Source organism: Salvelinus fontinalis, chromosome 33 (assembly GCF_029448725.1).
Source record: "Salvelinus fontinalis isolate EN_2023a chromosome 33, ASM2944872v1, whole genome shotgun sequence".
Classification (NCBI taxonomy): domain Eukaryota; kingdom Metazoa; phylum Chordata; class Actinopteri; order Salmoniformes; family Salmonidae; genus Salvelinus; species Salvelinus fontinalis.
The window spans coordinates 39,576,104-39,642,145 of record NC_074697.1 but is presented as its reverse complement, the minus strand read 5'-3'; the positions used below and the strand labels follow the sequence as shown (position 1 = coordinate 39,642,145).

Sequence of the window (66,042 nt, the reverse complement as noted above, 5' to 3'; positions counted from 1 at the left end):
TCCTTTCAGTGTGGGTAGTTAACTTTGTTTGTGGCACTTAGCCCTGTAAGCTTCATGGTTGTTTCTTTCGTTTGTTGTTTTGTTGGCGACATTTTAAATAAAAAGGAAAATGTACGCTCACCACACTGCGCTTTGGTCCACTTCTTTCATCAGCCGTGACAGCTGTTGTTAATCGCCTGACCTTTCCGCTACCTTACTGTAATTAGACAGTCATTAAACAGCTTATCACCTGAGAGAGCACAGAGCCGCCCAATAACAAGGGACGGGTGAATGAGAGTTCAGACTGGAGGCTTATACAACAAATCCATAATCCATAGTATGACACTTGCTCTCACATAACAGGTCAATGCCATATTGTGATATATAAGCCTAGTAGAGACGCAAATATTAGAAATGGCAATTTTGAATATTTTTAAATAAGTATAGCCAAGGGACTTTGAAAATGTGATTTGACTCCATAAAACAAAGCATGCACTTTAACCATTGGGTTTTAGCTAAGACGCTTAGAATAGACAGATCAGATTGGTGAAATTGCTCACTAAGCATAGGAGGAGCCAGTCCTCTCTTGGCAGTACAAAAACAATTATCAGCTAGGAGAAGACAGCATATATGATTGACGATAATTGCGTGCATACCCTGATAGAATATGAATATGTCATAAAGTATTTATTAGCCAATGTCATTGTAATGCTTCCTAAATATGTCTGTCAAATCAAATCACATTTTATTTGTCACATGCTCCGTAAACAACAGTGAAATGCTTACATACAGGTCCTTTTCCAACAATGCAGAGAGAAAGAAAATTGAGAAATAATAGAAAAGTAATAACACTTAATAATACAAGTAATATGAATACATCAGTGAGTAACGATCACTTGGATATATACACGTTGGGTGTGTGTGTGTGTCTGTGTGTGTACGAGAGAGAGATAAAGAGCATGTGTGTGTGTGTGTGTGTGTGTGTGTGTGTGTGTGTGTGTGTGTGTGTGTGTGTGTGTGTGTGTGTGTCGGTGTCGGTGTGTACGAGAGAGAGATAAAGAGCATGTGTGTGTGTGTGTGTGTGTGTGTACGAGAGAGAGATAAAGAGCATGTGTGTGTGTGTGTGTGTGTGTGTGTGTGTGTGTGTGTGTGTGTGTGTGTGTGTGTGTGTGTGTGTGTGTGTGTGTGTGTGTGTGTGTGTGTGTGTGTGTGTGTGTGTGTCGGTGTCGGTGTGTACGAGAGAGAGATAAAGAGCATGTGTGTGTGTGTGTCTGTGTGTGTACGAGAGAGAGATAAAGAGCATGTGTGTGTGTGTGTCTGTGTGTGTGCGCATTAGAGTGTTTTCACACAGCTAATTTCACACTAGAAGCAGCATGGTGCATTATAGATCCTGCTGACTAGCAGAGTATTGAGATAGAGGAGGACTGAGGAGAAGGGAAAAGAAAACGATATCCCAGTGATGTGAATTTATACGTTAAAGCCAAAGGCTTTCTAGCGGAAAAAGGTGGGGAAAGGGGGCTTGAGAGATGAAAAAGAAAGAAGAATGTGACTTAGGGCTAGTTGTGGGAAAAGTAGAGAGAGAAAGAAAAGCTATATGGGAAAAGGCGGAACGAAAGGTGGAAGAATAAATTGAGAGAGATTTGAAACGAATAAAGGGCAGAGGGAGAGAGTGTGGGACAGGAAGTAACGCAAGTGAATATTTTATTTTTATTTATTTAACCTTTATTTAACTAGGCAAGTCAGTTAAGAACAACTTCTTATTTACAATGACGGCCTATCAAAAGGCCTCCTGCGGGGACAGGGGCTGGGATTAGAATTAAAAATAAATAAAATAAAAATATAGGACAAAACACACATCACGACAAGAGAGACAACACAACACTACATAAAGAGAAACCTAAGACAACAACATAGCAAGGCAGCAACACATGACAACACATCATGGTAGCTACACAACATGACAACATGGTAGCAACACAACATGGCAGCAGCAACACATGGTAGCGGCACAAAGCAGGGTACAAACATTATTGGGCAGAGACAACAGCACAACGGGCAAGAAGGTAGAGACAACAATACATCATGCAAAGCTGCCACAACTGTCAGTAAGAGTGTCCATGATTAAGTCTTTGAATGAAGAGATTGAGATAAAACTGTCCAGTGTGAGTGTTTGTTGCAGCTCGTTCCAGTCGCTAGCGGCAGCGAACTGAAAAGGTGAGTGACCCAGGGATATGTGTGCTTTGGGGACCTTTAACAGAATGTGACTGGCAGAACGGGTGTTGTATGTGGAGGATGAGGGCTGCAGTAGATATCTCAGAAAGGGGGGAGTGAGGCCTAACAGGGTTTAATAAATAAGCATCAACTAGTGGGTCTTGCGACGGGTATACAGAGATGACCAGTTTACAGAGGATTATAGAGTGCAGTGATGTGTCCTATAAGGAGCATTGGTGGCAAATCTGATGGCCGAATTGTAAAGAACATCTAGCCCCTCGAGAGCTCCCTCGCCTGCCTATCTATAAATTATATCTCCATAATCTAGCATGGGTAGGATGGTCATCTGAATCAGGGTTAGTTTGGCAGCTGCGGTGAAAGAGGAGCGATTACGATAGAGGAAACCAAGTCTAGATTTAACTTTAGCCTGCAGCTTTGATATGTACTGAGAGAAGGACAGTGAAAGAGGAGTGATTACGATAGAGGAAACCAAGTCCAGATTTAACTTTAGCCTGCAGCTTTGATATGTACTGAGAGAAGGACAGTGTACCGTCTAGCCAAACTCCCAAGTACTTGTATGAGGTGACTACCTCAAGCTCTAAACCCTCAGAGGTAGTAATAACACATGTGGAGAGAAGGGCATTCGTCTTACCAAACCACATGACCTTTGTTTTGGAGGTGTTCAGAACAAGGTTAAGGGTAGAGAAAGCTTGTTGGACACTAAGGACGCTTTGTTGTAGAGCATTTAACACAAAATCCGGGGCGGGGCCAGCTGAGTATAAGACTGTATCATCTGCATACAAATGGATGAGAGAGCTTCCTACTGCCCGAGCTATGTTGTTGATGTAAATTGAGAAGAGCGTGGGGCCTAGGATCGAGCCTTGGGGTACAGCCTTGGTGACAGGCACTCTTTGAGAGAGGTAGTTAGCAAACCAGACCAGACCCCTCAGAGACACCAATACTCCTTAGCCGGCCCATAAGAATGGAATGGTCTATTGTATCAAAAGCTTTGGCCAAGTCAATAAAAATAGCATTTCTTAGAATCAAGTGCAATGGTGACATCATTGAGGACCTTTAACAGCAGTAATGTAATGAATGCCTTTGTGTAAATTAAGCAATTAAAAGCTCTGTTTCTTTTTTTTTAGCAAAGTCAAATAAACTGAACTGAAAGCATGAAACCACATCAACCAAACCACCTCATACCACTTAGACTCTGATCCCCTTAGTATCTACTGGAACAAAGCTTTATCAGTGTCAGAAGTCACTGAACCTTTTACACACACAATGGGCATGACGGATGCTTAAATGTGCAGACCCATAAACCGTAGCATCACACAATAACCTATATCCATATCATAGCACCAAGTAGCCTCTTATCTCCAATGCATTATTCATCCTGCGCTATGCTATGGAACACTACTTTCAAATAGTTCCCTAGGGCAATCCCTGACTTCTCGTCTCGCTCAGAGACGGCCTGGATGATCAGAGAGGAGTTATGGGCTCGAGGGAACTTGTATCTACAGAGTTAGTGTCTCTGCTGTCTGTGCTGTCCCTGTGGAGTTGTATCTCTAACCTTGCTCTCATTACAGTTCACACTCAGCTCTCAGGGCAGCACATCAGAAGAATTCAGATGGTGGGTTTTTAAGTGGTGTGTGTGTGTGTGTGTGTGTGTGTGTGTGTGTGTGTGTGTGTGTGTGTGTGTGTGTGTGTGTGTGTGTGTGTGTGTGTGTGTGTGTGTGTGTGTGTGTGTGTGTGTGTGTGTGTGTGTGTGTGTGTGTGTGTGTGTGTGTGTGTGTATGTATGTGGATCTGCAAAACTAAATGGCGTGCAGTTTCATTCTCTTTCACAAATTAAACCGTGAAGTGTTCTTATGGAGACTGTTCAATTATAGTGGAGTCTACAGTATTTTGCTATTTTTTTCAACAAGCTACAGTAGGCCATTTTGAGTGGCAGACAGCTGTGGAGTTAATGAAGTCATTTCATTGAGTTGAACGGTAGACTGGCTCAGCATCGTGCAGTCATTAGCATGCCTCACTGTGGTAATTACAGCTGTCAGCTCCAATCTTGATAGTAGCGTGGTTCAGCAAAACACCAAGCCGAGGTAACGGCGCTAGTATACAGAACTGTGGGACTGAGCGCTCCGTATGAGATACCGACACATCTTATTTGTACTGAATTGAAACATTTAACTGCACAAGACAATTGTAGGACTAGGTGTGTGTGTGTGCGTGTCTGCTATGGCCAATTTTCGCGTCATTAATTTAATTTCTATTTTATTTCTTTTAATTGACTGAATTGAAAACAAAATAAACCCCAACTCTGCTATGGATGACAAAACCAACTGGATAAGAGTTGGTTCTATTTAGTCAACTGTCAGAGTAACAGCAGACATGCTGAGAGGGACTTTTGAGACGCAGCCAACCAGATAATTGCTCATTGTTTAGGCCTTTTAAAGGTGAAGCTATCCTCGTCAGTGTCATCACCTGTGGGTTAATGCTAACTATTATTTAACCTAAACGGGCTACAATTTGCAGTAAAAGGGGCGATAGACACGTTGAAAATACAGTCTAAACCAATTTGTCACGCCCTGACCTTAGTTATCTCTGTTTTCTTTATTATTTTGGTTAGGTCAGGGTGTGACGAGGGTGGGTATGCTTGTTTTGTATTGTCTAGGGTTTTTGTATGTCTAGGGGTGTTGGTAAGTCTAGGCATATGTTTGTCTATGGTGGCCTGAATTGGTTCCCAATCAGAGGCAGCTGTTTATCGTTGTCTCTGATTGGGGATCATATTTAGGTTGCCATTTTCCCTTTTGGTCTTGTGGGTTCTTATTCTATGTTTAGTTGCCTGTCTGCACTAGCCATATCAGCTTCACGGATCTGTTTGTTCTTTGTTCATTCTTTAAATAAAGAAGAATGTACGCTTATCACGCTCCGCCTTGGTCTCCTCCCTACGACGGCCGTGACACAATTAAAGAAGAAAAAAAAGCATTAACAGTTGGTACTGGATCGAAATCTGAAGAGCGTCTCCTGGTATCCTTGGCAACACACGTTGCAGTGACTATCTCCACATATCAACATCATGTGCTATTTATGCGTCAGCAGCACACACTGAGAAACAAGCAGACTTATTGTTTGTGTGTACTGTATCATGTACAGTGTGAATCCTATCCCCTCTATGTGGCGAGTCGGTACTCTGGGTCCTCCAACAGAAGAAGTTAAGTGGATGCACATGACTGAACTATTATTGCGGCTCACGCGCTATCAATCTTTCAGGTGAGGTGAGAGCCGTCTGTTGGTCCGGCGCTGCCCCAGTGGATCCTGGGAGAAGAGACGAGGAGAGACGAAGGGGATGTTTGTTTTTCTTCCATGTACCGAGCCGTCTGCACATCTGTCAGACCTGTTTTTCTCCTATACCTGCAACGTATGTGGAAATGTAGATGATGGGAGATGAGAGAGAAGCCATTGGGAGAATGGGATTGTGGAATAAATAGATTGGAATGAGACAGGGGAGATGTTGCCACACTTTTACATTCTTACTTAGGCTATTCTATCACTCTCTTTCAGTTACTACAATTCTCAATTCTCCATGTTGCCTGTATTCCCCAGTCATACTTTATAAAATCATTCACTCAACACACCACCTGCAGTCCTGCACCCCTCAAACGATTAACCGATCCACCAATTTCCAGGTCCTAAAATGAATCTAGAAGGACTGACCTGCTCTCAGACAGTGAATAATAGCTTACCCTACTGTCATTCTCCAAGTTATTTTGGCTTTGGTCTAGTTAGCCGATATTGACAGGAAAGGGTAGAGAAGAAAGAGATTCACACAATATCTAGTGCTATTGCCAAACAACAACTGTGATGATGGAGTATAAATCTTTATTTATTATGGAAAGCCCTAAACGACATAACTTGGTGTCAAATTACAGTAGCTTCTTGAATGCAAAGGTTGTACAGTGTATAATTTAGTGAAATCACCTATGTTGCGCTTCATTATTTTTTTCGGGTACTTTCCTTTTTGTGAGACTTCTTCGAGCGCCCCCCTGCGTTTTGAGAAATATCTACAAGGTAAATAGAACACAAAAGCGCTAAGTTTGTCCCAAACCACTGCCCGTAGTACGTTAACAACATGGCTGCTCCCTTGATGGTAAGTTTATCCTTTGCTTCTCACATCGCTAACGCTAATAAATACCAATTAAAACCGGTATTTTGCATTAGTGTAGCCTATATTTTTAAGTTGAAGGTAATCTCTGGGTTCAGCGTCCAGAATATAACGTTACACGCTATAGCAAAAAAGGTGGAGGGATCACATAACGGTGAGTATCTCGATAGTGATGTCTCAGTGCAATATTTTCTATAGTAATATTTTTGTGACAGGAAATATTCTGCAACACCTACATGATAAAATACATACATAAGTACAATCAGCATACATATTTGAGCAGAATTACAAATAGCAGGTTAAATAAAGCAAGGACATCCACCACCAAGCGCTCTGGCTCAACACATGGCACATAGCTATGACTCCAGGTAAATTGTCTTCTCACCTCTGCCTGCTTAAATTTAGTTTTGTAGAGTAAAAGACAAGTCAGTGGTGGACCTTTTTAAAAAGGTGCTACCTATCACATTTTTCTAGATTATCAATAAAACAGATGTGATATACTTTTGGGGATCAAGTGATATGTTTGGTACTCGTAGGGGGCAAGAACAGTGTGGGCCATTGATCGCTGAAAAGTAACGAACTAATCAAATCAACAGTGATTTGTTGGAGTGCAAAAGTCTACACATACATGGGGGCCCTCCAAGAACAGGAGTGATGAACTGGTCTACGAAGTCAAAATCCAAACTATGCAACATCACACATGGACAAGAGTGGAGGTGCAAACTAAAGCACTCCTTTCACAACTCTTGGGTTTATAGTTACCGCATATTAGCATGGCTAGTAGAATGCAAAGGAGTTTCCTCTCCTTTGCATTTGCCTCTCTCCTTTCTCACTGTCCATGTTCTGTGTATCTGCCTTGTCAGTTGATGCAGCGAAGCTGTAGGCAGGTGACCCTCTTGGCCGCCGCATCGCGTTACTGGAGCTCTATCCCTGTGGCTCCGCCCTCACTACAGTCCAGGCTCCTCCTCTTCCTCAGCCAGCGTTTCCATGACATTGAGACTATCCTCAGCTGGAGCTCCTGGTTCAAGAACCGAGGTCTACGACAGAAGAATTTGTATGTGTAACAGGAAAGCACACCGATTATTCTAGCTACATGCATTTCTATCAGAGCGCCACGGTCTGAAATGAACGTGTAGGTTATCATCTGGTCCCAAATCAGTCCCTCCCCCTTGGCCCTTACTCTTTAATGCAATAAGGCATTGGTAAGAAAAATGGTGGACGCTCCAACAAGGCTTATGCTATCCAGACCCTTTTAGATTTTCATGCAATGAAGGGTTATAGGCTAAGGCGAATGTGTAGGGAGTGAATTGGAACCTGCTGTCCCAACTCTATAAACATTGCTCTCAGCCCAACCCCTGTCTCTTTCCCCCTCACAGTTTCTATGGTTACACCCAGCAAAACTATGGGGACAACATTGCTGCTGCTTATTGCATCCTTAGCCTGAAGGGAGGATTCAGGTAACTGTTACGCCATCTTGGACTGCCCATAACCGCCTGTGCATGCCCCCTTTTTGACGTGTTGGTGAATATTGATGCGCTTTCGGTGTTTGTTTTTTTTGGTCATGCATTTGGATGTTTTTTTTGTTGTATTTGCTGATCACTGTGTCATTCACTTGTTAGTGACGACTAGCCTTTTGACCCTCCAGGTTTGCAGGGCAGACAGAGTGGTTCCGATCAGACAGAAGAGGGAAGTTCAATTGGGACTTCATGAACCACCGGGACACCTCCATAGAGGAAGTGGATGTCAGCAACACACTCATTAACTACACGGGCCTGGAAAACCTGGGTACATACCACTTTATTCATGTCCGGGGGGTGGGGATTTTTCTATTCATTTCACATTGCAGGATCAATAAGCAAGTTACCCTTCCTAAATATTAATGGATAACTTAGCATTGTGGTTGAAATGTATTTTTATGTATGTACTCTATGCCAGTGGTTTTCAACCTGTTTTCCACAGGGTTTTGAAAAAAATATTTTTTCAACAATCAATAACAGTTGGCACTATTAATGGTATTATATGCAATTTTACATTATTTTTCACAATGCATATTGTTTATACAAATAATAATAGGCCTTTAATCTGTTAGTCACTGATCAAATGTACTCTAAATTTGACTGCCAGGATTTTGTTAAAAAGTTTTGCGACTCTGCGGATGGTGTTCCTCAAACTTTCGGCGGTGGTTTGGTGGTCCCCGAAATGGAAAAGGTTGGGAATCACTGCTCAAGGCTGTAAAATGTAACTCCTTTTTCTCTTCTCTTTCTCAGTGAAACAGAGGGGGTTGCGTACTCTCTCTGTGAGTGGCTGCGCTGAGGTGGATGACTGGTTCCTGTCCCGCCTCCATATCTTCCAGGACACCCTGGAGGAGCTGGACATTTCGAACTGCCCCCGAATCTCTGTGGGGGGCCTGGCCGCACTGCAGAAGCTGAGGTACACTGACCAACACGGAAGGAAATGACAAAGACTGAGGCGTTATATCAATTAGTACGTGAGGAACCGAGAAAAGACTATCTCCTTGCTTCGTCCTTAAAATGTATTGGAGGGGAAAAATCCAATGTCCCTCCTTTTGGACCTTCTCCTCTAATGCGTTTTGAGAAGAAGGTGAGGAGAGAGGACACAAGGAATCATGGGGAAATTAATTGAGAAAGAGACAGCATCACTAAAATGTCCATGCATTTCCTCATGGCACTTGTCTTAGATATATTTGCATATGTGTGTATATATAGGGGTCAATGGACTCCATAACTTCACAAATTGATACAAACATCCCTTCTCTTCCTCTTGTGTGTCAGGGGTCTGCGACGGCTGAACGTGTCCTCCCTCCCCAAGCTCCAGAACCCTGGGCTGGTCGCCATCCTGCTGGAGGAGATGCTTCCTCATTGCCATGTTACTGCTGTCGGGTACGACCACAGCCTGATCTACAGCCAAACACAGACAGACGGCTAGACGCCCAGACACAGATAAAGGCCCAGGCTGACGCTGGACGTCAAAATCTGACTAGAGAAGTGGAGAGACACAATCAAAATTGGGCATGGTGACAAATGCTCTTATTCGCTCTCTTTTTGTTTCTTTAACTAACAGTCACACAGACAGACAGACAGACAGGGGGGGATGCCCATTTAGTGTGTGATGTAGAGCCTCACTGATTTAAAAAATGATAAATTATCAGACAAGTGCTTTACTTACTTGTAGAGCAACATTGTCGTCCTTAAGCTATCAAAATTATCAGTCTAAAAAATGTTCCTTCAAAATATGTATATTTGATGATGGTATGGATTATTATTATTATGTGTTGTATTGGTGATTTAAATAAAATATTTGTAAAGTATGCCTCCTGTTGTACATCTGGATCAATACAGACATTTATGAAGCAGACACAGAAAACCAAATAGACAAGTCATGGTTAGCGTTTTAAAACTGGTGTGAATCTTATTAACTGTGAGGGATGTAAATCCCATAATCCTTTGTGAGATTGAGGCGAGGAGACCTTAAAGCTGCCGTTGAATAGAAGGAATAACGATTCAAGAGGAAAACGGGAGAGAATAACATATTTTGTAGACTGAAGTAATGATGTATTAACTACCTTATACTGTTGCAATCATACTGTTCAAAACATTGCTGCCATGACCTCATGCTTAAACTACTTCTGCAGGTACATAACACTATATTGAGTCATAATAATCTACACAGATTATTTTGTTCTTTGCTGCTATCACCACTCAAGATTGACCTCTTTCTACATCAGAAACACCCTGAGCCCTTCTTTGCCCTGGCCAGGGAGCTGTACCCAGGACAGTTTAAGGTAGGATCAAGCCTATTTTCTGCCTTTTTCTTAACTTAATTTCCTGAATTGTGCAGTTGGTGCCTGTGTATTTTTAGGTATCTCTAACAGCAGTGTTGTTGTATGTTAAGCCCACAGCATGTCACTACTTCAAGTTGCTGAAGGTCAAGGGACTACTCAAATGCTGCTACTCACAGGTTCGGGATTCTTTCATATCCTTTGTTCTGTGTCTGAGTTAGTCACCCACAGCCTGTATTGAATTGTTACTGGGGTCATCCATTTCGGTTTGTGCAGAATATTCACACCCTGGAAAGTGTAGCAGCAGAACTGGAAGGAGAGGACCTGATTGAAGCCCACGGCACCTACACCTTACTGTCAGATTTATGTGCCGGAAAGAGTAGGACTTGGTCTGGATGAAAGGTTAGTGTATGTGGTACGGTAATATCTAACTGATGGTTTAACAAAACGCTGTTATACCACCTAGGCAGACACTCATTTACATGGATATGCTAATTAAATTGTCATTTAAAAGGAATATGGGTGCTATTAAAATAATTGTTGAATTATGCTATTTTACCTCTGACCTGCAGAGAAAATCTTCTCTGATGACATCCCCAAATGTGACAAGTGCAGTAATCTGGTTAAAGGGAAAGGGGATACCTAGTCAGTTGTACAACTGAATGCATTCAACTGAAATGGGTCTTCCGCATTTTACCCAACCCCTCTGAATCAGAGAGGTGCGGGGGGCTGCCACAATCGACATCCACGTCTTCGGTGTCCGGGGAACAGTTGGTTAACTGCCTTGCTCGGGAGCAGAACGACATATTTTTACCTTGTCAGCTCAAGGATTCGATCCAGCAACCTTTCGGTTACTGGGCCAACCGCTAGGCTACCTGCCACCCCAAACCAGGTGAGTGCCTGCCTTATCATTTCTTTTCACTTCTTATCCATCCTTACTTGAATATGCTCTCTCCATTTTTTAGTTCCTCATAGTTCAAAGTTCTTACGGACCTGTTTATTAAACGTTCTTTGTAAAATACTTGATTTCTCCTTGTTCTCCATTTTCAGATATTGTTTTCTTTGGTGAGAATCTACCAAAGAGGTTCTTCACCTCAATGGACATGGTGAGTGTGGTTTGGGTGGTGACCTGATAGACTACATTGAGTTTGTGTGTCTTTGTCTTTTCCATGTATGTGCAGATTTGTGTGTGTACAACCATAATAAAGTGATGAGCCACAATGAAAGGCACAGTACTCAGTACTGATTTCCTGTTTCTTTTCCTCCAGGACTTTCCTCGCTGTGATTTGCTGATTATAATGGGTACCTCCCTGCAGGTTCAGCTCTATGCTGCTCTTGTTGGCAGGTGAGTCTTTCAGGAGACTCTTTTCACAGGATCATGATTATAATGTTATCTGATACACTACTATTGGTATAGTATTGCATTTCAACATGTGTCCACTTCATCCATGGATTCTAGCATCAACAAGCTCCTAAATGGTGTGTGATGGAATATGTGTTTGCACTGTTTCAAACAGCTGCCCCAGACTGCTCATTAACCTGGAGCAAGCAGGTTAACGCATGAGACTTTCCTTCCTCTATCCACCTCTGTATTTTAACTTGTATATCTTTCTGTCTGTGTCTCCCTGTAGGCAGATCCTGTATTAAGGATGATAGGCATTGTCGGAGGGATGGACTTTGACTCAGAGAAAGCATACAGGTGAGAAGCTATCACTTTCAATTAAACTATGATGATGATGGTGTTGGAAGTGTTGCTGATTAATATTCATTGGTTATGATTTGTCAAAACCAAGGAGGAACAGGCCAATCAGAGCTCTGGGGCTGCTGGGAATGCTAAGGTAGAATAACCAAAGAGAGACCGGGCCGGCTCCAACCCATCACTAGGCTTCAGTCTGGAAGCAGATTTGCATACAGTAACCAGGACTGTGCTCTACTGTCTGGTTTTGGAGTTTCTCATTTAGTTTGCACTCTACTAACTTCTCTCTCCTCTCCAACCTCTGTTTGATGTAAACCCACCTCCTGACTCCTACTGTGTGTATTGGTCTGTCTTTTGACAGTTCCCACAGATGGAGTTTATAGCAATACACACTAAAACAAGCATACTTTTCCTTCTGAGGGAGAGACCTACAGACACTGAGCTGTCAGCATGCCAAATAGCTCTGTTGAGTCAGTTGATTCATTTAGACAGAAGTGACAAAGTATAGAAGACATGGCAGGGTAACAAAGATGATGAATATCTGATTCATCCACTGATGCAGTGACACAACTACTGTAAATAGAATGAAAAAATATATAATATAGCATTTTATGATCAATTACTATTTACAATCAATTATAATTATGCATTTGTTTTTCATGGCATTGCTTTCTGTTCTTATTGTTTATATCAATTGTTTTAATATAATTATTTTTAATCTATTAAGTGTACCTGTGGCATTTGGTTTCTCTACTTCCTGTGGATGTTGGCGTTGGACGTTTCTATTTCAGCACGAATGATGCAGCAGAAAGTTACCACAGTGGTGTAATATGATGTCACAGTACGTCTCTGCTGTTGACCAAATGCAACTCCATGCTTTCTAGAAGATTGTGTGTGATACAACGAAGTAAAAACACAAAATAACGTGGCAAGGTCTCCCGCTGAAGTTGGTATTTTTCATGCACACACACTACATTAAGCATTGAGCTCATACACAGCTGGTACAACTGATGTTGATTGGTACAACTGATGTTGTCTGTGTTGGGTGCATGGGTTGTTTAATTCTATGTTGAATGTATTGTAACTGTGAGTTGAACAGAAAATACTATTTACAGTCCACTTAGAATCGCACCTTTTATTGTCATGCAGCTTTTAACTGAATCCATTGTGTCTGTGTTTCCAGCTCTATAAAGTGCAACATTCAGATGTGTCTCTGGGTAAAAGAGAGCGAGATGAGCATTATTCAGGTCTTGAGAGTAAAGGCTAAGCAGACTCATTTCTTTATGTTAGATGTGTTAGCAAGGTTAACCACATGAAGGGGGTGGGAGATGAAGGAGGAGGAGAGAATGAGAAAAAGAAAAATAGAGAACTTGTGGGCAAGTGGAAGTGCAACATCAAATGTCAAGGTCTGTGGTAGAGGCAGGTGATGCATCGACACAAAATATACTTCTGACGGAACAGAGAAAGACTGTTGCCGAGGTACGAAATCTGCAGTAGACAAATGTTTTACCCTGTTATTTTTCACCGATAAGACAAATTGTAGAGCAACATAGTTAGAATGTCAGAGGACAGGTCTGTAGGCACAAGGTTACAACTTGAAGAGATCTGTGGAGTTTGTTAGGCTGGCAACATGAAGAGATCTGTGGAGTTTGTTAGGCTGGCAACATGAAGAGATCTGTGGAGTTTGTTAGGCTGGCAACATGAAGAGATCTGTGAAGTTTGTTAGGCTGACAACATGAAGAGATCTGTGAAGTTTGTTAGGCTGACAACATGAAGAGATCTGTGGAGTTTGTTAGGCTGACGTGGATACATAAAGTCACAGCTACTTTGACAAGCAGCCCTAGGGGCCGTTAGCAGTAAGTAACCCTTTTTAATACATCTGTCATCTCAAATCAGCCGTAAAGGTTAGTTCACCAACTTTTGGGTAAACTATCCCTTCAAATGTTAGTTGAGGAAGGATATAATCACTATTTTATTCCAGAATAACTTTTTCAAATAGTTTAATGTTCTTTGTTTCATATATTTCATGTTGATATATTTGATTTCATCTTTATCCATATGCAGTTGGCATACACTAAACACTTTGCACAACTATGTTTCTGTGATGTCCTCTAGTCTGGGATGATGAGGGTGTTCGGTAGATCAGGATAAGAAGAATGACTCACGGGTGAGGATCTTTTCTCCACACCATGGATCGTTATTAGAGACCCACTGGGGTTATAGATCTATTTTATATGAGCTCTCTGGTGGTTTCCAGGACACAGATTAAGCATCGTCCTGGACTAACAGGCATTTAAAATGTAACATGCTTTTTAGTCTGGGACTAGACTTAATATGTGTCCGGGAAATCGCCCCTGTATGCTGTAACAGCATATTATGAAGCCTCAAACTACCCTTTGTGTCAATATCTCTAGAGGTGTGAGTGGCACGGTGAGGACAGAGAATGAGGTTACTGATAGAGTTTCGAGGAGGCCCCTGACTCTGCTGGACAGGTTGCGACTGTCAGGACACCTGGGCCACTGTGATAGAGACGAGGCCCATGCTGCCCTCTGGGGCTGGCCTGCTAGGGTGAGTTCCCCCCCGACTAACCTCTGTCTTTACACAGATCACTGTGCCCATCAGTCACTGTCTGTCCCAAATGACACCCTATTACCTTTTATAGTGCATTACTTTTCACCAGGGCCCATAGGCTCTACTACCCATAGGGCTCTGGTCAAAAGTAGTGCACTATGTAGGGAAAAGGGTGTCATTTAGGACAGACACACTGTGTAGTTCCATGACACTATCTACTGTCTGACCTCATTGTTGACCTCTCTGTATCCAGGCCCTTAGGCCTAGCCTCCAGGTCACCTTGGTACATTAGGTTAGCATTTGGACAGGCTGCGATTTTACAGATGATTTTGGAAGCAGACACTTACAGTATGTCGAGTTACTCTTGTAGTTCCCTTTTCTTTGCATGAAAGGAAATGAATGCAGAAGTGCTGCGTGTGAGAGAGTAAGAGAGGAGTGATACAGATGGACTGAAAGAAAGAGGAGCGGACTGAGTAGTGGCGTAGAAGTTGATCGATGCGGAAAATATATTTGGTTTGCTAAAGAACCCCAGCTATCTTAAGGACCGTGTTTTAACAAGAACAGCCACTGAGACAGTGAGTACGGTGAGACAATGGTGATCCAGTATCTGGATACAGCATCCTATTCCACTGTAAGAGCTACTGTATGTCAGGGTTTAGGTTGAATTGGTGGTATAAGCACTTTATATTTCAAAAAAGTATTTAGAACCCTTGACTTTTTCTAAATGTTGTTGTGTTACAGCCTGCATTTTAAATGTATTCAATTTAGATTTGTTTTTGTAGGCTGGCCTACACACAATAGCCCATAATGTCAAAGTGGAATTGTTTTTTGACATTTTTACAAATGTATTAAAAATGAAACCCTGAAATGTCTTAAGTCAATAGGCATTCAACCACTTTGTTATGGCAAGCCTAAATAAGTTCACGAGTAAATATTTGCTTAACGAGCCACATAATAAGTTACATGAACTCACTCTGTGTGCAATAATAGTGTTTAACATGATTTTTGAATGACTGCTTCATCTCTGTACCACACATGTACAATTATCTGTAAGATCCCTCAGTCGAGCAGTGAATTTCAAACACAGAAGGTTTTCTAATGCCTCGCAAAGAAGGGCACCTATTGGTAGATCAAAAATAGCAGACTTTGAATATCCCTTTGAGCATGTTGACGTTATTAATTTCACTTTGGATGGTGTATCAATACACCAAGTCACTACAAAGATACAGGCGTCCTTCCTAACTCAGTTGCTGAAGAGGAAGGATACCGCTCAGGGATTTTACCATGAAGCCAATGGTGACTTTAAAACAGTTGCAGAGTTTAATGGCTGTGATAGAAGAAAACTGAGGATGGATCAACAACATTGCAGTTGCTCCACAATACTAACCTAATTGACAGAGTGTAAAGAAGGAAGCTTGTACAGAATAAAAATATTCCAAAACATGCATCCTGCTTGCAACAAGGCACTAAAATAATACTGCCAAAAATGTGGCAAAGCAATTCACTTTGTCCTGGATACAAAGTGTTACAGTATGTTTTGGGAAAATCCAATGCAACACATTACTGAGTAGCACTCTCCATATTTCCAAGCATAGTGATGGCTGCATCATGTTATGGGTATGCTTGTAATCGTTATGAATTAGGGAGTTTTTCAGGATAAAAAAGAAATGGAATGGAGCTAAGCACAGGCAAAATCCTATAGGAAAACCAGGTTCAGTCTGCTTTCCACCAGGCACTGGGAGATTAATTTACCTTTCAGCAGGGCAATTGCCTAAAACACAAGGCCAAATATACACTGGAGTTGCTTACCAAAAAGACAGTAATTGTTCCTGAGTGGTCGAGTTACAGTTTTGACTTAATAAGTCTACTTGAAAATCTATGGCAAGACCTGAACGTGGTTGTCTAGCAATGATCAACAACCAATTTGACAAAGCTTGAACAATTTTGAAAAGAATAATGGGCAAATGTTGCACAATCCCAGTGTGAAAGCTCTTAGAGACTTACCCAGAAAGACTCACAGTGGTAATAGCTGCCAAAGGTGCTTTTAAAAAGTATTGACTCAGGGGTGTGAATACTAATGTAAATTAGATACTTCTATATTTAATTTTCAGTAAAGTTGCGAAATAATTTTGGGACATTTTCACTTTGTCATTATGGCGTATTGTGTGTAGATGGGTGAAGGAAGAAAAACATGTAATCCATTTTGAATTCAGGCTGTAACACAACAGAATGTGGAATAAGTCAAGGGTAGAAATACTTTCTGAAGGCACTGCAAATGATGAAGTGAACAAAGGGGAGTTAAATTCTCTTCCCCAAATTTAGTTGACGATATGCATCGATATTTAGAGAACTTGATATTTAAAATAGCTTGCCTTGCATCAAACTGCTGCTTCCTATAGTTTGTTCTTGACACAAAGTGAACATACCAATGTGTCACTCACTATCACAGTCAGGCATCTGAACACAATGTTCATTAAACCCACTTCTGTAGCCCTATTGCCCGCTCACATACAGTACCATTTAAAAGTTTGGACACACCTACTCATTCAAGTTGTATTTTTTATTTTTTACTATTTTCAACATTGTAGAATAATAGTGAAGACATCAAAACTATGAAATAGCACATATGGAATCATGTAGTAACCAAAAAGTGTTAAACAAATCAAAGTATATCTTATATTTGAGATTCTTCAAAGTAGCTACCCATTCTCTCAACCAGCTTCATGGAGGCAAGAACAGCTCAAATAAGCAAAGAGCAAAGTCAGTCTCACTCTCAAAAAATGTCTTATTTTTTTCAATTCTGTCTGTCTCTCTCTTTCGCTTCTCTCACTCCATATCTCTCTCATGTTGCCAGTGTGTCTGTTCATCCCTCCGTGGCTCTACAGTTTAACAGATCAGCTACAGTCCAGCAGTCTGTCCCAGCTGGGTCCAAGTCTGAATTCACCCTTGTCGTCTCTCCTCTTTCTCACCCACGCTCTCTTCCACTTATCATCTTCCTTTCACTCCTGCACAACTATATCCTTGTCATCCATCCTAGTCACTTCATATCAAACGTTTCGTCCTCTATCTGCTCCTCTTCTTACTCTCCCTCCCTCTACCTGCTCCTACTCTTCTTGACGGCTACCATCTCATCTTCTCTCATTCTGTTTGATCTCCTTCCTCCCTTTCTTTTTGTGTATCTGTTTGTGTGTAGACTCCTGGCTGTGTCCCACCTCTGACCTCCAGCCTGATCACTTGACTCAGAGGGCTCCTGGTACTGCCATGTGCACCATACAGGTAATATTCATAGCTGTATTCATAGCTTCATAACATGTCTATAAAGGTTGGGATCTACACTATATGGTCAAAAGTATGTGGACACCTGCTTGTCGAACATCTCATTCCAAAATCATGGGCTTTAAAATTGAGTTGGTCCCCCTTTGCTGCAATAACAGCTTCCATTCTTCTGGGAAGGCTTTCCACTAGATATTGGAACATTGCTGCGGGGACTTGCTTCCATTCAGCCACAAGAGCATTAGTGAGGTCGGCACTGATGTTGGGCGTTTAGGCCTGGCTTGCAGTTGCCATTCCAATTAATCCTACAGGTGTTCAATGGGGTTGAGGTCAGGGCTCTGCAGGCAAGTCAAGTTATTCCACACCGATTTCGACAAACTGTTGCCTCAAAGTTGGAAGCACAGAATTGTCTAGAATGTCATTGCATGCTGTAGCGTTAAGATTGCCCTTCACTGGAACTAAGGGGCCTAGACCGAACCATGAAAAACAGCCCCAGGCCATTATTCCTCCTACACCAAACTTTACAGTTGGCATTATGCATTCGGCAGGTAGCGTTCTCCTGGTATCCGCCAAACCCAGATTAGTTTGTCAGACTGCCAGATGGTGAAGCGTGATTCATCACTCCAGAGAACGCGTTTCCAGTGCTCCAGAGTCCAACTGCAGCAATCTTTACACCACTCCAGCCGACGCTTGGCATTGCGCATGGGGATCTTAGGCTTGTGTGCGGCTGCTCGGCCATGGAAAACCATTTCATGAAGCTCCTGACGAACATTTATTGTGCTGAAGATGCTTCCAGAGGCAGTTTAGAACTGAGTAGTAAGCTTGCAACCGAGGACAGACCATTTTTACGCTCTTCAGCACTCGGCGGTCTCGTTCTGTGAGCTTGTGTGGCCTACCACTTCACGGCTGAGCTGTTGTTGCTAGACATTTCCACTTCACAATAACAGCACTTACAGTTGACCGGGGCAGTTCCAGCAGGTCAGAAATTTTACGAACTGAATTGTTGGAAAGGTGGCATCCTAAGAAGGTACCACGTTTTTTTAAATGTATTTTATTTAACCTTTATTTAATTAGGCAAGTCAGTTAAGAAAAAAATCGTATTTACAATGATGGCCTAGGAACAGTGGGTTAACTGCCTTGTTCAGGGGCAGAACAACAGATTTTTTACCTTGTCAGCTCGCTGATTCAATCTAGCAACCTTTCGGTTACTGGCCCAATGCTCTAACCACTAGGCTACCTGCTGTTGAAAGTCACTGAGCTCTTCAGTAAGGCCATTCTACTGCCAATGTTTGTCTTTGGAGATTGCATGGCTATGTGCTCGATTTTATACACCTGTCAGCAACGGGTGTGGCTGAAATAGCCGAAACCATTAATTTGAAGGAGTGTCCACATACTTTTGTATATATAGTGTATTCACTGTGTTGCATTCTGCTTTAACATGACATGTCGTTTAAGACCCATTCCACCGGATGTGTTGCCAAGGTTTGACATGTGGTTCACATTGAGAAGCAGAAGTATGCTCTGGGTGTTCCTGTTGCTTTGTAACAATATCCCAGTCAATTGTCCCTCTCAGCATTATAGATAAGTAGAGGTGTACCTCAGTTCAGACTGACTTCAGACTGACTTCACTCTTCATTCGAAGAGTTGTATCTTACATTTGAATACTGTATGTCCTTTTTCAAATCTATAAAAAAAGTATGTTTTTCTTATGTTTTGATATCATACTGTACAACAGCTGAAGAAGCTATCACTGTAAAAGTGTGAAGAAATTATATCAGTAGCTAGGTTTCCATCCAATTAGTAAATATTCTAGAATCAGCATTAAAGAAAATATGTGCATTTTCCCACCAGTGGTTTGTTTCCACCAAACGGACTTGTTGTGAATAGAAATCATGACGAGTTTTCATGTACAGAATAAGTTCAATGTGCTTCCATCTAATTTTCAACTCTACCTACAGTTTTGTCACAAAAACTGTTGTGTTAAATAGCAAGTGTGCCTACTTTGGCCTTGGCCCGTGCACAATATCCAGCAGCTCACAGACACTGTGCTAGTCTACGTGATGAGATTATTATGGATAAGAGCGAGGATATTTTTATTCTTCAAATGGCAGTAAAGCATCAATCATCATGTCACCAGAATAAGACCCTCAATATTTATTGTGAAGGAGCATCAAGCTCATCATTCACTTTCACCACCCTGTGAAATTCATCATAACTTATTTTATCTGTAGCCAGAGTCATAGTGGGAGGACCACATACCGTATCATTGCGTGTCTCCAATACGAGAGACGCGGTTATACTTCAATACGACGGTTATTATATCAATATTTGCGCATAAAGGTGTTTTCACCGCCATTTCTCGCATAAATAATTTTACAGACACAAATAAATTGTGCGATGTCGAAAGAAGAAATTATCTCTGCATTTTAAAAGTTGTACGGAAACTTCCTGTCTCCATCACAGCTGTCGTGATTTTTTTTTTATACGGTATTACTTTACTCACATAAAAACTGTGGAAGGAAACGTGGTTAGTGTTATTTCCTGATAGTTGCTGGCTCCCATACACAGGATGAAAGGGTGCATGGGTGGAGTTTTGGCTTGCCTGGTGACATCACCAGGCGGTATAAGGTGTAATAGACCAATGACAAAGAGAGCTCTAAACCTCTCTGCCAATAACCTCTCTCCCATTAGGCCCGTCCTCCGCTTTGGTGCCCTTCCCCTCCCACTCAGACCTCTCCCGGACAGTCCTAGTAAAATTCTTGATTAAGAAAGATTATTTTGCTAAAAGCTATTATTGTTTATTTTTGACCACTACAGTAAGGTATTTATTTCTTACCCAGAAATTATTTGATGTTGAGATAAAAACAACCTTTAATACTGAAACCATTATATTGTATCAAATCATTCTCCAATGATAATTTAACATTTTCGGGAAGATCCTCATGTTCCTCATGCCTTTTAAATACACAGTCAAGCTCCCTCTCAAGTGTGTCTTCTGTTCAATAGCTGACAGCAGCCAATGGTGCTCTGTCCATCATCAACCCACTCTATCTCCATGAGCATGGCGATGACTGGCTGACGCATCAACCAACCAGCCCACAGCGAGTTAATCGGCCATCCAATTATAGGCGTGAGAGACGACTTAGTACGAGACCTTGGTCAGGGGCGGATCTTCTTACTAAGAGAGCTATCTCATTGGAGCAGGAGCCCTGCAGCTCTAGTCCTAATAATCCAGGTAAAGTGATTTTGCTGGTAAAGGCCCAGTGTGGTCAAAAACATGATTTCTTTAGTTTTATAATTATTTCCTCACTATGAGGTTGGAATAATACTGTGAAATTGTGAAAATTATGATAATGTCCTTTTAGTGTAAGAGCTGAAATTATTTGATATATAAAAAATATATTTTAAACAACTGCATTGGACCTTAAAGGTGTTTTATTATCCATGTCCGTCCTGTCTGTGGGAAAATGTCACCGCATTAATCATGCTTCTCTCTGTAGCTAATGAGACATCCTAGAGCTCACTAGCCATTATGCCAAAACCAAAATCAACCAACGACTAACTGATACAGTGCATTCGGAAAGTATTCAGACCCCTTGACTTTTTCCACATTTTGTTACGTTACAGCCTTGTTCTAAAATGTATTAAATTGTTTTTATTCCCTCATCAATCTACACACAATACCCCATAATGACAAAGCAAAAACATTATTTTATTATTTTTTTAAGAAATAAAACTGATATCACATTTACATAAGTATTCAGACTCTTTACTCAGTACTTTGTTGAAGCACCTTTGGAAGCGATTACAGCCTCGAGTCTTCTTGGGTATGATGCTACAAGCTTGACACCTGTATTTGGGGAGTTTCTCCCATTCTTCTCTGCAGATCCTCTCAAGCTCTGTCAAGTTGGATGGGGAATGTCACTGCACAGCAATTTTCACGTCTCTCCAGAGATGTTCGATCGCGTTTAAGTCTGGCTCTGGCTGGGCCACTCAAGGACATTCAGAGACTTGTCCCAAAGCCACTCCTGCATTGTCTTGGCTGTGTGCATAGGGTCGTTGTCCTGTTGGAAAGTGAACCTTCACCCCAGTCTGAGGTCCTGAGTGCTCTGGAGTAGGTTTTCATCAAGGATCTCTCTGTACTTTGCTCTGTTCATCTTTACCTCAATCCTGACTAGTCTTCCAGACTCTACCGCTGACAAATATCCCCACAGCATGATGCTACCACCACCATGCTTCACTGAAGGGATGGTGCCCTACAGTGACGGTTGGCATTCAGGCCAAAGAGTTCAATCTTGGTTTCATCAGACCAGAGAATCTTGTTTCTCATAGTCTGAGAGTTCTTTAGGTGCCTTTTAGCAAACTCCAAGCGGCTGTCATGTACCTTTTACTGAGGAATAGCTTCCATCTGGCCACTCTACCATAAAGGCCTAATTGGTGGAGTGCTGCAGAGATGGTTGTCTTTCTGGAAGGTTCTCCTATCTCCACAGAGGAACTCTGGAGCTCTGTCAGAGTGACCATTGGGTTGTTGGTCACCTCCCTGACCAAGGGCGGCCAGCTCTAGGAAGAGTCTTGGTGGTTCCAAACGTCTTCCATTTAAGTATGATGGAGGCCACTGCGTTCTTGGGGACCTTCAATGCTGCAGAATTTCTTTGGGTACCCTTCCCCAGATCTGTGCCTCGACACAATCCTGTCTCGGAGCTCTACGAACAAGTCCTTTGCTCTAACCTGCACTGTCAACTGTGGGATCTTATATGGACAGGTGTGTGCCTTTCCAAATCATGTCCAATCAATTTAATTTTCCACAGGTAGACTCCAATCAAGTTGTAGAAACATCTCAAGGATGATCAATGGAAACAGGATGCACTTGACCTCAATTTCAAATATCATAGCAAAGGGTGTGAATACTTATGTAAATAAATATTTTTTATATTCATATACATTTGCAAAAATTTCTAAAACCCTGTTTTCGCTTTGTCATTTTGGGGTATTGTGTGTAGATTGAGGAAAAATACAAATTTTATCAATTTTAGAATAAGGCTAACTTAACAAAATGTGGAAAAATTAAGGGGTCTGAATATTTTCCGAATGCACTGTATGTTTAGTCTTGTCTACAGGGTCTCCTGTAGTCCAGACTGCCCCGTCTCCCCCCACCCCTACAGGGGGGGTGGTTCTGAGGAGGCCCAGTAGGGATGCTTCCGTTGAGTCACTCCACAGAACAGGGAGCCAGGACCGCACTAACACCCTCAGGACCCCCTCAGACCCCAAGCCCCTGCTCAGCCCTGCCCCTCAGTCGCCTCAGAGTGTGTCCTGGATTGAGGACAATGTATGGCTCTCCCAACCACCACCCCCCTCCCTCCTCCTCCCTCCCTCCCTGGAGCTAGACTCGCTGTCAATCAACAGCGCCGAGGAGGAGCTGGAGTCGGTCACCAGTCGCTCCCACTCCCCCCACCCCTCGCATCGGTTGACCGACAAGGTGATGCACCGCCTCTCGGCTGTGGGCCTCGCCATTGGTGGGCTGGGGCGTTCACAGAAGAGGCTGACCAAGCGGGTGCAGGAGCTCAGCAAGCGGAGGGACGGAGTGTTTGCTGGGGCAGTGCTGGGATTCGTTGAGATGACCCTAGGGGCTGGGTTTATCCCTGACATGACAGGTGCGGACCTGCTTCAGGAGGTGCGTACGGCTCTCACTGCCCTGAGAGAGACACTGCTGGACTGTCCTGAGATACACATCCTCATAGACAGTATGGCCGACACAACAGACTGGGAGCTGGGTGAGTCCATGCATTAACAAATGGGTGTTAGAAAACATAATATCACTACTATTATACAACAAAAACTGCTTTAGTTCACTATCCACCACAAAGCCAAGACGGACGAATACTCAACTACATAATATTCCAGAATTGGTTTCTAACAGCTCAGTCTCTCCTTATCATCCATTTTCTCCTTCTCTCTGTCCTCTATCTACATTAGATGCCATACTGGAGCTCTCCCTACACAAGGTGGCCCTAAAGCCCGTGAACGCCCACCTGTACACCTGCCTCCAGAGCTGTCGGGACCACGACGGTAGCCTGCGGAAGCTGAGGGAGAACCAGCGGCTCCTGGAGGGCCGGGGGGTGGAGGAGCTGGAAGGGACGCCTGGGGCGGGGGTCCCTGACCCTGTCACCCTGGAGAAGATCCAGCAGAGGTGGTCAGCCATGCACCAGTCCTACTCCCCCAGCAGGAAGGTCCATATCCTGCTCAAGGTCTGCAAGACCATCTACCACAGCATGACGGCCAATGCCAACCCAGGTGGGTGGTGCAGGGTAGACCTCCTCAGCCTCGGTATGTGGAGTAAATGGGGTTGGTTAGGGTTAGTGTATGTCTCTCTCTTTCTTTAGGTATGGTGAAATTCACCATACACTCTATTAAGGATAATGTTTGGAGTTCTTTGACCTTTGACTCCTTCCTCCCCTCTGACTCAGGTGTGGTGTATGGGGCTGATGACTTCCTGCCCTGTTTGACCTGGGTGCTTCTGCGTGGTGATGTGGTCACTCTGCAGCTGGACACTGACTACATGATGGAGCTACTGGACCCCACACAGCTGCAGGGAGAGGGTACAAATTATACAAACGTATCACGCAGACCCACAGAAACATGTACAGCACCTGTGAAAAGTTTGGACACACCTATTCATTCAAGGGTTTTTCTACATTGTAGAATAATAGTGAAGACATCAAAACTATGGAATAAATAACACATATGGAATCATGTAGTAACCAAAAAAGTGTTAAACAAATCAAAATATATTTTAGATTTTATATTCTTCAAAGTAGCTACCCTTTGCCTTGATGACAGCTTTGCACACGCTTGGCATTCTCTCAACCAGCTTCACCTGGAATGCTTTTCCAAACGTCTTGAAGGAGTTCCCACATATGCTGAGGACTTGTTGGCAGCTTTTCCTTCCGTCTGCGGTCCAACTCATCCAAAACCATCTCAATTGGGTTGAGGTCGGGTGATTGCGTAGGCCAGGTCATCTGATGCAGCACTCCATCACTCTCCTTCTTGGTCAAATAGCCCTTAGACAGCCTGGAGGTGTGTTGGACCATTGTCCTGTTGAAAAACAAATGATAGTCCCACTTTGCCCAAACCAGATGGGATGGCGTAGCGCTGCAGAATGCTGTGGTAGCCATGCTGGTTAAGTGTGCCTTGAATTCTAAATAAATCACAGACAGTGTCACCAGCAATGCACCATCACACCTCCTCCTTCATGCTTCACGGTGGGAACTACGCATGCAGAGATCATCAGTTCACCGACTCTGCATCTCACAAAGACACAGCGTTTAGAACCAAAAATCTCACATTTGGACTCATCAGACCTAAGGACAGATTTCTACCGGTCTAATGTCCATTGCTCGTGTTTCTTGGCCCAAGCCAGTCTCTTCTTATTGGTGTCCTTTAGTAGTGGTTCCTTTGCAGCAATTCGACCATGACGGCCTGTTTCACGCAGTCACTTCTGAGCAGTTGATGTTGAGTTGTGTCTGTTACTTGAACTCTGTGAAGCATTTAATTGGGGTGCAATTTCTGAGGCTGGTAACTCTAATGAACTTGTCTTCTGCAGCAGAGGTAACTCTGGGTCTTCCTTTCCTGTGGCGGTCCTCATGAGAGGCAGTTTCATCATAGCGCTTGAGGGTTTTTGCGACTGCACTTGAAGAAACTTTGAAACTTCTTGACATTTTCCGGATTGACTGACCTTCATGTTTTAAAGTAATGACGGACTGTCATTTCTCTTAGCTTACTTGAGCTGTTCTGGACATAATATGGTCATGGTCTTTTACCAAATAGGGCCGTCTTCTGTATACCACCCCTACCTTACAACCCCTACAACACAACTGATTGGCTCAAGCGCATTAAGAAGGTAATAAATTCCACAAATTAACTTTTAACAAGGCACACCTGTTAATTGAAATGCATTCCATGTGACTACCTCATGAAGCTGGTTGAGAGAATGCCAAGAGTATGCAAAGCTGTCATCAAAGCAAAGGGTGTCTACTTTGAAGAATCTCAATTATGAGATTTTATCACTTTTTTGTTTACTACATGATTCCATATGTGTTATTTCATAGTTTTTACGTCTTCACTATTATTATATAATGTAGAAAATAGTAAAAAATTAAGAAAAGCCCTTGAATGACTAGGTGTGTCCAAACTTTTGACTGATACTGTGTATGTACACGGACACTCACTGGAAATGAGCCCACCTTATACAGTAGTAACCCTCTTTCGATCTCTGTTTCCCTCTATCTACCTCTGTGTCTGTCTCTCTATTCTGCAGGAGGTTACTACTTGACGTCCCTGTACGCCTCTCTCTTCTACATCAGCAGCTTCCGCCCTCGTCTCGCCACGCGCCAGCTTACCACCGAGGCCCAGCCTCGTCTCACCACGCGCCAGCTTACCACCGAGGCCCAGCCTTGTCTCACCACGCACCAGCTTACCACTGAGGCCCAACAATCCCTGAGCCAATGGCATCGCAGGCGCACCGTGCACTGCAACCAATCACGACGCAGCACGAAGCGGAGGACCCTCCGGGGACCTGGGCATGGCGAGAAGGGCAAGGAAAACTCCAGTGACGCAGAGCCGGAAACTGGCGCAGTTTAACTGATGACCCACCGGCGCCCCCTAGTGTTGTGGCAAAGGCACTGCACATAATCTCAGAGGTTGTGGTAGCGGTGAGGGAGGAGGAGGGCAGCAGAGTGGAGGGTCAAGGACCCCCAGCTGCACAACTCCAGGCCTCACCTCGGAAGGGGAGACAGGACTCAGGTTAGTCTCCGCAGCGTCCATGAGGACCACAGATGCTAACCTCCACAGCGTGGCCTTCGCTCCAGATCAAAACTCCAAACCTACAACCTAATTTTGGCCAAAATTAACCAGATAGATTACTGCTGCCAAGTTTTCCTGTTTCCAAGCTATACAGAGGGTGCTCTAGAAAACAAACAGCAGAGACCTGAGGACACCATCCAACCTGGAACTGAGTGAGTAGTGTTTGGTCTGATGCTATTTTGAAAGCCAAGAATAAAAATAAAGTACATTACAATGATATATTTACTTTATGGAGACTGAATGCTGAGTTAAGGCTGCCAGGCCTGCTAGGACAGACCAGATATAACTTCAATTAGCACTGAGGTGTGAAGTGAAAGGTGTTGAAGCCTTTGGGACCAACAAGTGGCAGGAGTATTTGAAGCCCCATCCTGCTGTTCAAAGATCATCCACTGGGATTTTCTACAAGAAATCTGCCTCCAGAAATAAAAGTTTCTCCCAAGTGGTTGCGACATCTACTCCCGTTGCCTGCTGCACTGCTGCTTGGATTCCACCTGGCGATCTGTTCACCGTCTGCCCTGGTCTGTCTCCCCCTGACTGGTAGAGGTACCCCCACCACACTCACCCCTCTCTCCTGAGCTTTTGCTCGCCTCCAGCACTCACGCATTATTGGGGTGAGTGACTCTGAACTTACAATGGCTAGCCCCAAGTCGATATATATTTTATTATTTTCTTGTGCATTTTGCTATTTTGCTTTTTGACTCATGACTCCTGCATACTTTGTTGACTACAAACTTTCTTTACCCAACCGTGGGACAGACTATGTTTGTTCCCACACTCGGGACTCTGACTCTCTATTGGTTACACAGACTTTTGGCCTCCCATCCTATTCTAGCCACCTCTCACCAGCTTTGTGTTCATGTTGCCTGAAATTGCTGTACAATATGATCTTGTTGCCATCTGATGCACATTCAGATGTCATAAATCAGCACTGCCGAGCTCTCCCTGTCCTCTGCCGTGCCTTGATTGTATTACTGTTGATGATATCTGGAAATGTGCATGTACACCCTGGCCCATCTACTGTTGCTAGCCCCAATTCTGACTTGTGCTCTGATATCTGCTTCACTGATTTCTGCTCTCGTAAAAACCTGGGTTTTCTGCACTTTAACACTAGAACCTTATTACCTAAAATGGATCAATTGAAAGTGTGGGTTCACAGCTCCAATCCAGATGTGTTGGTCATTACTGAGACGGGGTTAAGGAAGAGTGTTTTGAATACTGATGTTAACCTTTCTGGTTATAAGCTTTTTCGGCAAGACTGATCTTCCAAAGGTGGGGGAGTGGCAATATTTACCGAGAATCACATTCAGTGCTCGGTTGTCTCCACCAAGTCTGTCCCCAAACAATTTGATTTGCTGGTTTTAGGCATTAAACTTTCAAATAGCTCTTAGTTGACTGTTGCTGTGTGCTATCGTCCTCCATCAGCACCGGCCTATACCCTACCTGCCTTAAGCTCTCTCCTAGCCCTTTACACTAAGTCTGAATTTGTCCTGCTTGGTGACCTAAACGTGGACATGCTTAAAACACCTGACCAAGGACTCCCTAAATCCTTCTCAGATAATTACCAATCCCACAAGGTATGATTCCAAACACCCAGAAAAGGCTACTCTCCTCGATGTTATCTTCACAAATAATCCTGATAGGTATCAGTCTGGTGTTTTCTGTAAAGACCTTAGTGATCACTGTTTTACAGCCTGTGTTCGCATTGGCTGCTCAGTGAAACGACCTGTTCTGATTTGTCATAGACGCTTGCTAAAAAGCTTTAATGAGCATGCCTTCCTTCTTCATGAACTGGCCTCTGAAAAATGGTATAGAATCAGCTCTGTCGAAGATGCTTGGACCTTCTTTTTTGATATTTCAGTGGTATTGTTAACAAACACGCCCCCGTAAAGAAAATGAGAATAAAAAACAGGTTCAGCCCCTGGTTCGGCCGTGATCTGGCAGAGTTACTCCACCTCAAGAATTGGCATTTGGTACACGCGTACTCAGGCTGACTGGCTGTCGTTCAGGAAAACGACAAATAAGTGCACTCGGGCTATCCGGAAGGCCAAAGTTAGTTACTTTAAGGAGCAGTTCTCTCTCTGTGGGTCTAACCCCAAGAAGTTCTGGAAAACTGTTAAAGACCTGGAGAATAAACCCTCCTCCTCACAGCTGCCCATGTCCCTTAATGTTGATGATGTGGTTGTTACTGACAAGAAGCACATGGCTGAGCTCTTTAATCACCACTTTATTAAGTCAGGATTCCTATTTGACTCAGTCATGCCTCCTTGCCCGTCCAACATTTCCTCATCTCCCACCCCTTCTAATGCGACTATCCCAGATGCTTCCCCCTCTTTTTCCCCTGCCCCACTACAAAGTTTCTCCCTGCAGTCAGTCGCTGAGTCCGAGGTGCTAAAAGGAGCTCCTTAAACTTGACCCCCAAAAAACATCTGGGTCAGACGGTTTCGACACTTTCTGCTTTAAAGTTGCTGCCCATATCATCGCCAAGCCTATCTCCAACCTTTTTAACCTGTCTCTCCTTTCTCCCATTGCTTGGAAGGCAGCCACGGTTCATCCTTTATTTAAAGGGGAGATCAAGCTGATCCTAACTGATCCAAAAGTGTCGGAAAAACTTGTCAATAGTCAACTGACTGGCTTTCTTGATGTCCATAGTATTCTCTCAGGTGTGCAATCTGGTTTCCGCTCAGGTTATGGATGTGTCACTGCAACCTTAAAGGTCCTCAATGATGTCACCATTGCCCTTGTTTCTAAGCAATATTGTGCTGCTATTTTTATTATCTTGGCCAAAACTTTTGAGACGGTAGACCATTCCATTCTTGTGGGCCGGCTAAGGAGTATTGGTGTCTCTGAGGGGTCTTTGGCCTGGTTTGCTAACTACCTCAAAGAGTGCAGTGTATAAAGTCAGAAAATCTGCTGTCTCAGCCACTGCCTGTCACCAAGGGAGTACCCCAAGGCTCGATCCTAGGTCACACACTCTTATCAATTTACATCAACAACATAGCTCAGGCAGTAGGAAGCTCTCTCATCCATTTAAATGCAGATGATACAGTTTTATACTCAGCTGGCCCCTCTCCGGATTTTGTGTTAAATGCTCTACAACAAAACTTTCTTTTTGTCCAACAAACTTTCTCTTCTGAACAGCTCCAAAACAAAGGTCATGTGGTTTGGTAAGAAGAATGCCCCTCTTCCCACAGGTGTTATTACTACCTCTGAGGGTTTAGAGCTTGAGGTAGTCACCTCATACAAGTTCTTGGGAGTATGGCTAGACGGTGTACTGTCCTTCTCTCAGCACATATCAAAGCTGCAGGCTAAAGTTAAATCTAGACTTGGCTTCCTCTATCGTAATCGGTCCTCTTTCACCTCAGCTGCCAAACTAACCCTGATTCAGATGACCATCCTAACCATGCTAGATTATGGAGACATAATTTATAGATCGGCAGGTAAAGGTGCTCTCGAGTGGCTAGATGTTCTTTACCATTCGGCCATCAGATTTGCCACCAATGCTCCTTATAGGACACATCACTGCACTCTATACTCTTCTGTAAACTGGTCATCTCTGTATACCCATCGCAAGATCCACTGGTTGATGCTTATTTATAAAACCCTCTTAGGCCTCACTCCCCCCTATCTGAGATATCTACTGCAGCCCTCATCCTCTACATACAACACCCGTTCTGCCAGTCACATTCTGTTAAAGGTCACCAAAGCGCACACATCCCTGGGTCGCTCGTCTTTTCAGTTCGCTGGCGCTAGCGACTGGCACGAGCTGCAACAAACACTCAAACTGGACAGTTTTATCTCAATCTCGTCATTCAAAGACACAGTTGTGGCTGCTTTGTGTGATGTATTGTTGTCTCTACCTTCTTGCTCTTTGTGCTGTTGTCTGTGCCAAATAATGTTTGTACCATGTTTTGTGCTGCTACCATGTTCTTGTTATGTTGCTACCATGCTGTGTTGTCATGTGTTGCTGCCATGCTATGTTGTCTTAGGTCTCTCTTAATGTAGTGTTGTGTTGTCTCGCTTGATGTGATGTGTGTTTTGTCCTATATTTATATTGTATTTATTTGTTTTTTTTTTAATCCCAGGCCCCTGTCCCCGCAGGAGGCCTTTTGGTAGGCCGTCATTGTAAATAAGAAGTTGTTCTTAACTGACTTGCCTAGTTAAATAAAGGTTAAGAATTGGGGCAAAGCATGGAGGCTTTCAGCAGGCTGGAAATGTATTTTCAACACTGTTGATGTATTTTCCATGTTGACCACTAAGTTGCAGTACCACACCACTTTTGTCCGTTTCCTCTGGGTTGCAATAGTCAAGCATAACAGTAGAGCTTATTAGTGCATAAGGAGTTTGAGAAAGGGAGAGAAATGTGTTGAGATGCCTGAATTAACAGCTATCAGGAAATAACTGTTGATCAGATTGTATTATGTTATGTGTAATATGTACTGTTTTAAACTTAATTTTGTCATTATTTTAATCAACATAATTTTTCATGCTTTAGGATGGTGAAATGTGAAATTATGTTGGCATACTGTAAAAACACCATTCTAGACATCTGCACATTAGAATACTTTGATGCTAAAGAGTGAACAGTGGAGCAGACAGGTCCTTATTACCATACACAGGCACATACTGTAATATATACAAGCCCATGTATTACCATACACCGACACATGGTACTTCTACCACATAGACACACATACTGTAATATATACAAGCCCATGTATTACCATACACCGACACATGGTACCTCTACCACATAGACACACATACTGTAATATATACAAGCCCATGTATTACCATACACCGACACATGGTACTTCTACCACATAGACACACATACTGTAATATATACAAGCCCATGTATTACCATACACCGACACATGGTACCTCTACCACATAGACACACATACTGTAATATATACAAGCCCATGTATTACCATACACAGACACATGGTACCTCTACCACATAGACACACATACTGTAATATATACAAGCCCATGTATTACCATACACAGACACATGGTACTTCTACCACACAGGCACATACTGTAATATATACAAGCCCATGTATTACCATACACCGACACATGGTACCTCTACCACATAGACACACATACTGTAATATATACAAGCCCATGTATTACCATACACCGACACATGGTACCTCTACCACATAGACACACATACTGTAATATATACAAGCCCATGTATTACCATACACAGACACATGGTACTTCTACCACACAGGCACATACTGTAATATATACAAGCCCATGTATTACCATACACCGACACATGGTACCTCTACCACATAGACACACATACTGTAATATATACAAGCCCATGTATTACCATACACAGACACATGGTACCTCTACCATACACCGACACACATACTGTAATATATACAAGCCCATGTATTACCATACACCAACACATGGTACCTCTACCATACACAGATACATGGTACCTCTACCATACACAGACACATGGTACCTCTACCATACACAGATACATGGTACCTCTACCATACACAGACACATGGTACCTCTACCATACACAGACACATGGTACCTCTACCTCTACCATACACAGACACATGGTACCTCTACCTCTATCATACACAGACACATGGTAACTCTACCACACAGACACATGGTACCTCTACCATACACCGACACACATACTGTAATATATACAAGCCCATGTATTACCATACACCAACACATGGTACCTCTACCATACACCGACACACATACTGTAATATATACAAGCCCATGTATTACCATACACCAACACATGGTACCTCTACCATACACAGACACATGTTACCTCTACCATACACAGACACATGGTACCTCTACCTCTACCATACACAGACACATGGTAACTCTACCACACAGACACATGGTACCTCTACCATAGACAGACACATGGTACCTCTACCACACAGACACATGGTACCTCTACCATACACAGACACATGGTACCTCTACCATACACAGACACATGATACCTCTACCTCTACCATACACAGACACATGGTACCTCTACCATACACAGACACATGGTACCTCTACCATACACAGACACATGGTACCTCTACCATACACAGACACATGGTACCTCTACCATACACAGACACATGGTACCTCTACCATACACAGACACATGGTACCTCTACCATACACAGACACATGGTACCTCTACCATACACAGACACATGGTACCTCTACCATACACAGACACATGGTACCTCTACCATACACAGATACATGGTACCTCTACCATACACAGACACATGGTACCTCTACCACACAGACACATGGTACCTCTACCACACAGACACATGGTACCTCTACCACATAGACACAGACAACACACAAACAAGCCCACGCACACACACACACACACACGGGCATACTGTAATATATACATGCACATGCAATTACTTATACAGAATGCCTCGTATGCAAATGAACGCACACACACACGTGCCCTCCCATACATTCATACATATGAAACCGCCACATTCAGAATTTTAAATGAGCAACCTAATCAAATTTGCCTAATGAGACATCTGGCATTCTGCCTGCTTTTCGATCTTTTAACCAGGTCTAAGAAACATCTGGGCCCTTCATCAGCCCAGTCAAACCTGATGAGAGACTGATGGAGGAACAGTGGCTGAGACTTTACCTACTACACACACATACATACATGATCACGTGATATATTATGCATACATGGGACTATATTACACATTCAGTCCAGCCGTGAATTTGATATATGGCGGGGACGAGCACACAGATGGCAGACGCCTGAGGCTTTTAAAATTAGGACTTCGCTAGCTAGCTGCAGCTAAACATAGAGGCCGTCCTGATGCAGAGTGAGAGAAAGAGAGAGGGGAGAGGGAGAGAGAAAAAGATGGTCACACAAAGATACCCACTCGCACACATACTCACACACACAAAGTACGTACACATCCAAGCACAAGGCAACGCCAGAACAATAGACAGTCACACACACATTCTGGAAAAACATGAATATTCACACTAAACAGTATATCACAAACACTTGTTCCTCACACTAAATGTATACCAGTGTGCCTGGTGTGTGTTCTCCCCTCCCCCTTGATTGACAGGCATCTAACAAGCAGCTGTTCTAATGGGCCTGGCAGCCTCTCCTAATAGTGATAAATAGATGAGAGACATTTGTGAATCAGGACCAAACACTTTCAATCAATTATTCACGACATTACTCCAGTTTATGCATCATCAGGCTGCTACACATCCTGGCTGTTCCCAGGCTAGAAACTGTATTTGAACTCTGTGGTAAACGACAGTAGGAGCTACCAACTCTAGTTTTCCCCTCTCTGGCTGACAGATCAAATGGTTCCTTTCTACATCGTCCTGCATGATTTTTAATGAAGGCTTGTGAAAGCGAGCAGAGCATCGACGTTGGATCCTGACCTGTCTGCTCTGACTATGGTCGTTCCATTTGGGACAGCACGTCACCGAGCTGTTCTGTCTGTCACTGTCTCTCTGGCCCCCACTCTTATTTTGTTTGTCCCTTTTGTCCTATTCTGCTCTTTCACTCGTTGTCACAAACCGCTTCCCCCTGTTGAGGCTTTGTAGTCGGACACTTTTCCTCTAGCTTTCTCTCACTCTTTCTTTCTCTCCCTCTCCTCCCCCCTGTGTGCAGCTCTCTCCCCCTTGTCTGAACTCTGACAGGTGTGTAATTGAATGATTAATGACCACCAGAGGCCCTCCTCCGCACACACACACACAAACACACTTGCGCGCGCACACACATTCCGCATTCCGCTTAAAAACAAACCACACACACAGACATCTAAACAAAATGGAGATTTTTCCTCTTTTCGTGCACCTTTTCATTCATTCAGACCTATTAGCTATAGCATTGATACATATACAGTATGCATATTTTTATTAAAACACACTCAAATACAGAGTTGCTCATATAGGAAGCAATATTGTTTAGCCATTGTATTTCTGTAACACAAATAATCTGTAACACATGTCTGCCAATATCCTGCTGGGATTCATTATATTTGTACAATGTTCTCACAAATATTGAATACATCTGGTTTACATTAAGGTTAAGTTACTGTTATATTTACAATATAAATATATATTTTTTAAAGCTGTATTCCCCCAAAATGTGTGTTTATAATATTTTCTCCTGTTCTAGCCTTCCAGTTCCTCCAGTTTTGGGTTATTTCATTATTAAGATAGACTTAGTTGCCATAATGACTTCACACTATATGCTTCCCTCACTGAGCTCTGTGGCTGTGCACACTGTTCTCTCTCCCTTCTCTTTCCCAGTATTGGCACATTTATGCAATGCAATTTCCACTAGCTAATGGATTTTGTGTTTGTGTGAGGCTACGGACTCTAGCTATCAAAAGCAATCATAAAGTGAAAACAGTATGAATAGCATCTCACTCCTGCTGTCTGTCTGTTTGTTGTTGGCTCTGAGATCTCCGTCAGACCATCATACAGTCACTTATGTTCTCTATGGGACTATGGTGTTTAAATAATAATTGTAAGTGCTTTTCCAGCTCCAAAGTCACTTGACCTAGTCAAGATAATAAGCAAGAGGAACACGTTCATAAATGAACTCATGCATATGTTCAGGAAGCTCGATGTAAACAATGGACCTGCAGTGCAACAAATTATGAACCAACTGTGTGTGTCCACGTATTGGGGACAAAATTTATAGCTGGGACATGAGTGACAAGATGGACAAGGCATATGAGTGTGTGGACAGGAAAATATGTGGTGGGACTTGGAGTCAGCCCTGAGGGTCATAAAGCCAGGCCATTTCCTGTTGACCCTTGTATGAACTCTGACCCCTGCTGCAGGCTGCATCTATCACAGGACAGGGGTGAGGTGGGGATTGAATGGATGGCCGGGTGGACGAGGAGGGTTTAGGCCAGGCCAAATGCTGTTTGAATTGTGTTTGACATTTAATGAGTAATCACTTTGGCTTGGATTTGAACCTTGTTGCACATGGCCCTGCAGATGGGAGGAGGTATAAAGTGAATGAGGAAGGAATGTGGAAAGACAGAGTGAAAATGAGGAGTAAAAAATTAACAAAGAGCTAAACTAAGGGAGAGAGGTCAGGGAAGATGCTAGGCTAGAAAAATAAGAAAAGAAGGGGGTACAAAACTGCAGCATACATCAATTGAAAATGAGTCAATTAGCATATAGTAATGACATGTGATTGCACCAGGAAGAAAATATTAATATTTTCAAGATGACCTAATACTGATTTGTGTATTTCATCACCGTGTTGACACTTTTTACATCTGACAGCGAATAATTGGAGGGCAAACTCAAAGAAAAAGTCATTTACACACTTTTACAAAAGAAAGGTTTTAATACTATAAGCAAAATCATAACTGTAACATCGTTATCATTAATTATTGTCATCAACATTTGGAAATAAATTATTTTATCAGAGACCCATAAGGGACTGAGGAAGATGCAGCATGTGTAAAGTCCTTTGGCTGTCCTCCTCAAAAACAACAGCAGACAACATGGACTGTGAAATGGTATGACAGGATCGTGTGTGTGTTCACTGTTTGGCTTATGATGTGGATCCCACAGTAAACCCTACTATTCATGTCTGACAGGATTTTAAGGAGGTAAGTGATCAACTCATTCCAACGTATTTAAACAAACCAAGGTACGTCCTTGAACAAATTGAGAGAGACAAATTGAGCTCATTCATAGTGTACAAGAATCATGCAGAGTGATGCCCTGGAAGATCACTGTTCACAGGACTTCTGTCAGGTCCCACCTCTCTGACACATATAAATACAAAAATAGATCTAAAAAAAGTCAAATGAAATACGGTGGGTGTGTGTGACAGTTGTCGGTGTGGGAAGACTGGGTGTGGCCTGGGGCGTGGAGGAGAGAGGTTAGAGTGTATCGCTGGCGTTCTGTCCAATCACAACGCTTCAAACCTGGGCTGTGTGAGGTCATAAGAGTTATGGAGGTTAAGGTGACCCAGGCAGATTGGGAGCTGTGTGTCTGACCTGTGTCCTTCCGTCTTTCCGTTTGGTTGGCCAGTAGGCCAGGTGGGAGAGAGAGGCAAGTTGGCTGGTCAGTGGTCCATGTGGGGTGTTCCTCTATGCTCCTAGAGAGGGCGCTATCTTGGGAGTCAGACAGCTCACTGTCACCACAGAGTATGTAGAGAGAGAAGGGGCTGAGGACGCTCGCCTCTTCCACTCTGAAGTGGGTTTGGCTCACACTCAAGGGCTCAGTGTGGTGTGTGTCTTTGTCTACGTCTGAGATGGAATATAAGTATGTTATTGATGGTATAAGAGGGGCCAGCGGTGGTATGTTAAGGGAAGTGTATGCATGTTGCAGACAATGGCTTGAGTGACTGTGGAAGTTAGTGTCTTACGGCGGGAATGTAAACATTTGGACTGCGCCATGCTGTCGTAGTTAGCGTGTGGCGGGTGTGTGAGCCCCCATCTCCCCCATGATGGCCCCTCTCTCCCCTCTCCTTCACACCCTTCCTTCTCAGTTAGTGGGCGTGTATGTCCAGGCCCTGGCCTATGAGGGGATCTGCGGGGTGGGGGTGGGGCGGCGGGTGCAGCAGCATGGCGGGGTGGGGGCCGGGGTAGGGGTGCAGGGACGGGCCGGCGTGGGGGTAGCCAGACTGGGACAGCAGGGCCCCGGGGTACTCTCCGGGAAGAGACGGCATCCCCTGAAGACCTGTGGAGGGGGAGAGAGCGAGAGAGAGAGTCATTTATATTAGGAGGTACTGTACAACAACATACCACCGAACGTGTCCACCAAATGATTGGTAAAAACACTAGGGTCATGTTCAGTCTGGCACACCATAGCAAAACCTTTTCAAATGGAAAAGAGCATTTCTTATTGGAGTTCTGGTAGTGCCTCCCTGCTTCAGTCCGTTTTCTTCTCTTTGTTGCCTAATGAACATGACCCAGTCGTCCTTATCTCTGTCTCTTACCTGCTGCCCTGAGACCCAGGTGGGCTTGGCCGTCCAGTCCGTAGCCCCCCAGTGCTGCTCCCTCTGGGCTGTAAGGACCACCTTGACCTGGTCAACCAAACACACACCCACATTATTCACCTAACCTGAATGTCCATAGCGATCAGCTACACACATATGCATTCAAAATACACACCTATAGCATCAATACAACTTAGGAATTTATAGATACGTCAGTAACAATACATTAGAGGAGGGAATACAGTGGTAATTATTACCTGAGCGATTTGACTGGTCAATCATGGGCTGTACTATTCTCCGTCTTGCATTGATAAACCTGGAGAGGAAGGAGGAGATATGAAAAAGAGGGAGAATAGGAGCAGAGAACACAAAGAGGAGGAGAATGGAATGGAAGGAGAGTCAGTTAATGGAGAAAAGGGCTAACTCTGGGAATATTAACCTTTCACTTTTACAACCACTTAACCCCTTCATGGTTCACCGTCAATCCACATTAGGACAGAGGGAGTATGGATCTCTGGGTGATAATGGATTGATCAGTATTGATGGGGTCAGCGGAGGTCATGCTAAGGTCCGGGCGACAAGGGGCACAGTACAGTAGTAAAACACAGAGCTGATCATTGGTTATTGATCAAGGGGGTACTGACCAGTTGTTGACCTGCAGAATGGTCAGGCCTGTGTCCTGTGCCAGCTGCTTCTTCTGCTCCTCTGAGGGGTATGGGTGCTGGGAAGGGACATTCAGAAAAAGGGCGTTATGTATTTGCCAAACTGGTTGAGATTCAGCAAGAGCATGTCTAGCCTTTGCTTTTGGCATAGATTATCATTGCATAAAATCATCAAATGTATCATTTTGGCTCACACATACACCACACATACACCAGACACAAATGGCTCCACAAGTATCTATGTAGAATTAAAAACCCAAAGCATGTCAATAAGGGAGTTCTTCAACCATTAGATGAATACTAATGACTGACATTACATCTCAATTAATCTCTCTCTCTCTTTCTGTCTCTGTCTCTCTCTCTCTCTCTCCCTCTCTCTCTCTCTCCCCCTCTCCCTCTCTCTCTCTCTCACTCTCACTCACTCACACTCACACAGAGTCATAATTAATGAGAATGACTTCAGAGTTTTTCCAATATAACTGCTAATTATCAGAATGACTTCAATTCACCATAAATTGTTCTCTCTCTGTTCAGAACTATTCAATATTGAACCTCTTATTCACACATTATCTCTGTCATTTCATTCCATTTTCAACTTATTTTTTTGCATTGTGTGAACGATATCCCCTTCCTCCTCTCCCTCGTTCCTCTCCTCTCGGCTCCCCTCTGCTTTTCTCTGCTTCTATCTGTCATTCTTCTCTCACTATTCTTTCTACTGTCTCTCTTTTCTCACCGATAAATGCTGGAAGAGCCATGCCCTCATGATGTTGGTTGCCAGTTTGGGGAAAATGCCCCTCTTCTTGTTGTTCCTTCTGTCTCGGTCCGTATCGTCCTCCTCGCCCGTACTGGGGGAGGCCACGCCCCCATCCAAACCATCCCCTGCCAGAGGACAATAGAGATATGGCATTAGCACAGTGTGTGTGTGTGTGTGTGTGTGTGTGTGTGTGTGTGTGTGTGTGTGTGTGTGTGTGTGTGTGTGTGTGTGTGTGTGTGTGTGTGTGTGTGTGTGTGTGTGTGTGTGTGTGTGTGTGTGTGTGTGTGTGCGTGCGTTAACATGTCCAATTGATGTCAGGTTTATTTGTGTATGTCGATTATGTTGTTAGCATGAGTGTTTGAAAAGACAAGTGTGTGTTTGTGCAGGCGTGTGTATGAGTTAGTGTGTTAGTGGTACCCGTATCGCTGCAGTTGTCTGTGCTGTGTGAAGGCAGGCCACAAGACATGCCAGGGGTCCCTAGCGGAGTGGACGCACAGTCATCTGGATCCCGCAACCACGACTGATTCTACAGAGAGCGCGGGAAGGACAGAGAGAGAAACATATTGAGATGAACAGGAACATGAAGACGGTCCGCACTCAGTATTTGTAGTCAAAGAAAGCAACATTTATTCCCTCTTTAGGGACAGGTGTTTTGCCTGACAGGGCTTCATCAGTGTCTTTTTCAGAGACATATTGAGAGAGAGATATAGTGTGAAATCTGCTAGCCAATCGTCATTCAAGTGTCACCTACCTGCTCTGACAGACTAGTGCAGGAGCCAGTGAAATCCTCCACGTCAGACTTGGACCCGCCCTCCCTGTCATCCAGAATCAGGTCTGTGGGCATCTTGCCTTTCAGGCAGGTGATGTAGCGATTGCAGAAGTTATCACACAGGTCATGAACCTGGAGAATAGAAGACGAGGAAGAGGGAGAAGAGGTGGTGTCAGGAAATAGTATAGCATTGTGTGGTTTAGGTGTGTGACGGCTGATCATATCTGGTTTGCCTGCAGTCAGCAGTCACTAGTCTGAATCATAAAGGGTAAGAGGGGAGAGAAACAGAAAGAGAAACAGAGACAGAGACAGAGAGCGAGAGAGACATATTTTAGATGAGTGAAGAAGCACACCTTTTCCAGCTCCAACAAGTGGAAACGTAGTACCTGGATGGCCTGGATCATCTGAGGAGAAGAACAGATTGGTAGCTATGAACACAAGTTATTCCATATTGTAGCCTATAATATTACTATGACTGAAAAACATGCATATGAGTTATCCTTAATCGATTTCTAAATTACTGTGTGACGCTACATGTACGCTATAAGCATTTGGTTATTTCTCTGTTAAAGTATACACATGTTATTTTCATACCAGGTTGTCCAGTTCAGGATTTGTAGAAAAAATGGGCTTCTCTGAGCGAATCTGAATTACAAAAGGAAAGAAAGATGGATAATGGTTGGAGCTCGGAGCTTACGATTTTCCCTGTACCCTGTAATTACACCTGCAACCCTGTACATGTGACTATTAAACTTCTAATCTAAAAACTAATCTAATCATGAATCCTTGTCACTATGATACATCCCACATACAGTACACAGCTGTTCTCTGATTGGCTCGTAGAGATGTAACTCACCTGTTTGGCGAAGGCTGCGATGTCATCGTTGAAGGAGTCTGAGGAGCATACATCACTGTGATTGGTCAGGCCTTGGAGGTGGGGAGGGACTGAGTGGGATGTGACATCCCGCGGTGAGCAGGTGGCCAGCTCACACTTCTCAAACACCAGGGCCAGCAATGGAAACAGGGGATGACTGTGCACACAGAACACACACAGAGTTAACATGGGCACACACACACACACACACACACACACACATATTCTCTCTCGCTGTCCTCACACACATGCATGTACACAATACACACACACACACACACACATCCCAGCAAATGTATATAGGCACAGAGCACACTGATAGTAAATATACATGCATACTGTTAGAATGAAAAAGAAATCTAACAAACACACACACACAAACTGCAGTGAAATAGTTATTTTCTGCTCACCCATAGATCTGGTCCCTGTGGTGTTTGAGGGAATCTGGGACAGTGTGGCCATAGTGAGGGGGGTGCAGTGACCTCATGGCCTCTCCATACCCCCCCACGGGCATGCCCTCTGACCCTGAGTAGTGCACCAGGTCTTCATACTGAGGAACAAGGGGGAGAGACATAACATATTGAACATGTGCGTTGGGGTGTATTTTAATCATCTGCATTTAGTTGTGGAGAGAAGTGGAGAAAGCAAGTGTGTGTGTGTGTGTGTGTGTGTGTGTGTGTGTGTGTGTGTGTGTGTGTGTGTGTGTGTGTGTGTGTGTGTGTGTGTGTGTGTGTGTGTGTGTGTGTGAGCAAGAATGAAAGAAAGAGAGAGAGAGAGAAATTAGGAGATGAGGCCCCCTGTGAATATGGAAGCAGATCACTTCGAGCTGTAGCTAATTTTCTGACTAGAGGCTTCTTGCTGAGCAGTTTTTCAGGGGGAAAAGAGACATCCACACTGGGACAATTGACATGAGATAAACAAACACACACAGATTCATACATAAACATGAGCTTATGCTCTCTATCTCTCACACACTCTGTCAGTCTCATATCTCTCTCTCAACCTCACAGAGCTGATGTGTGTTAAACTGCAGCTGACTTCAGTCTCCAAGGCTTTTCTCCTGTCATCAAAAGCCAGCGGTTTTCTCCTGGATTAAAGTATGGCCAATCATAGTCCCATATGGCTGCGTGATCACAGCGTGCACCTGCTCTGCGGTTTTGTCGGGCCACCTTTTGTTTCATGGATACTCGCTATTAACACAATCACCAATATCAGATTCCGCGCCTTTCTTTACACGAGCTCTCCGATTACAGTGCGACTGTAGCCGCTGTGCGTCAACGGATCAAAGCATTGAAATCAACATGACGAATTCTTCAAATGGTCCCAAAAGGCATGAGGCTGAGCTTCAAATGTGAGAAACACTTACAATGTTCATACGATTAGAATTAACTGCAATCCTCATATTTATCATGATAGCTCAAAGAGAGAGCTTCGTTTTCTATACGTATATAGGCATAAGCGATATCATTTAATTTTCTCGGCAACTAAATTGAACATGTTTTTTTTTACCACGTAGGCTATTACACATATTAGAAATATATTAATGCTGACAATTAACCACAGACCAGTGGATGGATACATAGCATGCGCATCCTTCATATTTCGTTCTTGCAGTTGTTTTACTTAATAAATCAGATAGAAGAAACTATTCAAAGTATTGTTTGAACTTGCAATGTGCAACATATTCAATACATACAAATCACTTTCCACCAGATTGCCTGTTGGCAAAAACAAAGTTTGCAAACATTCGCCTTTAGCCTGTATTTCCAAAGCCATTCAACGGTTTCATTATTCTCAAGTTGAAAATATGTTTTTGTCCAACATTTTCTCAGACAAATGCAATATATTTTATTCGATATGTTCAAAATAAAAAGCAACAATGGGTAGGCCTACGTAAATGTACATTTGTATCCTACGTTGTCCCAACATCCCGCTTATTCCAATGAAAAGTGATAGAGTTTGTGACAATAGTTTTCTATTTAGTATACATGTAGGCCTAATACACGTAGGTAGTCTATGCAAAAACAGAAAGCTCTACAGGTTTCCAAACGGATCTATTTTCTTTCGGTTGAAGGTAGCCTAAAAGCAATATGCTCGAATGACAGGCAAGTGCCACCAATTGTAAACAGTGGGATAAACTGTATATTTTACAGGACATGGGACAACATATATAATTTATCAAATTCACTTCCCTTTGGTGCATATAACCAGAATTAGGCTAATTATGGATAATTGACTGATACACTTTCTTGACCTGGTTTCAGTGAACTAAAGTTGCCTATGTCTGAATTGTAATCAAATCTGACAAATAAAGTACCTGTTTTGTTGACTTTAATTAGGGTAAATTACGAAATTCTTAACAGGATTAGAATAATATAACGAAAATCAAATGTAAAATGTCAATGAAAAGCGACTGCGTAATTGTCATCTGTAGGCCTAATTACAGTACACGGAAAAATCCTATCCTGAAAAGCTACTTTGATAAGCACGACCCGAAGCTGTTGACACCAAGGCTATATGACATATCAAAATGTCTTTCCTCACTCAACTGCAAGCCGAACGTGTTATTACAGCACAGATAAGAAATGGCCTAAATGTCATCTGACCTATTACCTTTTTTCCGTTTTAATTAAACATCAAGACAGATACAGAAAAGAGCAACAGTTCATTGCATGGGAGTTTGACAAGTTACTCTAAAATGTGGTATATATTCAGCAGGTTATTGGTGTGTGTGTGTGTGATACAATGTCATGAGTAGCCTACTATGGCAATTATCTTTAGGAATAGGAAAGAGTAGCACAGTGCACATAGCAACGGGATCCGCGAGCCGCCGACACACTATAGCAAAAGAGTTGACCTACTTAGCGACTTGGTCTGCCTCACCTGTCTCTCTTTTTCCTCGACCTACTCTTTTTTCCTCGACCTACTCACTACACCTCATACTGTATATGGACATATCATGTCTTTCCACTTTCACAACCACTTTTATTAGTCCAATAATCGACTATTAATTCCAGCAGGAAACACACCATCTCAGTTTAAATAGACTGTATTTCAAATATTACACTATACATATTGAAACCCAGATAAACGTTTATGGTTATCAAGAGAGAGTTTTTACACCCTATATAAGAGCTATATAGTCCATAAGACTCCTGAACATCTAGTCAAATGGCCACCCAGACTATTTGCATTGCCCCCCCCCCCCCCCCCCCCCCCTTTTACACCGCTGCTACTCTGTTGTTATCATCTATACATAGTCACTTTAATAACTCTACCTACATGTACATATTATCTTAACTAACCCGTGCCCCGCACATTGACACTGTACCGGTACCCCCCTGTGTATAGTCTCGTTATTGTTATTTAACTGCTGCTCTTTAATTGTTACTTTTATTTCTTATTCTTACTATTCTTTTTTTTAACGGCATTGTTGGTTAGGGGCTCGTAAGTATGCATTTCACTGTAAGGGGAAATGTACCTGTTGTATTCGGCGCATGTGCCTCATACAATTTGATTTGATTTGATGATTTGTTTATAGTGCTAAAGCCCTTGTAAAACAATGGAAATAGTATCATTCTGACAGTTGTTCACTTATACGTGACCCTATATTGAAATATAAAGAAAAGTTAAGAGCTAATTTATAAGCAAGATAATATATGAAATGTATAGGACACTATGTAGACTATATGAAATGTATAGGACACTATGTACACTATATGAAATGTATAGGACACTATGTAGACTATATGAAATGTATAGGACAGTATGTAGACTATATGAAATGTATAGGACAGTATGTAGACTATATGAAATGTATAGGACAGTATGTAGACTATATGAAATGTATAGGACACTATGTACACTATATGAAATGTATAGGACAGTATGTAGACTATATGAAATGTATAGGACAGTATGTAGACTATATGAAATGTCTAGGCTATTTCCACATTTCAAACTAGGCTACTTGACATTATATCAACACGACCCTAATTATTTAGGTCAGGTCAGTCTATTTAGGAATATTTAGAGCATGCACAATTATGTCAATAAGGTTATTCCTTAATACCTTGATGTGAACTCCTTGACATATTGCTGCTGCCTTCATTGGCCCTTTATAGCTGGGAGCTGTGGCCTACGCGAGGGAGGACAGGGAGAGAGGCTAGACAGGCAGCGAGGGGCGCTACGTCAACGCGTAAGGACCGAGCAAAGAGGCACAATTCTACATAATAACCAAACTAGCAAGATTATTAACTGGAGAGAATGATACAGACTACCGTGATAGTACAAATGATGAGTGAGTGTAAAGGATGCAGTAGAATAGAGTAAACAGCCATCCTACCCTCTTATCCATGCGACACGGAAGCCAATCCTACTCCGGGAAGGATGAGACCAGACCCGCTGTCCAGCGCAGGCGTCCTGCCTCCTGTATCCAGATGATCTGATGAAAATAATGCGCTCTTTAATAAACTAATAGAGGTGGAATTATAACAGTTGAAGCATCAAACACTTAAATCTCATAATTATTTACAAGGCGGTTGGTTAGAAAAAATGATCCGGAGTGTAGACCATAATTAGGCTACACCAATAGCCTAGGCTACTATGGGCTACAATAGGCTACATATATTTCCGAAGTAAATCGAATCGTTACTTTTATTGCAAGCAAGCAGCTTTATGATCCAAACTTAGAGGTCCACGACCATAAAAGCGATGTGTATTTAATATATATCACTAATAAGAATACATCAACCATTAGGCTGTTACATGCAGGCATCATACAATACACTATTTTAGAAAAATATGATTCCATCAAATATCCCACCGAAACCTAGATTTGACGTATAGGCTATAGTCACTCTCAGGCTGTGCTCGAGATATCCTGCATGGGCTTCGGTTTCGAGAGCGTTGTGGAAGGTCCGCACGTTATGTTTTTGGGTCCGGCTCGCAGATGCTTGGCGAGGAGAAACAGCGTCCTTTTTGGCCGTTCTCGCTGTCCATGGACTGTCGCGGCAGGCTGGAAAATGTCACAGCGACTTGAGGGATGTTGCTTTAAACATTGAGAGGGGCAGAGACTATGTGGGGAGAGATGGTGGTCGGGAGTTGTTTGGGGGGTCAAAACACGACGGGGTCTCTCACCCCCACCTTCTTTTCACACACACTCGCGCATTACAAACGCAGGATCCCCTCGTTTATTCCAATGGCACGCACTACACTCACGTAGCATGCATTAGCACAGTTTATTCGCTCCCGTTCACGGTTGCTGAGCCATGACAAGATAATGTCTGATAACTCGAAGATTTGAAGTCGAACACAGCTTTTTCTTCATATTCCATAATCTGCAGGATAGTGCGCGCATTTATTAATGAGCACCATACAACCGTTATTGGTATTGGAAATAATGTTAATATTGTTTCCAACACTTGCCTCAAACATCTGGGTATCCCAACTCTCAGTAACTGCATTTGTTGTTTTTGGTAGCATGTCAAATTAAGTAAAATTCACATAAAATGCTGATGATTCTTTCTGATAGGCTATTGACATGTTGGTTATTGGCCGCACAATTCAGATACATTTCTGTATAGCCACGTTCATTCAACAACCCTGGAACAACCCACCACAGTGCATTTTGGTAACATATACAGTAAGTAATTATAGAAGAGGCTATTAAATGTCTCATACATTGGTTCTACGCAAGATATCATATAGTTTTACGCATGATAACATTATTTTAGGATGGCAAATCAGGTCATAAATAATTTTCAATAGGGAAGGCCTATGACAATACATTTATTGGCTGATAATGACTATAATAGTGTTTTTTTGTTGACTTAATGTAATAAAACCTTTCTTATATGTGTTATTGTTTTAACCATCGAGGACCACTTTTGGAAACAAGCGTTTTAATTAATACTTTCAAGTGATATCCTCTGGGTCCACATTGTACATGTTATTGTATATGTCTGTTACCCAAAATAAATTCAATTAAATTCTCCATTAAACTGCCCAAATGTCCCCACTTTGCTTGTAACAGCTGGCCATTTTATTGATCTGAAGACGTGTAAAAACCAGGCTACCTTTCGTCTCATTCTAACTAGAGGGAAAACTTTCACAGCTCCGTGGACCTCGTCTTGTGTTGTAAATTACTCTTAAGTAACATAATAATTATTCAAAACGGTTCTCTTTCGACTCTCACGCGGCGAGGAACCAACAGGAGGCCGAACTTCAATCGGCAGCGCGGTTGCGGCCACATGGGCCGGGGCAAGTCTTCACCGCGGGCGGCGTCGGGCGTGATTTGGTGTGCAACCAGCGAGCGCCGTAACATCAACGAACCTGTGGCCTTTAACACGGCGGGAGGTTAATTCCTATGACGATGATCATAGCCTTTAGACCCCTCTAACATCGAATCCATAGCAGCAATGAAAAATGTGAACGGACAGGAAAATAGACGGTCTAATAGGATATTTCTAATTGATTAACAGGGATACATCCAGTTGCAGTCCTATTCTGATTGTTTAATGTTTGGCTTTTTTCTTTATTTTTTCTTTATGACCTTATCTTTGTCGGTCCAACGTCCAAGCCATTATTGTGCAAGATCCAAACATCTTGATGAGGTTGCTGGTGTTGTAGGGATGCACCACTATCCTTCGGGAAGCACACCCTTGTGCGTCAATGAAGTCCATGTCATCCCAGTTCTGACACCAATGCAGCGACTTTAGAGGTAAAGCCTCGGGACTTAAATGGGGAATCTGCAGTTGAAACAACAACAAAGCAACCACCCTGCCACTGATTTGGTCTACAGCTGAGAAATGGGGCTAAAGAAATGTAGCCACTCTTAATTTCATAGACATAGCTATGGATGCTAAGGACTGCCCATCCATGAGAACTCAATTATAGTTTTAGCCATGTTTTGAGGCGATACAGTGTTTGTTTACAATTATATTGTTTACAAACAATGGAGTAAAAAAGATATAGATATTTGGGGTTCTGTTGTGGTGCAACCGTTGAACTCAGGCCTTGAGGCATGTATAAGATATTCTTCAATAGTCAATGGTAGCCTATATATAATTAATTTAAAAGTCAAAAAATGGATGTAGCAATTGCAGATTGCCCATTTATACCCTCAACCTAGCATCTCTTAAACCTTGTTCACACTGGCAGTTTGAAGTGACTCAAATCCTATTTTTTTGCATATCTGATTAAATCTGTTATTTTTCCTGCAGTCTGAACAGTCGAAAATAACATGGATTCTGATATTTCAATACACATAACAAACCACCTTCGTAGGTAGTTTGTAATCAGATACAAATCTGATTCCTGGCCATGTGACTTGTGTCTGAACAGTCAAATCTGATATATTTGCCCTCAAGAGGTTTTTAGACTGTTATCTTGCATATTTTGTTGCTTGCTAGCTACTCTGTTGACTGTTTTGACAAGAACACGTGGTAGCGAACTACCTTGTTAATTGTTTACAAACAAATTAGTTAATGCACTAGAAAGTTAAACACCTACCTAGCTAGCTAGTTGACTGCTGTGGCTAGCCAAAAACGACTCATTTTGAAAGTTGTATCGTCTTATCCTTTGAGGCTTTAAAATGTGTTCTTGCACTATGATTTTGAACATGCAAAGCAACTGGGAAACGTCCATGGACAGGCATTGTTGTCACCTTAACTTGCTACATAACTTCTGAGTGATAGGAAGCACGAGCACCACCACCAATCAGCCTACACCACTGCGCATACAACCGTCGTTACTATGACAACCAGCGTAGCCATGTCAGCAAATGACTGCTATCTGAACACACACACATCCGATTTGATCACTTGTAACTTGCTGTTTGGACAGTCAGTAGTTCAAAACGGATTTGAAAAACAAAACTGATTTGAGTGTCAAGGCCTGCAGTGTGAACAAAGCTTAAGTCCAACCAACTTATACAATTCAGGCAAGAGGTCAGAATCTTTTGACAAGGATGCTGGTGTACTAAGGACGTCACTATATACACAATATTTTCAGTCTATGGAGAGGATGTTAGAAGGAATAGTTATGAGAAGCCTATATGGCAAGGCTGCTGCAGTTGTTTGTCAGGCCCTGTCAGGGTTGGACGGCTGCTGCTGTGCATGTGTGTGTGTGGGGGGGGGGGTCAATGTCAAGGTGCTCGTGATTCAAAGCAATGCTTACTGCAGGCATTGCCCAAGGCTAAAGAGCAGAGAGAGGCTGAGCAGGAAACAACAACAGGAGATAATGAAAAAGGTGGACGTGTTTAACTATACGTGTGAGGAGCTAGGGTTAGGTTTAGGGTTAATAGGATTTTGAATGGGACTGAATTGTGTGTCCCCACAAGGTCTGTTATACAAGACTGCGTGTGCGTGTGTGCGTGTGCGTGTGCGTGTGTGTGTGTGTATGTGTGTGTGTACCGGTTTGCATGTCAATGTGCATCCGTTTGTATATTTTTGTGATTTGAGAATTGTTTCTTAATCAAATATCGACATGCTCAACATGATCGAATGTCTTTTTAGGGACATTGTGCAAACTCTCCGCCCCTACTGGATCTGTACATCAGCCAGCCCATAGAGCGATATCCTCGTCCACAATCTACTGTGGTGTATTCACTAGGAACCAAACGGAGGCAAACAGGGAGGGACTAACCTGAACTTGTCCAATAAGAAACTCTTGTTTTCGTTGCAAAACCTTTTCTGTTACAAAACATTTCGCTAAAGTCTACTGCAATGTGCACTAATGAATACACTCCTACTGTATCCAAAGGCAGAAACACTCAGCATCTCCTCATTATCAACACTAGGCCTATCTCTAGCTGGACTCTCTCCCTCTACATTCATGGCAATACAAAACTTCTGTGGTCCATATAGTCATGATTTATACTGCGTAGCCTTCACTTTGAGTGTTTATATAGATATTATCATTGCTTCTAGATCACGTAGATAGCACAGGTGCACATATATACATTAGGAAATATCAGATGTATAGTGATCTAGTCATTAGTGAACATGACAACATAGACCAGGGATGTGCAACTGGCGGTGGCCCCCCTTTTGTAGGCCCGCAGATTTAGAAGAAATGACTGTTGAGTCAGAATAGTAGAATACACAAGGTGCAATATCGAAATTTGGTTGTGCATCAGCAGTTTTTAAGTAAGTTAGTCTAGCCAGCTATCTTAACTTGTAGTAATCATGGTTGAATTACCGACCGGGGACGCCACCATTGATTTTGTTAGTCACTCTCACTCAGATATCATACTTAAAACGCCAAACCTTTCTCTCCACCCTATGGCAAAATGTGTAGAATTCCAGGAAATTTGTTATAAAAAAGCTAAATCTTCTCTCCGCCCCATTTTAAAGCAGCAAACTTGCTTTAAAACTGCAAAATGTTCTCTACTTCCAAGTGCAAAATGTGTAGAATTGCTGCAAACTTGCTTTAAAACTGCTACATTTTATCAACTTCCCATGGCAAAATGTGCAGGAATGAACTCTAAAACTTCAAAATGTCTTGTCTGCTGTCAAGAGGGGTGCCGCTAAAATGTTTGCTTATTTCACCTTTATTTAACCAGGTAGGCCAGTTGACAACATGTCCTCATTTACAACTACGACCTGGCCAAGATAAAGCAAAGCAGTGCGACACAAACAACACAGAGTTACACATGGGATAAACAAATGTGCAGTCAATAGCACAATAGAAAAATCTATATAAAGTGTGTGCAAATGTAGTAAGATTATGGAGGTAAGGTACTAAATAGGCCATAGTGGCGAAATAATGACAATTTAGCAATTAAACACTGGAGTGATAGATGTGCAGAAGATGAATGTGCAAGTAGAAATACTGGGGTGCAAAGGAGCAACAAAATAAAAAACAATATGGGGATGAGGTAGTTGGGTAGGCTATTTACAGATGGGCTGTGTACAGGGGCAATAATAAGCTGCTCTGACAGCTGATGCTTGAAGTTAGTGAGGGAAATATAAGACTCCAGCTTCAGCAATGTTTGCAATTCGTTCCAGTCATTGGCAGCAGAGAACTGGAAGGAAAGGCGGCCAAAGGAGGAATTTGCTTTGGGGGTGACCAGTGAAACATACCTGCTGGAGCGCGTGCTACGGGTGGGTGCTGCTATGGTGACCAGTGAGCTGAGATAAGGTGGGGCTTTACCAAGCAAAGACTTATAGATGACCTGGAGCCAGTGGGTTTGGCAACGAATATGAAGCAAGGGCCAGCCAACGAGAATATACAGGTCACAGTGGTGGGTAGTATATGGGGCTTTGGTGACAAAACGGATGGCACTGTGATAGACTACATCCAGTTTGCTGAGTAGAGTGTTGGAGACTATTTTGTAAATGACATCGCCGAAGTCAAGGATCGGCAGGAGAGTCAGTTTAACGAGGGTATGTTTGGCAGCATGAGTGCAGGATGCTTTGTTGCGAAATAGGAAGCAGGTTCTTGATTTAATTTTGGATTGGAGATGCTTAATATGAGTCTGGAAGGAGAGTTTACAGTCTAACCAGACACCTAGGTATTTGTAGTTGTCCACATATGCTAAGTCAGAGCCGTCCAGAGTAGTGATGCTAGACGGGTGGGCAGGTGTGGGCAGCGATCGGTTGAAGAGCATGCACTTAGTTTAACTTGCATTTAAGAGCAGTTTGCAGACCCAGTATGCAGACCCACGAGCCACTGTGGCTCTTCATGATGAGATCAGCTTTTTTGGGGGGCCCCCAGCCCCATCAAAGTTGCCTGTGGAAGAGAGAGCCAATGGGATAAACACTACCGGTTGCCCTTGGTTTGGTAACCTTGGCCACCCAGGCTAGTTGACACGGATGACTCCGCCATAAAGGGAATATGGTTGCCTTGACCCTGGGTTACCCACGGTCCAGAGGGAACATCTGAATGGGGTGACCCGCCAGTCAAGGAGCGGCACTCTCCAAAGGGGAGAAGGGGGTAAGAGAGGGGTAAAAGCACGGAGGGGAGGGGCAGAGTGCTTTTTTATGAGCATGTGCCTCTCCGGTTTCTGGGTTGTCTGGCCGCAAGGACATAAATTCTCTCTCTCTCTCTCTCTCTCTCTCTCTCTCTCTCTCTCTCTCATCACCATGTTCTTACAGTACAGTATTGTCTGTGAACTTATTCTCTCTCAGCCTGTCTGCATTTCTGTCTCCACCTGGTTTGACACTGTACTTCATTCACTACACTTAACCCCTCTCTCTCCCACTCAAGCCCTACTCCCCTCCTCTACATCCCTCCATCATTTCATGTTTCTCTTCGTTTTGGAGAAGTCATCACTGCCTTTCGCCATTATCTCATTTTCTCCCCCTGTTTCTCTCCCTAGTTCCCTCTCGCTCTCTCCCTCCCTCCTCCACTCTCCTTATAGATGGAGATTAAGTCTGGGCTGGAGCCCCATCCGTTTCCATGACTGTTTGTTATTAAGGAGATGGATGGAGGCTTGCAGTGCCAGCTCGACGCAGCCGCAATTACAGCAGGTCCAGTGATAGATGGAGGGAGAGCGAGCGAGAGGGAGCGAGGAGATGGAGAGAGGGAGATAGAGAGAAGGACATCTATCACGCCCTTTAATCTACCTGTCACTGCTCAGGGAAGGCTGGGGAAGGAGGCTGGGCCTTGGGTGAGGTGGGTGGAGGGGGAGTGAGGATGGAAGAGATGAGGACTGGCCAATACAGCGCCTTGACTATTGGTTAAAGGTTTCATACCCTTCTTTTTCTCTGTCCTTCCCCCAAACAATTACATGAAAAGACACCCTCCAGTACTGCAGTAATTAAATGTCCTCATTAACTAATTGATTGTCTTGAGGTTATTGAATTTCGTATTGAATTCCGAGTGTTTGTGTGTGTCTGGCTGCTAAAACAGTGTTGCATCAGATACTGTATGTTGTTATGTAGATGTGTGCTGTTGTCAAAAAATTATTTGTTGAAATGTCCAGGTCAGGAGACGAAGCGTTGAGAACGTCATTTGTTTGGTATGAAGGGAAACATTTTTGCATCGAGATAATTTAATGCACCTTGGAAGTACTGTGCTTCTACATGTTTCAAATACCCAGTACACACATGTGCAAAACACAAACATGCATAAACAAACACACTCACATCACGCCATCACACATTGTGCTATGGCCCGTGGCCTGCACACACCAACACACACACACCTGTTGGTATTATCAAAGAAGCGACCACCTTAAGAGAAGTGAACGATAACCCTGCATATATTATGTGTAATTTGACTCGTTTTCCCCCTCAATGTTAGAGAAATATTATGAAAGCTAATCCAAGCCTCTCCTCGCTCTCCCCTCCTCCACATTCTCATCTGTCCAGGATAGTGAGGTATGGGATGGAGGGATTAATTCTCTTACATTGGCCATGGGAATGATAGATGGACAGATGTGGGGAGAAGAAAGAGAGGGGCAAAGGAAAGAAGGGAAGTCAAGAGGTCCATAAATCTGACGGGAACCTGGTCTGCGTCACACATTAAGATCTCCCAGAGCCATGGTAACCCAGGCTAGAAATGTAAGTAATGTCAAGAGATGCAATCTGATCTTAACAATAATATCTGAATGGATCTTTGGCGATAGGTCATGATGCAAAGGAAACATTTATTTATTTTGATCAAGGCTCAGGTTTGAGGACGGAGGCCATAGCAGAACCAGCAGGTAGATCATACTGTTTACAGTTGTGCTTAGCCCCGTTACAAGAGTGACTGTTGGTTCCATTGATAGTGGGACACCTCTCTCCTTCCTTCCAAAGTGTGCACTTGTTCACATTCCTTCACTGATTTGAAAGAAAATGACTGGTATATAGAAATATGGTGAAAACTCCCTCTAACCCATGCCTCGACCAATCCGACGCCTTCTAGATTTGTGAGAAGTAGTGAACGTGTGTACACTTCAGGAGATATTATCAGGAAACAGCCATTGTGTAGTTCTATGGGGCAGCGGAGAGGAGACTGGAGGTTCAGTAACAACACAGTCAAGAGAACAGGAACAAAACTGTACACAAAGCAGTCAATTACAGAGGGCTCTCCCCATTGGCCCTCCTGTGCATTAGGGAGCCCATAGGAAAAGAAGGGAGTGTGTGTGTGTATACATTTGTATATATGTGTGTGTGTGTGTGTGTGTGTGTGGAGGGGGGGGGGGCTGTCTATCTGTGTTTGTTTGAGAATGTTTTCACAACTGTCAGCATGGAAACAGACCATGGTTTGTTTACTCCTAACAACAGACAAGCTGAACATGGAATCATTGATCAGTTCTTCCTCAAGTGACAGATTCATTTTTCAAGTACCGCACTAGAGAATTCAGTGGGATGCAAACTAGCAAACTAGTAAACGTCCCTTTACGGCTACATACACGGATGTTCATTTATGCAGCACCAAATGTATGTGAGTTAATGTGTGTGCTGTGTCCCTTTGTTTGTGTCAAAATGCGTGCATGCATGCGTGTGCATGTGTGTGGTTGTGCACGCTCTTATAGGTGGTTGAGCGTGCACTTGTCTATGCACTTGTGTGTATATTATTGTGTGCTTTTTCAATCATCATCTTGAATCAACTGTAAGCGCAGATGTGCTGTGACCTGACTAAGATCAGATAAAGTGCCCCCCCTCCTACCCTCCTCCCCCCAGCTCCATTTGTCACGGGCCAGCTGTCGGGCTGCTGTGATTGGTTGTTGTGGGAGACAGATAGCCGATAGGCTCTGATTAATAGTAGTGGCTCTGGAACTTACTCATTGATCAAGAGAACAGGCGAGGGGGAGGGAGAGGACAGGAGAGGAGGGAGGGAATGAGAGAGGGAGAGAGAGAAAAAGCATTCCCTGTCGCTCTGTCAGTGCTTGCTGATTGCGTTTGTGTGTGTATGTCAGTGTGCATAATAAATACATAACAGATATGGGGTTTGTTGGTCAGAAGGCCTAAAAGCACAGTGTTATCAAATTTGGTGTAGGCCTATACTAGTATAGATGTATAGAATGTGATATAATAATGTTATTATGTACGAGTATCTCAGAAGGTTATTCTCTCTCTCTCTCTCTCTCTCTTTACATTGCCAAAGCAAATGGAATAGACAATAAACCAAAGGGAAATAAACAAGGGAAACATTAGTAAAAATGACTCTCTAAAGTTTTAAAATAATATATTTCAAATGTTATATTATTGGCTATGTACAGTCTCGTAACAATGTGCAAGTAGTTGAAGTATGAACAGATAAATAAACAGATAGGTTGTATTTACAATGTGCTCCTGATTGTCCTTTTCTTGTCCGTTACTGCACAGGGCAGTATTTCACCTAACAGATATGGGAGTTTATCAATGTTTGATTTGTTTTCAAATTATTTGTGGGTCTCTGATCTGTGGGAAATACGTGATCATCGCTCTCTCTGGTCCAGTGTTGGAGAACATGTGTGCCTTTCATTCAAATAAGAATATATGCATGCCAAATAGTCCTTGTGTGTACTCACTGTGTGTACTCACTCCAGTTCCAACCCGTGAAGTAGTTAAGACCTTATCATTCCACACAACTATAATTCAAACATCCACCAGAGAGACAAGCACAACGGAAATGGTGTGCATGTGTGTGAGTGAATCAAAGCCACACTGTATGTGTTCACATTGAGAGGGTCCATGTGGGTGGGTACTTTGTGCATGGAAGTATAGTACATTTGAGAGTGTGTGTGTGTGTTATTATGTGTGTGTGTCCCCGTAAACTAGAAAATAAACTGTAGTGTATAAACAAATATAGGAGTTGTGTGCATGGGTGCGTGTGTGTTTGAGCTCTCGCTGTAGGGTGGTCAGTGGTGGGAGGTCGTGACCTGGTCGAATCCGGGGGGGTGGAGATCATCAATCAGCGAGGGGCAGGCCTGAGCAGCAGGACCATCACCACCCCTCCACCCCACATGGAAACAGATGGCCTTGGGACAACTGGCTCTTGCTCACCTCTCTCGTAACACACACACACACACACACACACACACACCTCAATGATGCAGACAAAAAATGACACATACATACATACACACACTCTTTTGGATGCACACATGACAGAATCCACACACTTACAGATCAGATACCCACACACTCACAGTGCAAAATAATTAATCACACACAAAGACACACATGGTGCTAAATATCTCAACATATACAGACACATATATTGTTTATGTCAATGTATTCATGAAGACCACACAAACATGCATGTAAACAAACTCAAACACAATAGTGTTTTTATTTGCTGGATATTTGCCATTGACTGGGTATATGTGTATAGCATTAGCGCCCCCTGCTGAGAGTAAAGATTAAAACAATTAAAAAAGGGATATTTTACTCAAAAACTGAGTGTTTAGCCATTTGAATATAATTTATAATCACCACAGTTTTTGCTCTGTACTGAAAGTGCTCCATCTCGACAACTCGACTGCTGACATGCACATTTTTCTGGGATTGGAGTAACTGAACTAACGAACAAAATGCTAACAACTGTTTTTGGGTTGAAATGAATTTCAATTTTTTTATTATTTGACCATGCTGGTCATTTATGAACATTTGAACATCTCGGCCATGTTCTGTTATAATCTCCACCCGGCACAGCCAGAAGAGGACTGGCCACCCCTCATAGCCTGGTTCCTCTCTAGGTTTCTTCCTAGGTTTTGGCCTTTCTAGGGAGTTTTTCCTAGCCAACGTGCTTCTACACCTGCATTGCTTGCTGTTTGGGGTTTTAGGCTGGGTTTCTGTACAGCACTTCAAGATATTAGCTAATGTACGAAGGGCTATATAAAATAAACTTGATTTGAAATGAATTTTAGTCAAAGACAAAATCCCACAATCCACAGAAAACAGACACCAGATTATCAGCAAACATTTACTGATGATCATTTTCAAGCTCACAGTATTAAACAAAATTAACTCCTAGGTGGTAAGGGTAGGCAAGAACACATCTACCACGCTGATCCTCAACACGGTCACCCACGACTGCGTGGCCAAGTACGACTCCAACACCATCATTAAGTTTGCTGACGACACAACAGTGGTAGGCCTGATCACCGACAACGATGAGACAGCCTATAGGGAGGAGGTCAGAGACCTGGCAGTGCGGTGCCAGGACAACAACCTCTCCCTAAATGTGAGCAAGACAAAGGAGTTGATCGTGGACTACAGGAAAAGGAGGGCCGAACACGCCCCCATTAACATCGACGAGCTGAAGTGGAGCAGGTCAAGAGTTTCAAATTCCTTGGCGTCCACATCAACGAACTATCATGGTCCAAACACACCCAGACAGTTGTGAAGAGGGCACGACAACACCTTCCCCCCCCCCCCCAAGATCCTCAAAAAGTTATACAGCTGCACTATCGAGAGCATCCTGACCGATTGCATCAACACCTGGTATGGCAACTGCTCAGCATCTAATTGCCTATAATTTCCACCTTTTGTCTATTCCATTTGGACAACAGCATGTGAAATTTATTGTCAATCAGTGTTGCTTCCTAAGTGGACAGTTTGATTTCACAGAAGTGTGATTGACTTGGAGTTACATTGTGTTGTTTAAGTGTTCCCTTTATTTTTTTGAGCAGTGTATATCTATATTTTTTTATGTATATATATATATATATATTTTAATTTTACCCCCTTTTCTCCCCAATTTTCGTGGTATCCAATTACTAGTAATTACTATCTTGTCTCATTGCTACAACTCCCGTACGGGCTCGGGAGAGACGAAGGTCGAAAGCCATGCGTCCTCCAAAGCACAACCCAACCAAGCCGCACTGCTTCTTAACACAGCGCGCCTCCAACCCGGAAGCGAGCCACACCAATGTGTCGGAGGGAACACCGTGCACCTGGTCCCCTTGGTTAGCACGCACTGCGCCCGGCCCGCCACAGGAGTCGCTGGAGGGCGATGAGATCCAGGTTTGGCAGGGATAGGCCGTCATTTGTTCTTAACTGACTTGCCTAGTTAAATAAAGGTTCAATTTAAACCATTTACATTTAAAAATATAACTATTTAATCTGCACTTTTGAAATGTACAGCGACGGAATTCAGAACATGTGTTCTCCTTGTACACAGTGTTCTCCTTGTACACCAAGTCAGAACCATAGGATAAATAAAGGGGGCATATAAGCAGACATGGAAGCGCTTACAATATTCGATGATTACATTTCTCAAAAACAGGTTATAGGCTACATGTGCACCACCATGTCAGAACAGTATGTCAAATTAAGAGGTGAAAATAGACCAAATGATTAGGGTGAGGCACATGGGCTACTAACAGCTTACTACACAACATACACTTAGTATTACTTTCTTAGCTACAGTATACATATCTCCCTGGTATACTACATTATTTATGCAGCAGCATACAAGACATGTTTGAACTCATCTTGTTGTGCTGTGCTCACTTGAACAGAAAGGTGGCGCTGCGATCCTTTGCGGGCAAATTTTGTCATCAAAGTTTTGTCATCAGTCTGGCATTATCTGGATTTATGGTGCTTTCAAGACACCTGGGAACTCAGGAAAAAAAGGTTAAATCATGATGATGTCAGGTCTACCCTTAGACTTGGCAGTGACGCAGTGTCCTCAGGAGTGACAGAACACTGAGTCAATTACAGCGCAACGCTCCGTATTTTCTTCTGGCTTGCCACACCACCACAGAAAGCACTGAGCTGGGCTGAAACACCTGCATTTTGGAGCTGCCTTACTCAAGAAAACAAAAAAGTGACCATGTTTGTGTGCTGCTTTATTAACTCAATCATTTATATATTTTTTTATATTGTTAGCAAACTGATATATAACACGTATTAATGCCAAAATAACATGCAAAACAGGCAAGTCCAAAAAAATACAAATACAAATTTGCTAAATATTTTTTTTGCTAAAAATGTGGGGCTCAAAACACGTGGGGCTCAAAACACGTGGGGCTCAAAACACGTGGGGCTCAAAACACGTGGGGCTCAAAACACGTGGGGCTCAAAACACGTGGGGCTCAAAACACGTGGGGCTCAAAACACGTGGGGCTCAAAACACGTGGGGCTCAAAACACGTGGGGCTCAAAACACGTGGGGCTCAAAACACGTGCCCCACCTGCCCTGAAACGTATATACTGGAGTAAATTCAAGCACACTATAAAAACTTAAGAAAAACACTAAAAACGTTAGAAAAACCACCAGAAGAACGCCACCTTAGAGGACCTGACCCAATGGTCATGTGATCATCATCGGAATAAACATGAGGAGATGGGCTCAGGAAACAGCACCATGTGATTCACTGCCCAAAGTTTGACACACACAAACAAGCACATGCACACACATAAAGTGATTTGCTGTAGGGGCCATAGTTGTGGTTATAGTAATGGTACGGAAATGTGCAATATGAGCACGGAGCTACAGGAAGAGGGGTCACCGCAGTACAACCAGGTCAGATCAGTTTGATTGGCTGAGTGATGGTCATGACAGTCAGATGATCAGATGACCTGTCGTTGGGTGCATCAGTCCATAAGCTTCCTGGCAGCTTCCTTCAGCCACTTGGCAACCTTCCTCTCAATGGCCTGACAACCAGAGAGAAAAGACAAATCAGGATGAGGGGAAGAGAAGTTTTAAAATAATATAGACTATGGGGCAGTTTCCTCCACACAGATTAAGATTAGTCCTCGACTCAAAAGCTATTGACCATTGACCATGCTTTTTTGTTTTTGGGAAACTGGCCCAAAGTGCTCAATTGAGACATACTGTACAGTTCTGAAGCATACATTTTCTTCATGTGCCGCTAAAGCTCACAGTCAGTGTCTCTCTCAGTTATATCAATTTAGTGTTGTCTAGCCTGCCGTGTGCGGTACCTTGCGGGCCTGCTTCAGGGCGGGGCGGTCTGTGACGCCATCGGGGTTCATGTCGGCACAGTGGGCGGTGCCCTCGATGAGGATGGTCATGTCTTCGTCCTCCTTGTCCAAGTCCTCTTCCAGGACGCTGAGCTCGTGCCAGGGGTCAATGTCACCTGACAGAGGTCACAGACCAGAGGGACAGGTCATATACTGACTGTCACACAGAGGAGGCTGGTGGGAGGAGCTATAGGAGGGTGGGCTCATTGTGGTTTCCATACGCTTTATGTTTTTGATACCGTTCCATTGATGCCATACAAGCCATTACATTGAGCCCGTCCTCCTATAGCTCCTCCCACTAACCCTGTCTGCTGTCACACAATCACTCACATAGACACAGCACATTGATTCACTGCCAGTGGGTTTAAATTACACTATGATGTAATGAGAGGTAATGGTTTAAACCTCTATCTATCTATCTAGTGGTTGGGCAAGTAACCAAAAGGTCGCTGGTTCAAATCCCAGATCCGGCAAGGTGGAAAAATCTTCTGTTCTGCCCTTGAACAACAACTGCTCCCCGGGCACCGATGACGTCGATGAAGGCAGCCCCCTGCACCTCTCTGATTCAGAGGGGTTGGGTTTAAAAGCTGAAGACACATTTCAGCTGAATTCATTCAGTTGTGCAGCTGACCAGGTATCCCATATCTACTGTATCTATCTGTGAAGTCTCTGCTCACCGTTGACATAGAGCACCCTGTCAGTGTCGGGGTGGTCTCCTCCATAGTACTTGTTGGTGAAGGCGATGTGTCCGGGCAGACTGTGCTGGGGGATGTTGAACACCTCAGGACACAGGTCAGTCTGAGCCTGTAGGGTCAGCATGCGGGAGAAGGGACAGCTGGCGTCCTCACACGTCTGGACTGTTACAACAAAACAATGATGATGTAAGCCATAGAAATACAATGAATTCCTATTGAATTATGATGTGTAGTTCTATTTCTGTAATGTAAGATACAGCTGAGTAGCTATGGGCATATAGTAATACTGATCATATAATGAGTGATATTGTACCAAAGAGTGGGCGCTTTGTACAGCTAGTGTTAATGCATTGAGCTTATGAATGTGCTGCTTAGGGGGAAATTAACTCTGGACCTGTTTTTTTTCACCCTCCAGTGCTGTGAGCACTCAACTCCCTGACTGAAGCAACTACCTTGGTTATACTAGGGGACTTGAGCTTGGTAAATGTAGCGGGGTTCAAAATGATTGACATCCTTAATAAAGATGAGCAATGAATTATTCAAATACTGAGCTATATTGTATGCTCCAAAAAAATTGGGAAATTATATTATTTTATTTTACACTAAAAGTATTTGGTCCCATATCAAATCATATTTGATTGGTCACATACACATGGTTAGCAGATGTTAATGCGAGTGTAGCGAAATGCTTCTACAGTAATGTGGATGCTCCCAATAACAGGGGAGGTTAGCATGTCTTGGGGGTATGATCTTTGACCCTCTGTATCTTTCTCAATCATCATTATTCACAATTCATTCAGAATTATACCTAATCATGGTAGCATCCATATTACTGTAGATGTGTTTAGAAACATTCGTATTATCTATGCTTATTTATAATAACGTGACTCCAAAATGACACAATATATTATTTACCAGTCATTTCTATAGGGTCAAAATAATCTGAAACACTACCAGAACCAACTGAAAATACACCCAACAAGTTTGAAAAGTCACAAGCTTGCTGTAGGCACTGCGTGCTAGGGATATGAGACCAAATACTAAACTTTTGACTACTTTATTTATAAGAATTTTTAGGGGTGTGGATAATTTGGACCCCTACCTTTTAGAGAAAAAAATGCATTACTTGCTAAACAAAATCTCTTTTTCTGAGCAAATGTAGCTCAGTATTTGAATTATTTATTTTATACGGCCATTATTGTTCATCTTTATCAAAAGGCATGAATAATTTCGGACCTCACTATTTCTCCTCTAGGACTGACAGTGTTGTGTGGTGGAGCGTTACTCACAGAAGCCGAACTCGGTGCAGGTCTGGTAGTACCACTGTCTCTCTCCATTGTAGGCAGAGTCCAGATTGGTGTCACTCAAGTCCTTGATGGTCTGCTTGTGGGACGCATCCAGACAGGGCTCCTCGCCAGTGGCACGGTCTATCTAATAAACGCACACACACACACATAAATATGCATGCACACAAACACAGTAAGTGTTCTGACTGTTCTGCATCAGTCAAGGCAAGGGGATGCACAACTGTAGCTCAATACAGCCCTCTGCTGGTTAATCAAAGAATTGTCACTGTGGGGCTGTGTGTGTCTGTGGGGCTGTGTGCGTGTGCGTGTGTGTGTATGTGGGGCCATGTGTGTGTGGGGGGGAAAGGTGGATACCTAGTCAGGTACAACTGAATGTGTGTGTGTGTGTGTGTGTGGCCGTGTGTGTGTGTGTGTGGCCGTGTGTGTGTGTGTGTGTATATACATTTGTGTGTGTGTTTGAATATGTATTATACACCTAATACCTGCACCAGTTTGATCAGCCGGTTGTAGGCCTCAGTCTCCGAATCGAAGGTCTCTGTCTCATTGGTCATGATGTCACAGAGTTCCTCAATAGTCAGGATGCCCCCCTCCTCGTTGTACGCCACAGTTCCCATGACGATGTCAGCCAGGCTCTGCATCAGCTCGATCTGGTCCTCCAGATCCTCAGGGGTCTCACAGCACCCAAAGTCCTTCCCAACCTCAGTGGCGTTCCCCGCAAACAGGGCGGCCTCCACGGCAGCAAAGGCCTCTGAGATGTCCCCCACACACTGAAGGAGAGAGCGAGAAAGGGGGGGGGGGGGGGGGGGACAGCGGAGAGAGAGAGACAGTAACAAGGAGACAGAGAGAGTCAAATCACACAGTAGGAGACTCATACAGTCAGACACTCCAACACATGATTTCAAGCGCCCACATCTACTGTAAATGTTCTCAAACCTTATCTGAACCTCCAACGTCCTCATCCGTAAGACTAAGACCCACCACCTAGAAGAGAGCAACACCACGAGTTGTTTCCACCGTTGTCTGTACAGCTGAACATCACATCTACCGTGCTATTAACACTATAAAGAGTGCAACAGTTACTAGTATGTCTACTACTACTACTACAAGTAGTACTTATGATGAGATCTTTACTTTGTTGAAGGCGGAGAAGTCCAGTTTGGCTTTGACAGGAGCGGAGGAGGCCACAGCACCATAGACCAGGTGGGGGAACTGAAAGAGCAGGAACAGAGAACATTATTTAGTATTATTACCATGGAATACAGTAGACCAGCATACAGTAACACTGCTGTCCAGTCCTAAGTATAAATAAAGACCTTTCCCCTGAGCCAGGCAGACAAGGCCCCAGCATAGGAACCTCCGAAGCTGATCCAGGTATTTTTGTCGGAGAGGTCAAAGCGATCGCTGATGTATTGATGGAATTCTGCGATGTCAGCGAGACTGGAAACCAAGAGATGGCAGAGAAAATGAAATTGAATCTCTGCCCAATTCAAGCACACACAAATGCGCTCAGCATTTACATTTGGTTGAGTTGTCAAGTTAGTTACTAATGTGAATTCAACATGAAATCCCAAAAAATGTCATTGAGTTTAGGTTCAAAGGTGGGTGAAAAAAATGATAAATTCCCTCACATTGATGACTTTTTGCAAATCCAATCAGTTTTCCACATTGATTCAACGTCAACACATTGACTCCCTCCTCCCACCAGTACTCACGCCTGCTGGCTGGACAGGTCTCCCAGATTCTCAGTCTCCAGGCCGTCTTTGTTGATGCTCTCGCCGTAGAAACGATGCTCCAGGGCCACAAGCAGGGCCCCGTGCTCCTCAGCCATGTCCACATGGTGGCCTACAGATACACACAAAGCAGGAGCAAAGAGGAGAAATAGGGGGAGGTTAAGAGTTGGTAGAGGTATCAACAAGACAAAAACCAAAGAACAGGTACTGACTTGTAACTAAATACAAGTATCATATTCATAACACCTATGTAAGTCTAACATATCGTGTCAATGCATTTCCATTTTCTTTTCATATTACTTAAGAATGTGACGGGGAAGCTTAGTGTTTACCTGCCAGCACATCGAACTCAGAGATGGGGCCCTCCCCTCCGATGAACAGGAACACTGGGCCATGAGGACGCTCCCAATAGGCTTCATTCACTAAAAACCTCTGAGAGAGAGAGAGGGTGAGAGAAAGGGAGAGGAAGTGAGAGAATAAGAGAACAAAACAAACTGCAAATGCTTTCAACAAGTTTGTAATCACAAGCTGTAGTCATTGCATGCTAGGAATGAAACCAAATACTAAACTTTTGAATACTCTAATACACACATAAGTGAATTTGTCCTAATACTTTTGATTCCCTAAAATGGGGGGGGTGGGGGCTATGTACAAAAAGTGCTGTCACCCTATGGATGAAAATACCCTCAAATTAAAGCTGACTGTCTGCACGTTGACCTCAGTCTTTGTATCATTTAAAATCCAAAGTGCTGGAGAACAGAGCCAAAACAACAAAAAATGTGTCACTGTCCAAATACTTCTGGGCCTCACTGTAGGTGCATGTTTCGGTGGTGGGTCACCTGAGGAAAGGTTTCATCGTTTTGACTGTCGAAGTGGTCCAGGGGTTGATGAATTTTCCCGTCTCTCACTTCGCATATGGGTTTATGCCCGTTGACTGCGCTCATCAGCACATTCTTCTTCGCTTTTTCATACTGAATTTTACGCACGCGCTCCTTAATCTTCCTCAGAACTCGTCCTATGAAATATAAATGTGATATGACATAGCAAAAGACCAGTGGTGGAAAAAGTACCCAATTGTCATACTTGAGTCAAGTTTAGATACCTTAATAGAAAGTTACTCAAGTAAAAGTCACCCAGTAAAATACTACTTGAGTAAAAGTTAAGTATTTGGTTTTAAATATACTTAAGTATCAAAAGTACATTTAATTGGTAAAATATACTTAAATATCAAAAGTAAAAGTATAAATAATTTCAAATTTCTTATATTAAGCAAATCGAACGGCACCATGTTCTTGTTTTTAAAATGTACGGACTGCCAGGGGCAGACTCCAACATTGAGACATTATTTTCAAAAGATGCATTTGTGTTTAGTGAGTCAGTCAGAGCATAGGCAGTACTGATTACCACGTGTTCTCTTGATAAGCGCGTGAATTTCACACTTTTCTTGTTCTGCTAAGCATTCAAAATATAAGGAGTACTTTGGGTTGTCAGGGAAAATATACGGAGTAAAAAGTACATTTTTTTTTAGGAATGTAGTGAAGTAAAAGGCAAAGTTGTCAAAAATATAAATAGTAAAGTACAGATACCCCCTTTAAAGTAGTACTTTAAAGCATTTTAACTTAAGTACGTTACACCACTGCAAAAGACGAGGGACAGAGAAGGACGGGCAAAGATAGAGATAATACGATTAGATCAATCTTTGTAGTTGCGCGTAAAGACGCATATGGAGCTAAATTACGCGCGTAGTTGTTGGTCAAATCACGAGAGCCTCCTGAGACTTGAAAATCAGAATGTGCACATATTCCACTCCATAACAATTACTACAATTATCTTTAACATTTCGTTCTACAAAAATTGCTATCCAAACGTGTCACAGACCTTTTTAGGATTGGATACAATTTTGTATGAATTCCGATGGCTTCAGCACATCGCTTTTGCTCATAAGGTATAACCCTCTGTCACACTCTTATCGGTATAATTCATATTCGACAGCCAATCCCATGTTAATTTTATTTTCACATGTTTTATTATAATTCAAACATACTTAAATTAATAATAAACCATGTAGCCAGGAACAGAATCAACTTTTCCAGATATAGAAGCGGCTCAATTTCTAAGTAGCCAATTTCACATAATTATCTAATTATAGCCTATACATTAGCCAATTTCGTTTCTCTGAACACGACAATTTTATGGATTCACCTCAATATTTATAACTATAGGCCTATGCATTCAAATTATATTTGACCAAAGTGCATATTATATTAGCCCATAGAGATACAAGGATGCACTATCATGCTAGGTTTAGGACCTCATACTGAAGCGTAAAGAGACCACAACTGACGTATAAAACAATCTTAAAATTATCAACTTTTGTTTCAATACAAGCATCATGAAACCTCTAACACAATTTCATTTAACTTGGTGAAAAACAGTAAAAATAAATAAAAAAAAAACAGCTTGCTTACCACTTGTTCCATGTGGTTTGTTAATGAAATGACCTCTTCCTAAATATTTGTTCAAATTATTAATTTTGTGTATGGTTTCCTAGAAACAAGGGTTCCTCAACCTACCCCTCTGCCATCTCATGAATTTGATCATTTAAGTCTTAAAAAAAAAAATGCTCAGGTCAGTATGGATCGTTAACGTACCAGAATAGACGGAGTTGACAAGGAGAAGGAGGATGATACAACGGCTGGGAGACAGAAGCATCTTCAGGCCTCCAACTACGACCTCTGACCGACTGATATAGGTCTACACTATGGTCAGATCACCTTGCCGTCTCAATGCAATGGAGAATCTCTGGTTTTAAGGCTCGACCAAAGTTTTTAGTCCACCCCAGGGCTCCCC

General features: G+C 43.0%; 4 protein-coding genes across 13 annotated transcripts in view; 2 read left to right on the top strand and 2 right to left on the bottom strand.

The window, feature by feature from the left end:
• Positions 1-5,921: 5,921 nt before the first annotated feature.
• Positions 5,922-9,682, top strand: LOC129832248 (distal membrane-arm assembly complex protein 2-like). The gene is made up of 6 exons (XM_055896178.1): positions 5,922-6,339; positions 7,218-7,408; positions 7,731-7,811; positions 8,000-8,139; positions 8,622-8,784; positions 9,147-9,682. The coding sequence occupies exons 1-6, from the start codon at positions 6,322-6,324 to the stop codon at positions 9,298-9,300; spliced, it is 747 nt and encodes a 248-aa protein (XP_055752153.1). The 5' UTR covers positions 5,922-6,321; the 3' UTR covers positions 9,301-9,682.
• A 103-nt stretch (positions 9,683-9,785) lies between these two features.
• On the top strand, positions 9,786-27,490 carry LOC129832238 (ras and Rab interactor 3-like). 4 transcript variants are annotated; one of them, XM_055896159.1, is made up of 15 exons: positions 9,786-10,156; positions 10,267-10,332; positions 10,430-10,555; positions 10,726-11,045; positions 11,204-11,259; positions 11,422-11,498; positions 11,785-11,852; positions 11,947-14,016; positions 14,264-14,417; positions 17,614-17,696; positions 20,700-20,928; positions 22,799-23,464; positions 23,667-23,984; positions 24,158-24,289; positions 26,008-27,490. In XM_055896159.1, exons 10-15 carry the CDS (start codon positions 17,682-17,684, stop codon positions 26,328-26,330), a joined length of 1,683 nt encoding a protein of 560 aa, XP_055752134.1. In that variant the 5' UTR covers positions 9,786-10,156; positions 10,267-10,332; positions 10,430-10,555; positions 10,726-11,045; positions 11,204-11,259; positions 11,422-11,498; positions 11,785-11,852; positions 11,947-14,016; positions 14,264-14,417; positions 17,614-17,681; the 3' UTR covers positions 26,331-27,490. The 4 variants fall into 4 exon arrangements, with proteins under 4 accessions (XP_055752134.1, XP_055752137.1, XP_055752133.1 ...); XM_055896162.1 differs by having other exon boundaries at positions 11,785-14,016; positions 22,811-23,464; XM_055896158.1 differs by having other exon boundaries at positions 11,785-14,016.
• Positions 27,491-35,929: 8,439 nt separating this feature from the next.
• On the bottom strand, positions 35,930-45,838 carry LOC129832244 (homeobox protein meis3-like). 3 transcript variants are annotated; one of them, XM_055896171.1, is made up of 13 exons: positions 45,439-45,838; positions 44,959-45,057; positions 41,024-41,163; positions 40,596-40,770; positions 40,334-40,384; positions 40,093-40,143; positions 39,722-39,871; positions 39,388-39,496; positions 38,950-39,095; positions 38,199-38,275; positions 37,812-37,870; positions 37,555-37,641; positions 35,930-37,295 (listed from the first exon to the last, which is right to left on the bottom strand). In XM_055896171.1, the coding sequence occupies exons 2-13, from the start codon at positions 44,968-44,970 to the stop codon at positions 37,105-37,107; spliced, it is 1,248 nt and encodes a 415-aa protein (XP_055752146.1). In that variant the 5' UTR covers positions 44,971-45,057; positions 45,439-45,838; the 3' UTR covers positions 35,930-37,104. The 3 variants fall into 3 exon arrangements, with proteins under 3 accessions (XP_055752146.1, XP_055752147.1, XP_055752149.1); XM_055896172.1 differs by having other exon boundaries at positions 45,445-45,838; XM_055896174.1 differs by having other exon boundaries at positions 45,473-45,838.
• Positions 45,839-55,859: 10,021 nt separating this feature from the next.
• LOC129832234 (thymus-specific serine protease-like) overlaps positions 55,860-66,042 on the bottom strand; it is a 15,411-nt gene continuing 5,228 nt past the window's right edge. For 3 of the 5 annotated variants that reach the window (XM_055896148.1, XM_055896149.1, XM_055896150.1), the window contains 10 exons: positions 63,525-63,624; positions 63,175-63,304; positions 62,776-62,899; positions 62,594-62,671; positions 62,396-62,443; positions 61,945-62,229; positions 61,445-61,586; positions 60,138-60,317; positions 59,422-59,576; positions 55,860-59,133 (listed from right to left, as the gene is read on the bottom strand). In XM_055896148.1, the coding sequence (XP_055752123.1) occupies positions 59,074-59,133; positions 59,422-59,576; positions 60,138-60,317; positions 61,445-61,586; positions 61,945-62,229; positions 62,396-62,443; positions 62,594-62,671; positions 62,776-62,899; positions 63,175-63,304; positions 63,525-63,624 (1,302 nt within the window). In that variant the 3' untranslated portion in view covers positions 55,860-59,073. Of the gene's footprint in view, positions 59,134-59,421; positions 59,577-60,137; positions 60,318-61,444; positions 61,587-61,944; positions 62,230-62,395; positions 62,444-62,593; positions 62,672-62,775; positions 62,900-63,174; positions 63,305-63,524; positions 63,625-64,031; positions 64,208-65,843 lie in introns of all 5 variants that reach the window. The other 2 variants (XM_055896153.1, XM_055896152.1) reach the window with 2 other exon arrangements.

What these genes read in the sequence shown, in the direction of transcription:
- LOC129832248 (XM_055896178.1), top strand. An exon ending in CACGGGCCTGGAAAACCTGG is followed by an intron (nt 8,140 to 8,621) that starts GTACATACCACT and finishes TCTCTTTCTCAG; the next exon opens with TGAAACAGAGGGGGTTGCGT. An exon ending in GCCGCACTGCAGAAGCTGAG is followed by an intron (nt 8,785 to 9,146) that starts GTACACTGACCA and finishes CTTGTGTGTCAG; the next exon opens with GGGTCTGCGACGGCTGAACG.
- LOC129832238 (XM_055896159.1), top strand. An exon ending in CACAACAGACTGGGAGCTGG is followed by an intron (nt 23,465 to 23,666) that starts GTGAGTCCATGC and finishes TATCTACATTAG; the next exon opens with ATGCCATACTGGAGCTCTCC. An exon ending in CACACAGCTGCAGGGAGAGG is followed by an intron (nt 24,290 to 26,007) that starts GTACAAATTATA and finishes TCTATTCTGCAG; the next exon opens with GAGGTTACTACTTGACGTCC.
- LOC129832244 (XM_055896171.1), bottom strand. An exon ending in ATCCTGAACTGGACAACCTG is followed by an intron (nt 40,144 to 40,333) that starts GTATGAAAATAA and finishes TCTTCTCCTCAG; the next exon opens with ATGATCCAGGCCATCCAGGT. An exon ending in GCACTAGTCTGTCAGAGCAG is followed by an intron (nt 39,497 to 39,721) that starts GTAGGTGACACT and finishes CGCTCTCTGTAG; the next exon opens with AATCAGTCGTGGTTGCGGGA.